Source organism: Anticarsia gemmatalis, chromosome W (genome assembly GCF_050436995.1).
Source record: "Anticarsia gemmatalis isolate Benzon Research Colony breed Stoneville strain chromosome W, ilAntGemm2 primary, whole genome shotgun sequence".
Taxonomy (NCBI): domain Eukaryota; kingdom Metazoa; phylum Arthropoda; class Insecta; order Lepidoptera; family Erebidae; genus Anticarsia; species Anticarsia gemmatalis.
In genome coordinates this window covers 797,783-869,871 of record NC_134775.1, presented here as the reverse complement: position 1 = coordinate 869,871, position 72,089 = coordinate 797,783, and the positions used below count along the sequence as shown (strand labels likewise).

The following is a 72,089-nucleotide window of genomic DNA, read 5'->3' as shown; positions in this document are numbered from 1 at the left end:
TGTATGTACGTAAAAGACTTACTTACTTACTTTTGTACTTACCAGATGGATACCGAGCGATGCACATTTCATCAACGGCTGGTAGATAAGGCTCACGACCGAGCTCGCTCTCGCAATACTTTGCCATCTGTGTATAGAGATACAACTTTAAATGTACATTCATATTTAATTGCGTACTCGAGCAGTGATAGCCGAGTGGTATAAGTTAGAATCTCCCACGCAAGTAGTCGCAGGATCGAACCCGGGGCAACACACTAATTAGAAATAATGATCACTTGTTCCAACGGTGAAGGAAAACATCGTGATGCAACCTTGCATGCCTGAAAGTTCTTTAGGATAGTTATTGAAGGTAAAATGCGTGTTCGCGTTAATTTCCGTATTTATATTATACATTGTAACTTTAATTTTAGAGCGATCTGGGCGTCTCCGTGCTTCGGAGGACATTATTCCGTGGGACTCACCTTGTCAGACAGATCTTTGAACACCTGCGGCACCTCAGTGTGGTGTTGAGGACAGCCGGAAAATATCGCGCCCTGTAACACGCTCACGTCCAACACGAGAACGTCCAGGGGGCCCGGAGACAACTCCACCTCCTCCAAGTCCTTGTACATTATTGGCTGGAGGTCTGTGTGACAACATACATATAGCACACCTGTTATATTAAGTCGGGGAAAGAGTTGTAGCGGATCGCTACATACAGCGACATCTACTGGGACTAGCGCACAGCCAACCACCACGCGTAGTGTGACTGACGTCACAAGTCCTAAATCGCGCTATCGAAGTTTGCGCTGCAATTGACTATATATGCAAGTTCCCGACTACAACAGTCGGGCAGCCTAGGCCCACTAGGCATGATCACCTCGCCTGGTCGGAGGATCCTCCCTTTGTGTTGGAGGAACACGATTACCTCGTTCCTCCACAAAGTCTTTTCGCATTATAGTATGCATGAACTTGTAATAAAAACTTTTCTCTACACAAAAAAAAGCTCGATATTTGGCTACCTCACGAGCTCACTGAAAGAAACTATTCAAATCGAACCAGTAGTTCCTGAGATTAGCGCGTTAAAACAAACAAGCAAACAAACTCTTCAGCTTTATAATATTAGTAAAAATTTATAAACCACTCATTATGAATTGTCAAAAAAACATTATAGCACAGAAAAGGTTCATCTAAAATGCTCAGGTATACATTTATTTACTAGCTGACCTGCGCAACTTCGCTTGCGTCACCTAAGAGAATTTTTTCCCGTTTTTGTACCATTTTTCGTTGCTACTCAGCTCCTAATGACCGTAGCGTGATTTTATATAGCCTATAGCCTTCCTCGATAAATGGGCTATCTTACACTGAAAGATATTTCAAATCGGACCAGTAGTTTCTGAGATTAGCGCGTTCAAACAAACAAACAAACAAACTCTTCAGCTTTATAATATTAGTATAGATTAGTATAGATGACATGTGTTTGTAAAACTTACCAATAACATCACATCCTTTCTCTTCTAATTTCTTCCAGTCAGGAGTGCACATTTCTTTAATCTTGTTATTGATGTTTTCACTGTTTTTTGCCAACTTGAGGGTCGCTTCGGAGCCGCTCGGAGCTGACGGCAGATCAGCTGGTAGTGTCTAAAAGGAAATATATTGGAATTAGTTCGTTTATCGAGGGAGGAGTATGAGAGATAGTATTGAGGGGGGTATGTGTATAGAAGAGATAAATGTTTAAGTAAAGTCATGGTGATAGTGAGGTCATGGTTAAAGTGAAGACATGGTGATAGTGGGGTCATGGTTAAAGTGAAGACATGGTGATAGTGGGGTCATGGTTAAAGTGAGGTGATGGTTAAAGTGAGGTCATGGTTAAAGTGAAGACATGGTGATAGTGGGGTCATGGTTAAAGTGAAGACACGGTGATAGTGGGGTCATGGTTAAAGTGAAGACATGGTGATAGTGGGGTCATGGTTAAAGTGAAGACATGGTGATAGTGGGGTCATGGCTAAAGTGAAGACATGGAGATCGTGGGGTCATGGTTAATTGGGGTCATTGTGATTAGTGGGGTCATGGTGTTAGTGGGGTCATGGTTAAAGTGAAGACATGGAGATAGTGGGGTCATGGTGACTAGTGGGGTCTGTTGAAATTTATCATTTCAAATACAAAAAATAATTATACAATATCTAGACATTATATTTGTATTTGTGTACTGGTCACACTGACCTAAGCAATCATTATAAAAGTAACGTTCTTTTATGCTGGGGCTACATTAGCGAGCGAAGATTCGTATGGTGTTGGCGCGACAAAAACATCGTGTTCGGGTATGGGCGATGTTCTTGTCTACATTAAGGCGGGCGAAGATTCGTGTCGAGTTGACGCGATGCATCGTGCCTTGTGCTGTTCAGTTTGTTGTGCGGAGACGTGAGCGGTAAATTACGACGACACTGAATTGACGTAGATGTAGCCACCTAAGCGAATATTGGCGCGACAAATCCCTTTGATTCGCGCCAGTTTACCGACAGCTCCTCGATATGCTGGGGCTACATTAGCGGGCTATGGCGAATATTCGTGTTAACGCGATGAATGTGGCCGGGTTCATCGTGTCATCGCGTAGTATTCGGGCGAAGACGATGTAGTATCGAGGAGCTGTCGGTAAACTGGCGCGAATCAAAGGGATTTGTCGCGCCAATATTCGCTTAGGTGGCTACATCTACGTCAATTCAGTGTCGTCCAGACTTTGAAGCGAGACGGACGTGCATTTAATTTTTTACACTATGGAGTGGAGTAACGAAAAAGTGTTAGAATTCATTCAATTTTATAGCACAAGGCACGATGCATCGCGTCAACTCGACACGAATCTTCGCCCGCCTTAATGTAGACAAGAACATCGCCCATACCCGAACACGATGTTTTTGTCGCGCCAACACCATACGAATCTTCGCTCGCTAATGTAGCCCCAGCATTATGAAAAATTTAAATATCAAACGCAACATCAAATATTTTAACGGTGAAAAATATACAGTGTGTGAAGATTTGAGTTTGAAAATGGACGTTATTAATGGTGTCTACGAAGTATCTCAAACACGAGATATGATATTTGGCTGATTCGTTTTTCGATGTCGCGTAAGAAGATTCGTCGTATTCGAGAAATATTAAATAGTTTGGATGTATTTTACGAACAAGAATTTAGTGAAACGTTGTAAGAGACTGCGGTGTTTAAACTCTAAGGTGGTAATACCTTGGTAAAACACTTCACTATCTTCGATGTGTGTTATCACGGAGTAACTGGCGGCTGGGATCATTGGAAGGAACTGATAGATATTGGATCACAAGGCTAAAATTATAGAACAGCTGGCAGTGGAAGCGTTCGGGTTTGCCTTCATGGTCGGAAGATATCAAGGTGGCGCTGAGGGAAACAATAACTTTCCTTCTTGATTCTGGAGCAACGGATCACGTTATTTAAAGGAAAGATCTTTTAATTAATTTTGATTTAAATGTTCGGTTCAATTTTTCAAATTGCTAATCAGGTTGAATTTGTTTCAGCTACAAAGGGCACACTAAAAGTCATCAGCAACACTATTGATGAAGGTGTTTTGGAGGATGTCTTGTTTTGCTCTGAAGCGAAATATAACCTGATGGCGGTGACGAAATTGCAACATGCAGCGGGATGACAATCACATTCTACTATCGTGGGATCAGAACAGTAAGGATGGTAAATCCTGATGCGAGGTATGACGATTAATAATTTAAACTTCTGGTTATTTCAAGGTTAGAATTAATCTGCCAATTACGCAAATACGTAAAAATGTTAAAGGTAATTATGGTTTGTGCGTCTAACATCTGACGCACATTTGTCTTCTTCTTTTCTTATCGTATGATTGGTGATCGACCTGGTGTCAAGGTTGTTCAAGCCGTCCGGGGGCTTTTGACGTGGCTTAACGACTGTTATCTTGGTTGAAAACCGCGACCGACTTCTTACGTGCACTCCGAAGCACGGAGACGCCCAGTTACGACTATGCGGTCACCCATCGATGGTATGTCCGCACCAAGGCTCGTTTAACCCACAGATCGTTTACCGATCAGTGAGTGCAACTGGCTATGGGCGCCTCAAATACGCCATTAGTAAGAAAAGGTTCTAGAATTAAAAAGTAAAATTAACATATGGATAATGACGGTAGTTTGTTCGTTTCGCTTGATGATAAATTGTGTAAATCATGCATAAATGGGAAATAATTATAAATAATATAAATAAAAATTAATTATACAAAATTGTGTTTCGCGATCTATTTGTTGTTCATACTAATGTGTATGAGACAGTCAATCCTTCTACATTTAATAGTAGAAATGATTACGTTAGTTTGTCATTCAATTTGCTCGCTACTATGTTACATACTTGGTTGCACGTAGATCTGATGAGTTTTCAGATTTTAACGATTTTGTGGCAAAATGAGAGACTAAGTTTAATTTCAAATTAGCTAATCAATATTGTGCTAATGGACGCGAATATGTGTTGTATATTAATTTGGATTATTTTGTTTCTTAATGAACATCATATCTTTTTAAAATCCCTAGAAAACTACAACACTACAAAATGTTTTTATTTGAGCATTAACAGAGAATTGTGGCATATATTAAAAACAAAAATCCTGTAATAAAACATCTAAAGATTTTTGTCCGCCTGTATATAAAATCATTAAAACTAATTTTGATAAAAATCGTACAAAGGTATTCTGGCAGGATATGTACCCAATGGCTAAAAAGTATGGAGCACAAAATGCGAATATGAAGCCATAAGAAATGTCATTGTATCTAAATGAGGTTGATTTTCTGGAGTCGAGACTAGACTTATCAAATTAATAAAATGGAACACAGAAGTTTCATGTTAATACTGATGGTAACGTGATGTTGAAATCAGTGTCAATAAAGCCTCAAAGTTTTGACACTCCTAAAAATCTGATGATTCTAAAACTATGGAAACTAAACCCAGAAGTCAAAAGCTGGATGGTTCAGAAATAGTTGAATCAAAATCAGACGTTTCGAAATCAGGTAGTTTGAAATCTGATGTATTGGTTTCTTCTCGTAAAAATCGCAAGTTAAGTTATTATAGCGACATACTATAGCACAATGTTAATGACAAAGCCAATAAATAAAAAAAACTATTGATAAAAATATTTATCAATCTTGTCAGTTCAGAATCTGTATCCTTATAGGGAATGAGCTGATGTTTTAATATGTGTTTTGAAGCAATTGGTTGCAATGTTCCTAATTCATTAAATGAAATTAAATATCGAAATGATAGAACTCGGTAGGTAAATGCAATTGAGGTTCAATTACATTTACTTCTAACTGATGAAACATGGACATTAGGTTCTAAAACTAATGACAAGAATATAGTCGTTTGTGATGAATTTTTAATATTCATAACGAGTTTGGTAATCCAATAAAATACAAGGCCCTTCTTGTGGCCGGAGGCTTTAGTCAGGAACATTTAAGTTTACAATAAAACTGTTTCTCCTAGTGTTTTTATATCTGGTTTCCGGTTCATTATCTGTTATTCAGATGTAAAATTTATAATGTTATAGAGTTCAAAGTTACGGTTAGAGTTATTTAATTAATGTCTTAAAGAAAAATGATTTGTAAATTCATTTTAATGAATGTATTCATATTTTATATAAAGGTGGTATAAATGAAAATGTATGCATAATTGTATATTGGTATATTATGTCGATGACCATGTAAAGTTTTTTTAAGGAAAGTGTTAGTGTATGTACGTATAGTGATAATAATGTCCTGGTGTATTCTAACTGTCATACAATAGTTAATCTCAAAGGTTATCTTTTGAGTACATTTAAAATGATAGATTTCAATGTGACTACATTATTATTGGGCATTAAAATTGCTAGATAGCACCAAAATAACTTTGGATCAAAGTGCGTATGTAAAACAGAATGAGATAAATGTAGTTTTTCTATCTGTAATCCTGTTAGTAAACCTTTAGAACCTGAACCTTTATGAAGCTCTTAACTCAGGTGGTGAGCACGATGCGCCTTGTCGAAATCTCACAGGCTGTTTGATGTACATTATATTGTCCTGTACTTGTCTAGTTAAGTATAAGTGTTAATATTGAAAGCAATATAAATAACACAAGTAAAGAATTATGGAAATGTGTTAATTGTCCATAGATATTTGAAAGGCACTATATAAGTAAAATAAACTTATACTATGTGTGTTAATTGTGATACTATTTTAAGTATATTCAATATAGATAAAAAGTGTATTCGAATTGAGGTGGTAATGGTGTAAAGGATTGTAAAAGCAACACGGGTTATTTATTTAATTGAATAGCTGTACAATAATCTGAAAAATAAAACAGAAATTATCTGTAGCAGCTTCTTCAACTCTGTTTAAAACTGTAAAAGAGGCAATTTGGCTAAAGTTTCTAGCAATAAGTTTAAACATTAACATTGTCAGTTGAATTCAAACTTTTAAGACAATAATTATTGCAGAATTATTATTAAGTATAATGAAAAATCCGAATAGTCATAAGATCAAAACACATATTGTCATTAAGTACCATTTTCTTCAAGTACTAATTGTAAACAATGTTTAAAATAAAATTGTTGTAAACAAATAGCAGATATGTTGACAAAAACGCTAACGAATGTCATGTGTAAATAGTTAAACGATATGCTTGTTGTATGCTTATATTGAATAATTGTTCTATTCGTTTTATGTTTATTGTTAAATAACTTTTAAGTTATCTTATAAGTGAAGTGGTCTGATTAGGTTTTTCTGGGTTTTCCCTTATCCTTGCAACAAATGTTGGACCATGTGATGTAATTCTCCCAGAAAACACTTGGAAGTTATATATGTTCTGATGATATAGGTAACCCTATTGTAATAATGAGTATGCTAAGATATTGAAATTTTTCATCGTGCTTTGGAATGATTGAGAATTAATTTTTGAGGGGGCGTGTTGAAAGGAGATCATCCAGGCTCCATACATTTTTGGGCCTTTTTCAAAGTGCCGGCCAACAAAAAAAAAGTGGCATGTATCGATAGAACTAGCCATTTGAAGCAATAGTTAGTATGGCGCGAAACCGGTAGGATCGCTTTGAATCGAGTTATACAGGTTTGAAGATTCATAATTTTCAAACATTTATTCATTTCTAAAAGTGCTGTTAAACATAAAATAATGATTGATGATCTCCTTTATCATTTCAAATACAAAAATTAATTATACAATATCTAGACATTATATTTGTATTTGTGTACTGATCACACTGACCTAAGCAATCATTATAAAAGTAACGTTCTTTTAGAGTTACGCTCTCTGTTCGACCTTTGCTAAGTAACTGATCTCAGGGGCCGAAACAAGTTAGCCGAAACCGAGGTCGAAAATACTGATTTTACTGACCAAAAATTCAAAAATACTGACCAAATACAGACCATTTCTAAACCGTTTTTCGGGTAAATAAGAAATAAGAAAAATACCGTCGAATTGAGAAGTCAAAATCCTTTTTTTAAGTTGGTTACAAAGCTTATTTTCGGTTATTGGTCTCCACCATCCCCATAGTCAACCAGCACCGCCTTTGTATTGGGTTAAAAAGCTTTGTTAGTAAAGTTTTCAATCAGGTCTTAAGAATTTTCGATCAGGTATTACGAATTTTCAATCAGGTCTTACGAATTTTCAATCAGGTCTTGACGCGAGTTTAGAAGTTTTTACCAATTCCAATAAAAGTGCGCAACGGCGCTAAAGAATTTTCACTTAAAAAATATAGATTTCAAAAAAATAGTAAATTTTAGTTTGCTATTCTATTGAAGTCATGTGATGCTTCAATACATGTATATATTACGCAGATCATCCACAGTAGGTTGAAATTGGGGTTTCTGGATTAGATCAGATCCAGAAACGCCCAATTTCAACCATCATTCAGTCATTCATTCATTCTTATTATTCGAAAATAGATATTAATATCGGATTGATATATTGTAGTTAACGAAAGCGTCTCCAACGCGTGCCTCCGAGCAAATAAATCTGCAAAGTACCCAATAATAATATAGAGATTCTGGTATTGTTAAATTAACACTATTTTTAATATACAAACTTAAACCTATATCTAATTCCTATTTATTCGTTTTAATGTGCATTTGATTAATAAAATCTACAATCATTCAAATTCATGTATATTATTCATTCATTCAGCATTCATAATTCAGGTATAAGCATTCTAATTCTTTACTGGTTTACAAAGTGCACGCTAGATTCATTCAATGATTCAAGAAGACGTTTTAGGTAACAATATCTCGCATTCAAGCAGCACGTGATCCATACGACACGTTACGTAGCTGGTATTGGAATGCACGTACGCGCCGTCCGCCGCTGCCTTATAAAGGTGCTGCAGTTTATGAGATAGAAAATAAACAAAATATTAATTTTAGTATCAATTTATTTCAAGTTACACATTTTTAAAATTATGCTCATTTATACATATTTATTTACAACATTCAAACACATGGTATAGAATTTATCATGCAAATTAGTCAGTCTATGCTTTTGTTTCAATATCATCTTGAATTTTGGATATTAATTCTCTTGTACAGGTATAAATGTCATCAAATAATGTAGTTTTCACGATATGTTGAACACACACATCAGCTTCACAGTTGCATATCGGTTGTTCAGATTTTAGGAAATTGTCGGTGTTATAAATTTCTATCTTAATTATTTTTGTTCCTCGAGTGACGGGTTTCTTTATATACTGAAAAAATGTTTGATCTGTTTTTGATCTCTTGCGTGTAAGACCCAGCGTTTTTTGTCCAGCCTTTTGTTGCACTGGTGCTTGATCCATAGGTATAAAATTGAAAAGATCTTCTGTGTCCTGTGGAATAATCAGAAATATTCTTTATACCACCCATTATATTATATTAAGGTTAAAGTATAATTGTACTATACTTTACAAATAAAATAATTACTTACCGACATTGCACTGCAATAACGCTATGTCGCTCGAAGTAGAAACAGAATAGATTTAAAAATTTTTTTTTTTTCATTTACTTATATATGATATTTTTTTCATTTATAGAGTTCAAAATCGTATGATTTTGTTGCATATTTATTCGCAGTCTAAAATGGTATCATGTAATTGAAACCGTAAGACACCATGACGCCTAATATATTATTGTTTACCATAATTATACATTCATAACATAAATACGACTGTTCGTTTGTTCGCTCTATATTTTTTCATACATTTAATCGAGAAGATACGGCGAGTGAACTCATCGTAAGTAGTATGTCGTAGATAATTATTTTACTTTTTACAATGTAAGCATTTCTTTATAAGGAGACTAATCAAAACAATATCGTTATATCAACATACTATTTTTGTGATCGGTTTCGCCTATTTTTACATGCATACATACGTAAATACATATTCATCACGCCTCTTTCCCAACGGGGTAGGCAGAGACTATGTTTATTAATTTTTACATAAATTAATTTAACTTATGATTTGTAAGTCACCAAGAGATAAATATATTTTACTATATCAATATGAATTAATATGTATTTTTAACATACTGATTATGCATGTTTATTAGCTATGTGATCAGTTGATCACCATAGCGCAATTATACAAATTAACGCGAAATTGGTTTCACAAAATAAATACATTAAACACATCATCTTTGATGCAGTCGGGTAAGTATTATCATAATAAGCTAAATAAGTGTTATGTTACAATGCTTAAGATAATGTAAACTATCGTATTTGGATTATATTTTCTGACACAGCATTTAATACACGTGCCCTTTTCTATATTTGGGATACTGTGACGTAGATTTACCACTATTTAAGAGTGTAGCTACTGAAGGAAGACCGTATAACATTTGTTCAAGAGCTACAAGCAGGAGTTGCTCCCCTCGGTACCTAGAAGCTTCCCAGATCTTCTCTAAGATGTAAGTACTTTTATTTCTATTTGATAATTTACTAATTTTACTATTCAGTCATTCAACTTTTAATAACGACTATTCGATCAATCAACTATTCAATAATTCTACTATTCAGTCATTCAACTTTTAATAACGACTATTCGATCAATCAACTATTCAATAATTCTACTATTCGGTCATTAAACTTTTAATAACGACTATTCGATCAATCAACTATTCAATAATTCTACTATTCAGTCATTAAACTTTTAATAACGACTATTTGATCAATCAACTATTCAATAATTCTACTATTTGATCATTCAACTATTTTAAAAGCTCTTCTAGGTATTCAATCTTTAATAATATAATAATTTATTTAAAATAAAGCAATCTATTATCCATTGGGGAGCTCTATCATAAAGTTTCTGTTGCCACTTACTTACTAATATTATTTATTATTTTCAGGTCTAAGCAAATGGCTGACCAATTGTTCCCATCATCCGACGAGTCAACAGTTGACGTTCCTACAAAGTCAAACAAGAAGAAGCGAAAGATTCCTGAGAAGACATCAGATAGCCAGCCTTCTACTACGAAGAAGACGAAGGCGAAAGCTACGGCGCGAGATCTCTTCGGCACCGATAGCGACGACGACGACGAACTGCATCGTAGCAACACCACCGGTAAAAAAATAGCACCCATTTATTCCTACGTAACTAGGCGATTAGCAAACGGTTTTTCGCGTCAAATAGATGAAGATAAAACTGGAAATTATTATATTGAATTGAAAATTTATAATACTGATGAAATTGAGCGGGTGCCACCAGTCAATCGATGGCGGCATTCCGTAATAACTATAAAAAATAAAACAAATTCAAGCACTGAGTCCTGGAAACATATAAATGAATTTATAAAGGAGACGAGGAAAGAATTTAAAAATACGTACACCAACTTTTATAAGCTCGTACCAGTAGAATACTTAATACTATCTAAACTAATCTCCAGGAATATGTATAATCTTATTACTTTTATAGAATAAATGTTAATTTAACTCATACTATGATTTAAGTGTATTGACAATACTTTATACTTAGAATAATAATGTATATTATATAAATGTATTTAAATAAATGTATTACTACTATTCTTTTAAATTATTCTTTTCAGCAAAACCATCCTCTACTGATTCACCATCAAGATCCTGTATAAATTGTGATAAATGTAAAATTGAGATTCCTAGAGATGAATACAGATATCATAAACGAACTAATATCCACAAATCGAATTGTTTGATAAAATCAGAGTTTGAAAATATTGATATAATAGCCACAGCATTTAAGAACATAATAATGACTTATCGCTTAAAACAATCCATAGAAGACGAGTACCTCTTAGCAGAGACGTTCTTGGATGGTAAGCGAGATGACATTTTGAAACTGATTGAGATATCATTATTAAAGAATACATGTATTAAAATAAACTTTGAGCTATTTGCTTACTTTGTTTTAAGTAAAACAGGTGAGCAACAGTTGAAGTCATTTAATACAAAATACGAAGTTATTTATAAAAGTACAGATTTTAATGAACTTTATTTAAATTTAAGAGATACTTTTAAGTCGAAATTAACCGAATTTGAGCACTGTGAATCAGGATGGTCATTCACATCACTGAGTCACTTAGAAATAAATATAAATAAATATTCTCCCATGAGAGGTGGATCTTACATAGAGCTACCAGATGTTATTAAGAATACAAAGAGTTGTATAAATATTAAGAATGATGATGAATATTGTTTTTTATGGAGCGTTCTAGCAGCATTATTTCCAGTTAAATATAATGTCTGCAGGACAAGCTCTTATCCACATTTTAGCACGATATTTAATATAACTGGAATTACATTCCCACCATCACCCAAAGATATCAAATTGTTTGAGAACAAGAATTGTGATTTAAGTATTAATATTTATGGACTGGATAAACATTACAATGTAACTGGTCCCCTTTATGTAACAAATTTCAGAAGAAATAAACATGTAAATTTATTATTACATTAAAATTTATATTTTTACAAGTCCAGCAAAATTTCATTCTCATGCATGTTCTAAGATTATAACTATATTACCTGATAAAAACAGTACGTTACAGTTTAAACACTTTGAGAGACAACAAAAAAATAATTTTGTTATATATGCCGATTTTGAAAGCCTGTTATGCGATTTTAATGAAACAAATACTGATAAAAATACTATAAAGAATAAATTGCACCAGCCTTCATGTTTTGCATACTGTGTGTGTTGCTCACATGACAGAAAATTAAATAAATTTGTAACTTACCGAGGAGAAGACTGTGTACAAGTTTTTGTTCAGAAAATCATTGAAGAAACTAAATCAATCCATGAGATCTTGACAACTGTTAAAGCCATGAAACCAATGACTCCAGAGCAAATTAATAGTTATCACAATGCCAGTACATGTCATATTTGTAAACAATTGTTGTTTGATGACAAAGTGCGAGATCATGATCATATTTCATCAGAGTATAGAGGCGCAGCACATTAATAATAATAATAATAATAATAATCTTTATTTAACACAAAAAGAAAAAAAAAAAACATACAGAGAGTTTGTAACAGATTTTTCATAAGTTTAGTGTTTATTTTCGATTATGTACAATAATAATACTCTACCTCTTAAGCTAGGGAATACCTGTATTATAAGAGGTAGTTTGCGGTCAATAGCAACAAAAGAAAAAACAAACTGAAGTGGACTGTGTCACTTTGCTGTATGGTACAAGAATAGAATATTGTGTGTTGCGTGTGTACGTGTAGTGTGAGTATAGGGGTGAGTGTATGTTAGTGTGTGTGTGTGTGTGTGCGTGTGCGTGTGCGTGTGCGTGTGCGTGTGCGTGTGCGTGTGCGTGTGCGTGTGCGTGTGCGTGTGCGTGTGCGTGTGCGTGTGCGTGTGCGTGTGCGTGTGCGTGTGCGTGTGCGTGTGCGTGTGCGTGTGCGTGTGCGTGTGCGTGTGCGTGTGCGTGTGCGTGTGCGTGTGCGTGTGCGTGTGCGTGTGCGTGTGCGTGTGCGTGTGCGTGTGCGTGTGCGTGTGTGTGTGTGTGTGTGTGAGAGAGAGAGAGAGAGAGTAATTTATACAATATAGGTGAGTAAAGACTCCGTGTAAGAGTAATCTTTAAGGAGCAGCCATTCTGTTAGTTTAGATTTTAGTGCATGTGTGTTTAGCTTAATAATATTAAGATGTTTGTTAATGTGTTTATAGATATGAGTACTTAGTATATAATATTGATGTGTAGCAAAGGATGTCCTATGTTGTATGTTTGGAGGTATATATGTGCGTTTAATTGCGGTGGGAGGGCTGCGTGCTTTCTAATGGTAGATCTGAGCACATATAGCTGACGAACCGTAAGTAATTTACAGTCGGAGAACAGTTGGGCTGTTGGATACCGGTAGGGCTTTTTCGTCATGACTTTTAGTACAGCTCGTTGTGCTCTTTCCACCCTTAGAAAACTGGTCTTGGCCGCTCCCCCCCACGTAACTATACAGTAGCTGATTACTGACTGGCACAGTGCAAGATACACCATGTTGAGAGTTTTTAGGTCGGCGGATACTCTAAGAGATTTAAAAATGTGTATGAGACGTAGAGTTCGAGTAGCGACAGCGTCGATTTGTTTGTCCCATCTAAGTCCGTCGTCTATGTGTACTCCGAGGTATTTTACACTTTCGGATCTACTAAGTGGAGAGCAAGTGCAGGGGGCGGACGAGATTGAGCAAGAATGAGGAGTTATCGTAAAAGAAGGAGGTGGTCTAGTGTTACGTCGCATTGCGAAGGGAACATACGTTGTTTTGTCTAGATTTAAAGTTAGAAGGTTCGAGTTTAGCCACATCATAACTTGAGTCGTGGCCACCTCCGCATTCGCTCTCACAATGTCCCAAGTGGCTCCGTTTACAAGAATTGCAGTGTCATCTGCGTAAGCATATATTCTGCCATTACGGAGACTCAATCTACAGAGGTCATTTATGTATATCTGAAAGAGAGTCGTAGAAAGAATTCCTCCTTGGGGGACACCGTAGGACACGAGAAACTCGTCACTTAGGTGAGTATCAATCTTGACGCATTGTTTGCGGTTTTTTAGGTAATCCCTAAAGATCTCCAGCGGGAATCCTCTTACGCCGATCCTCTCCAATTTCATGATAAGTTTGGGAACAGAGACGGTGTCAAAAGCCTTCGAGAGGTCCAGGAATATACCTAGGCATTTCGACTTTTGGTCTAGATTTGAGGCTATCTGTTGCGTGAGATCCAGTACTGCATCATCAGTGGATAGATTTGTCCGAAATCCGTATTGGTTGTTGGCAATGAGTTGGTGTTTGTCAAGAAATTTTCGTAGGGAGTTATTCAGAATTTTTTCAAGCAGTTTGGACAGTGCAGGTAGGACCGATATCGGTCTGTAATTATTGACACAGTCTCTGTTCCCTCCTTTATATATAGGGTAAACCACCGCCTTCTTAAAAGCCTCCGGAAAGACACCCTCCCGTATGCAGCGATTAAAAAGGTAAGTAATTGGTGGAACTAATACATGTCGAGAGTTTTTCAATATAAGCGATGATATGTCATCCCAGCCGACCGCGCAGTCGGACCTTAGTTGTAAAATGAGGGACTCTACATCAGTTTCGTCTACTTCTAGTATGACAAGTGAGTTCGGAGGTGAGTTTCGGGTGTCCGTAGGTGAGGGTGAGGAATGGGCGTCGATCGGTGATGACGCATTTCCTTCATTTATTTTTGAAGCCAAATTTTTACCAATGCTAGCAAAAAAACTACCAACCTCATTTATTGCTGATTTAGGGGAGTCCCGTATTGTGAGCAGCTCCACTGGGCTAGATTTCAGTTTGTGGGTATTGGTTATTTCTTTGATTGTTTTCCAGAGGACTTTGGGATTATTTTTCGCTTTTTCAAGTTGACTGGTTTCATAGGACTTTTTGAGTTTCCTGAGTAAGCTATTACAAAAATTTCTATAACGGGAATATGTAATTTTGAGGATTATATTATCTGGGGATTTTTTAGATTTAATGTGCATTTTATCTCTATGCTTTATGCACTTCAAAAGACCAGAAGTTATCCAGGGTTTAATTATTTTCTTTCGGTTTGGGATTTTTACATGTTTTGAATGCTTTGATACAACTTTTTTGATAATACTGATGAGTTTATTCGTTGCCTCATTTATGTTCTCAATCTCAAATATTACTGCAAAATCTGTAATTTCTAATTCCTCCGCAATAGCTTCGTGGTTGAGGATGGTATTTGTATATAATTTGTGGGAGGGATTGGCATTTTTCAAACTTAACAGTAGTGGTTTGTGGTCCGTTACGTGTGCCTCTAAAACTAAAGTAGTAGCTGTTAGATAAGATTTCAAGAATATATGGTCCAAACAAGTCTCGTCTCGAGTAGGAAATAAGTGTGTTGGCATAAGGCCATGAGATGCATTTAGAGTGAGATAGTCCAGGGTTCTTTCCTTTATATGATTCGGTATAATGTCTATGTTTAGGTCACCTACAAGCGCGATATTAGGGCATAAAGATTTCATATTATCATAGACATCCATCAGACTATTTGAGAAATTGTCAAAATTTTCTCTCGAATTTAGTGACGGCGAACGATAGATTGCTGCCACCGATAATTTTTTGTCTAAATGACACACTAAACAATTTCCACCAGTAAAATCTGGCTCTGATACTGCAGTTTGCAGACTTGATTTTGTATAAATAATTATTCCGTCGTTTTGGTTACAATTTATGATTGTGAAGTGTGACTGATAACCGTCCAAAGTTGGTATATGGTTGACTTTACTGAGCCAGCACTCTGTTAGGACGATAATGTCAATATCCACATTTAATCGATTCAACAGTACCTGTAGATGTGGGAAATTTTTGTTAACGCTACGGATGTTAATATGCAATAGATTTATATTATTTCTAGATTTATCTATATAGTTTAGACATTCTTCTGGAGTGCAGACAAAGGATTTTCCCTGGGTTATTTGGTCGAGTTCATTATTGACGTTAATTATGTTAGCCATTGAGGGAAGGAAAATATCAACAAATAAAAATAATTTGCAAAAATCGGTAGGAGATCAGGGAGGACAAACATCCCGATCGGCTTTTGATAGTAAAATAATGGAATGGATGGAGCCTTTAGAAAGCGTGTGTGTGTAATTGTAGGATTGTGTGAAATGTTATTGTATACAATGTTTTGATGTGTGTTGTTTTTTTGTAATAAGTAGACGTAAGTAATAAAATAAAAAGGTAATTGTAAAAAAATTAAAGAGTGCTCTTGTTTAAGTAGGTTGGATACTATACAATATTGTAGTCAGATATTCTGCTTAGTTATGCCGCCGGTATTAAGGTCTTGAAAAGATTTTTCTGAATTGATCAGAATTTGCTTTTCACCTACTTGCTTTCGGAGGAAGATATTGCCGTTGCTGATCCAGCAGAAAGTATATTGGTTATCCTTTGCAAATTGACGGGCTAAATAGAACAGCTTCTTCGAACTGGCGGGCAGTCGTTCCTCCACATAGACGGCCTGGCGTTTGCCTGGTACACCAATCGCTTCCGTGTTCAGTTTGTCTTCTTTTGAAGTTTTGGTTTTGTTATAAGACCGGATAGCCGTCAGTAGGTTTTTCTTGGTATTTACTGTTGTAAACTCAGCTACAATGGGACGTGCTGTTTGACTGGGTTTTCCGGGCTGCCGATACACGTCACGGATTTCTGATAGTGATATAGGTGTTCCGACAAGCTGACTAATATTGCAGATGGTATTTGACAGTTTACCTGTAGTCTCATTATCTAGTTGCGGAATATTTCTTATTTCAACGCATGATGAGCGAGTCATATACTGCAGATCTCTTATTTTATTCTCAAGTGTTTCTATGTAGCTTCTTTGTTCTTTCCTCTCTTTCTTTAAATCTTCCACCTCTTTCCTCATTTCTTCGAATTTTTCGTTGAAATGCTGCATTGATTTTTCGATTTCGGCATTTGTCTTACGGATCTGGGTGTTAGATTTTTGAATATCGGCATTTTGCGCTTTTATCTCAATTACATCTTGCATTAATTTTTGTATCAGAGTCGTTTGTGACTCCAGCATTTTTGTAACCCGAGAGTTCTGGTCATTTCTCCATTCACTGAGCAGATCAGTTAGCTCCTGTTTGTTTAAAGCAGGTTCCAACTCTTGAGAATTGTCTCTTCTTGCTCATTTGCCTCTATTGGTCACATTTTCACTTATGTCGATAGCCGCATTTATGTCTGGTTCAGATTGACTTTGGCAAAGATTTTGTGATTTTGGTGTTGAAGTGCGCTGAACGCTTGCCATTTTGTAAACAAGTATTACACCGTTTGTGTATTTTATAGATGCCTGTTTATCTGTTAAACACTGTTCGAGAGAAAAAACACTTACGGGTGCAACACTTCGACGTCGTAGTCGATACCAAATACGTAGGTTTACTCGTAGCACGGCCGTAGCACGCTCCTAGCACAGGTCGCCGCCGTAGAAGAACCGATGACGTCAGCCCCGTGTAGGACACCGATATTTCGTCGCTCGCTGCTACTTGCTCGGTGGCGCGGTGGTGAAGCGCTCGGTTCGGATCGCCCCACCGCTCGTGATCGCCGGTTCAAATCTCACCAATCAGTTCCACTTTTTCAAATGGTGTTGAAGACAGTGATGACAAAAATATATTTATCCCTTTCAAGGTCCACCCAGTAGGCGTGAACTTTGGGTTAAAACAGTTCAAGAGTGACAAGGAATTGGAAACAACTCAACGCACCCAATCACAATATTTAGTGACACAATTTCTGACCGACAACTGACACACGTCCACTCGTCACAGCGTCCGTAGACCGACCCATTCGACATCCGACACACATTAACATTGTAATTTAATTTATAGAGTATGTTCATTCATACCTATCGTTTTTCATAATCTATCCGGTTACGATTCCCATTTATTTATCAAAGAATTGGCAAAATACGATGGAGAAATAAAAATAATTCCCAAGACAAAAGAAAAATATTTAAGTATTACTAAACTTATTGAAACCGATAAATATAATAAACCTTTGCAAATTAAATTCATAGATTCATTCCAGTTTCTTAGTTCAAGCCTAGATAATTTGAGTAAAAGCTTAGCAGACAGTGATTTTTCAAATCTAAGATCACTTTTTCCTGCTGACGAAAAATTTGATTTGATACGAAGGAAAGGTATATATATCACTACGAATATATTGATTCATGGGACAAATATAATGATACACAGCTACCTCCAAAGCGTTATTTTTACAACAGCTTGCAAATGAAACATTTAACAGATAGCGAATATGAACATGCGCAAACTATTTGGAATTTCTTTAATATTAGAAGTCTTGGTGAATATACTGATTTATATTTGAAGTGCGATGTTTTACTGCTGTGCGATATTTTTGAAAACTTTAGAAATATATGTTTACAATATTATAATCTTGATCCTGCTTACTTACTATGTAAGTTCCCCCGGTTTAAGTTGGGACGCTATGCTCCTTTACACTGGCGTTCAATTAGAATTGATTCATGATTTAGACATTTATAATATGATAGAAAAAGGAATACGTGGTGGATTAGCACAATGTTCCCACCGATATGCTAAAGCCAATAATATTTATATCCCTCATTTTGATGATTCTAAACCATCAACATTTTTAGTATATCTTGACTGTAACAATCTTTATGGATATGCAATGACTAGAAAATTACCAATATCAGATTTTAAATTTTTGACAAGCCCTGAAATATTAACATTTCGTTTATTTGACACCCCTGATGATGCTGAGTACGGCTACATTTTAGAAGTTGATCTGATGTATCCCGAACACTTACATAATTTACACAGTGATTTGCCTTTCGCTCCAGAAAAGTTCATACCCATAGGAGGAAAGACAGAAAAGTTAATAGCGAACTTATATGACAAGTATCAAAATCAAAATCAAATCATTTATTCATTTAGGTCAAATATTGACACTTATGATAGTCGTTACAATTACTGAATCTACCACTAGCTCGGAAAGGGGGTAGAGCCTTATGAGAAGAGCTAGCGAGAAACTCACGGCCACTCTTTTCAATCGCCAAAAGTTTTACAATGTGATTGATACAATAATTGATCATGCGAGGAGCTGCCAACAATCAGCGATATAGACTAAACGTCAATTAAGTTAAATTAATATAGCTAGTTTATTTATTAGTCTCTGATCATACCGTATGTTGGGAGCACCTACTAGCATGTGATAATAAGAATATGGGCAGCAAGTGAGCACACTGGTTGTGAACATTATAAAAGAAAAAAAGTGACAGTTTTATGAATAACATCAAATTGTACGTAACATCACCTATTTGCATCATTAATTGCCCATATTTTACAATATTAGACCTACTGCTACTGAGTTTATACAATTTATAGCAAAGTTCCCTAATTTCAAAGAATCCTAATCAAGCGAGCGACTAATCCCAAGAGCTATTGTCGTTTAGATACTCATCAATTCTGTAATAAGCTTTCCTAACGAGATGTTCCTTAACAGCAACTTTGAATTTTGGCAGGGGTAAATCCATGATGTGCTTGGGAAGCTTGTTGAAGAAACGAATGCCGAGACCTACAAACGAATTGTGCACCTTGTGTAAACGATGATGGGGACCTACTAATTTGTGTCTGTTTCTAGTGTTGTAATTGTGTCTATCGCTATTTGTTGCGAAAGTCCCTAAATTTTGTTTTATATACAACAAGTTTGCAAGCACATACTGTGATGACACCGTCAGTATCCCTATCTGCCCAAAAAGCTCTCTCAAGGAGTCTCGCGCTCCTAAACTATAAATTGCACGGATAGCTCTTTTTTGAAGGACAAAAATAACATCTATATCAGCAGCCTTACCCCACAGTAATATACCGTAAGACATGACGCTGTGAAAATAACTAAAGTAAACCAGTCTTGCCGCATCCACACCAGCAAACTGTCTTACTTTTCTGATTGCGTACGCGGCGGAGCTGAGTCTCCCCGAGAGATGCGCTATCTGAGTGCCCCATTGGAGCTTGCTATCCAGACTGATACCTAAAAAAGTTGCCGAATCTACCAAATCGATAGTTTGCCCATTTACGACTATGTTAGTACCTGAATTCCTCGCGTTGGGCATAGTGAACCTAATGCACTTAGTTTTGTTAGAATTTAATAACAGATTATTACAAGTGAACCAGTTGTGGACCTGTTCAAGAATACTATTGATATCAATAAAACAAGACTTCGAACGATCTACTTTAAAAATGAGTGAAGTGTCATCTGCAAATAATATAATATCACATAAGTCCTGCACCTGAAAGGGGAGATCGTTTATATATACGAGAAAAAGAAACGGACCGAGTATCGAACCCTGAGGCACGCCGAGAGAAACAGCTGAACCTGAAGACCTTACACCATTGATATCTACTCGTTGAATCCTATTACTCAAATATGACGCAAGTAAATCGAGCGCTGTATCCCTAATTCCATAGTGGTTTAGTTTCCTAAGAAGCGTATTATGTTGGACACAGTCAAATGCTTTGGAGAGATCGCAGAACACCCCAATGGCGTCCTGGGATGTCTCCCAAGCATCATAGATATGCTTGACGAGCGAAATACCTGCATCGATCGTTGACCTACCCTTTGTGAAACCATACTGTTTACCATGAAATAGCTGATTCGAGTTAAAGTGACTTTCGAGCTGCTCTAATATGACCTTTTCGAAGATTTTGCTAACCGCAGGCAAGATGGAAATGGGCCTGAAATTGCTGGGCTCACTCTTAGATCCCTTCTTAAAGAGTGGTACTACTTTACTGTGTTTCATTAAGTCCGGAAACACACCAGTATCTACGCACCTGTTAAATATTAAAGCCAAATGGGGGGCTATTTCCAGGATGATACTTTCTACTAATTTAACAGAGATGCCCCAGAGGTCAGGTGTTTTTTTGGAGTTGAGCGACCTAAAAGCCTTAACTACATCATTAGAGTTGATATGTTTGAAGAAAAAAACACTACCACACTCTTCTACACTATTTCGAAGTAAACATTCTGCCTTGGCAGGACAGGAATTCAAGGAGCTAGTTGCAGCTGTGGGAATATCAGCGAAGAAAGTATTGAACGTCTGAGCAACCTCTAAGTTGTTGGTGATAATCATGTCATTTACTATATGTAATACATTATATTCATTTAAAAGAATGTATTAAAAATGGTCTTATATTGAAAAAAATACATCGCATACTGCAATTTAAACAAGAAAACTTTTTAAAAAAGTATATAGATTTAAATACTCAATTGCGTCAAGCAGCAAAGACATCTTTTGAAAGAGATTTCTTTAAACTTCTGAATAATTCAATATTTGGAAAAACTATAGAAAATAAACGAAAACAAGTTGATGTTAAATTGGTGACTAAGTGGAATGATAATAAGAATAGAACAAATAAAACAATAGGTGCAGAAAAACTAATTACTAAACCAAACTTAAAAAGTATCTGTATATTTACTGAAGACTTTCTTGCAGTTCAATTGAATCCCGAAAAACTTGTTTTAGATAGACCTATCTACGTTGGTTTTGCTGTATTAGAATATGCTAAACAACATATGTATAATTTTCATTATGATTTCATTAAAAATAAATACGGTGAAAATGTTAAACTATGTTATACTGATACTGACAGTTTATTATACTTTATACATACACAAAACTTTTATAAGGATCTGAAAGAAAATATATTAAAATTTGATACCAGTAACTTTGATTTTAATAATCCTTACGGTATTCCAAATGTAAATAATAAAATTCCCGGCTTGTTTAAAGATGAATTAGGTGGCGATGTAATAACTGAATTCACAGGTTTGAGAGCAAAACTCTATTGTATTAAGTCAATAAAAACGCAGATTAATAAAGCCAAAGGAGTATCAAAGCCTGTCACAAAGCGTTTGAAAATATCTAATTATAAGAGAGTTTTATTTAAGAATATTACTTTACAATGTAAGATGAATATGATAAAATCCAGCAAACATGTATTGTATTCGCAGGAAGTTAATAAAGTAATTTTTAATAGATTAGATGATAAAAGACTTGTTCAAACTAATCAAATAGACACTTTACCTTGGGGTCATTGTGACCGCATATGTTAGAATAATAAATATTATATTTGTACGATGTATGCCACGATTTTATAAACATTAAATTTTGTAATGATTTTTGTAAGCTTAATAAAGAACATATTTTACTCAGAATTTTGATTTTATTTATATTTTTATGAAATCACCTTACGAGTAATTTACTTAATTACCTCACAATGTTATTGAGGAGATAAAGAATATTGATTTTAAGGAACATAAAATGTAAGACTTTGTGCGGGTATATATATTGGTATAATAAATATTAATAGGCAAGATGAAGTTGATCAAGCAGCCCATATCCCTGAATGTTAATAATATAAGCTTTAGTGACTCTCCTCACCACGTAAGGCATAGCCTTTTATTACCAAATACAATACGTTGTATAATATGTGGGCCATCTAACTGTGGAAAAACAAATGTTATGATCAGTTTAGTGCTACATGAAAATGGACTGAAATTCAAAAATATATATCTTTACTCTAAAACCTCTTTTCAACCAAAATATCGCTTTTTGAGAGAAGTAATAAGAAGAATTCCGCAGATTCAATTCTATGAATTTAATGATGATAAAGATGTTATGGCTCCAAGTGAAGCTTTAACAAATTCTATTTTTATTTTTGATGACGTTGCAACTGAGAAGCGGCAAATATCCGTAATTATTTCGGTATGGGACGACATAAACAAATCGATTGTTTCTATTTATCTCAAACTTATTCCAAAATCCCGAAGCAATTGTTACGTGATAATGCAAATTTTCTTATAGTATTTAAACAAGATGATATGAACTTAAAACATATTTATGAGGAACATGTCAGCCCTGATTTAAATTGGAACCAATTTAAAGATATTTGTAAAAGAGTTTGGAGTAATCGTTACAATTTCATACTTATTAACAAAGAATGTTCATTAAATAATGGCAGATGCAGAAAAAAAATTGATATATTTTTTAAATTTGATGGAGTTGATGATACAAACTGATATAGTTGTGAATAACATACAAAGTAAATTAGTATTAGTTCTTCTTTATGTGAATGCGGTCGTTGAATGTAAGATGGATAAAGATATTAAAATAGAAATAATGAAGTCCGTAGACTCCATAAAGAATAAAATAAAACAAATGAAAACTCAGGAATATACCATGAACTTATCACTTGATAAAATGCTAAAACCTGTCGCTGATCCTCTTAAAATGCTAGTTGACTCGAATACACCCATTATGAAGAATACGAATGTGGCAAACACATCTCTCAACAATACTAAAAACACTGAATCTGATGACATCAACACTAGCTCAAATGCAATGTTTGAGAACAGTTATAACCCAAACCAAGATTCTGAACAACCAGTTGAAAAGTCACCCAAAGTTGAATTACCAGATGACCTAGAAATATCATTAGAAGGTTATGATATCCATGACATTTATGATGGTGTAAATATACCGTTTGGGATAAGAAGTGAAAATAAGAGATTATGGATGGGTAATTTATCAGTATCCTTTTCTAAAATAGACAACTTGAATAGGGATAATGTCATTTTAGTTAAAATCAGTGACAGAGCCTATAATTTAACCCCTGGACTAAAAGAACTGTTACTTCGAAGAAAACCTGATTTAAAATTAATATCTGACAAGGACAAACTTGTCTATAAGGATATGCTACATTTTACAAATGCGCATAAGAGAGACTTTAATCCTAATGGTCAAATAAGAGGTGATAAAGGAACAAAATACCGTGCAATCATCAGGCCATTGTTTTCAGAAATATTCAATGACAAAGTTTCCACTAAATTTGGAGGAAACTTACCAAAGCTTAAGGAATACAAAAATAACACTGATTTAGTATATTGGGATGACCCTAATGAATTGGTTGAGAGATTGCAATTATTAGTTGCGTCAAGAGATGCTGGCAATTCAAATCACGATAACGAAATTTTATCAATAATCGAAGAATTAAAGGAAGCTGGTATTATTAAAGAATAAATAGTAAAAATAATGTGGCGTTTATTCAGTATCACATAGAACTTGCGTAGAGGCATAATTAAACTGAGACAAAAAGAAACATGAGTAAAGCCGATGTGGTCAACGAAATTCATAAAAATGCAAGAGTGAACTTTTCACGAAGACACGTTATCATGAAAGATATAGACGATCTATGGCAAGCGGATTTAATTGACATGCAATCAATTTCTAAGGAAAACAAAAATTTTAGATTTATTCTTGCTGTTATTGATACATTTTCGAAATACGCATGGGCTTTTCCTTTGAAATCGAAGAACAAAGATGTTATAAGTAACACTTTCAAGATGTTGTTAAACAAAGGACGTGCGCCTAAAAATCTGCAAACGGATAATGGGACTGAATTTTATAAGAATACATTTCAAAATCTTATGATAACATATCATATTAATCATTATTCAACATTTTCAACAAAAAAGGCTTCAATAGTTGAGAGGTTTATCCGTACCCTGAAATCCAAACTGTATAAATAATAATAATAATAATAATAAATCTTTATTTCAGAACCAGGTTCCATAGTTTCTTACAGTTAGTTACATAAAGTTTGTTTAGTAATCAAAAATTAAAATTAAAATAAAATCAATACAAAAATAAACAAAAATTAAATATAAAATAACATCTTCTCTTAAGCAGCTAAGGATAACCATCTTTTTAGCATAGAACTACCACACAGTCTGTCAGCTAATTCCCTAATAATGGTGTTTCCACACGTACCAACCCTGGACATGAAACCAGCTATTCGGTTTCTCTGGATGGCATTAAATGTGTTCAGTCTCGCCTCGGTAAACATACCCGAGGCACTACAGTATGGAGCCAAACCCATAAGGTGTCTATATATGTTGTTGTACTGAACACGAATGGCATCCAGAGACCTCTTCGTATACTCAGTCCAGAGCTGGCACGTGTAGAAGCTCTGACAGTAGGCCCTGAACAGATGTGCTTTAGTTTCCGGGGACGCTTTAAAGAATTTCCTGGCTATCATATTGCCAACAATTGACAAAGCCCTACGTTGGCGATCAATATCCGCATCATCTTTCATGTCTGACGTCAGTATGTGGCCAAGGTACTTGAACCTCTCCACCACCGCAACTACCTGTTCGCCTATCCATACAGGTGGAACATTATGTGGACCTCTGCCTGACCTAAATACTATAAGTTCAGTCTTTTTAGCATTATAGACTAAGTCATGCTCTCTAGCATACGTCTCGCAAATAGCCATCAGTCTTCTCAATCCCTTGATCGAGGGGCTGAGCAGAACCATATCGTCTGCGTAACTTAGGTTGTTGACATATCTGTCACCTAGCCTCAGTCCCACCGGAGTCCTACTCAGCTCCTCGATCAAATCATTCATATATAAATTAAAAAGGTCAGGAGAGGTCAATCCACCTTGCCGAACACCGCATGAGAGCTTATAGCTGTCTGACAAAGCTGAATCCCATCTAACATTGTTAGACTGATTAGAATACCAGTATCTAATCAGTCCAACAACGCCACTCGGTACCTTGCTGTTCTCAAGTTTGTCCCATAACAGATCGTGATTAATTGTATCAAAAGCGCGGCTTAAATCCAGGAAACAAGCATAAACACTTGTTTTCTGCGCAACGTAATGGGACACAACTTGTTTCAAAGAAAAGATAGCCATGTCAGTTGATACCTCCGGGCGAAAACCGAACTGTCCATCGTCTATCTTAAGAGCAGGACTTAACTTTTTATGTAGTAGACGTTCAAGCACCTTGGCCACAATCGTAGCCAGCGAAATGGGCCTATAGTTGGCCATACTAGACAAATCACCTGTTCTATTCTTTACTATAGGCACAACTAGAGTACGGATGAGTTCCTCAGGTAGATACTGATGCCGCGCGCAAAGATTGAAGAATCGAGCTAGAACTTCGGCAATATGCTCACCCGCGTACCATAGATGTTCTATACTTAAGCCATCGTGTCCCGGTGATTTCCCACGTTTCATTCCCCTGAGTACCTCAATAACATCTTTTGCTGTGACCTCAAAAGCATACTCATCTAACCTACATTGGTCCGATGATTGTGTAGGCGCCCGCTTGGTGGTTGTCAGGCGGATATCGAAATGCCTGCGGAACCGATTCGCAATAGCTACCCGGTCAGTCTCGCCTTCAACGTTCACCGGCATGCTACTTCTTGGGTTAAGCTTCTTAACCTCTGACCAAAACTTACAAAAATTTTTTGACGACGCATGATTGGCTAGTATGCTCATCCTGATCTGTTCCTGGTTATCCTGTACAAACTTTAAAGCTGCTTTAAAGTCCTTACGCGCGGCACGCATTTGTTCGTAATAGTATCCCGAACAAGGCCTACCATACATGTTCCACTGTAAGAACGTTTGCCTAGCCAATAAATGATGCGGTTTCACATGGTAATTCCAACCAATTATATATCGCTTTCTGCTATCCTTACACATAAACGTACATTCAGCTGCTGCTTGTAATGATGTAATTATTTTATTGTACAGAATGTCTATTGTTTTAAAATGTTCTATCTCACTACAAATTATGTTACTATTATAACATGTCAAATTAAAAGAATTACTACTAAATAATGAACTTAAACTATCAGTACAAAGCTTACAGTATTTATCACATTGTTCTTCACTTCTAATACCCCATTTATATTTAATATTGCAATCAGTCTCACTATCTATTATCAGTCTTTTACAATTAATAGTATTAAATCTTACCTGTATGACTAGTGGGAGGTGGTCCGACAGGAACGCATCGTATAGTACATGCACGTCACTTACTGTTGGTTCAGCGGCCGCGGAGACAAGGCAGTGATCGAGCCATCGCTGCGAACCTGTCGCATCACTTACATACGTATATGTACTTACGTCTAAACACTTACGGTCTATACACACTAATAGTTCCTCGGAACAGTAGTCCATTAGCTTTTTATAAAAGCGAGTATCGAGGTGGGCGTGAAAGTCCCCAAGCACAAACACACTTTCGACATCCGCACTCTCAATAACCGCACTAATATTTGCGAGACACTGTGAAAATTCCGGGAAATTGTCTTCACAATCGGTAGGCATGTAAACACTAAACACTAATATTTTCCGATCACCGCGCACAAGATTGACCGCAACCATGCGATCACTGTTGCAGTTGACAATATTCGCCGATGAAAATATTCTCCGGTCCCACAGTAGTGCCACTCCTCCGTACGGCCTCCCTCGCACCATTCCTTGTTCCGTGTTGATAGCGGATATACCATGACTGCCAAACTGATTATGCACTGTTTGCAGAATCCCAAGGTCATGCGGGAACAGCCATGTTTCCTGAAGCGCAATTATATGATGACTATCACATAACTGAGCGATTTCCTGTACAGATCTCTTCAGCGACCTACAATTGTAAGAAACAAGCTTGACAGTTGTACAATCCATATTATTGACTGTTATTCGTCCGAACTGCTGATTCAGCCACTGAGGACCGGTTCCGGGTTTGTTTTCGCTCCCAATATTTTCTAAAAACAATATTAGCGGGCCAGAAATGATCACCATTATCGTTCAGGAACATGTCAACACAGCTCAAGGGTACAATAACCTTGAACGCGTTAAAATCGGTTATCGTTTTATTTATCTTATATACCTGTACTTCTAATTCAGTTTTGTGTTTAATAAATATCTTGCGGTGTGGTATCTTTGTGAACTCTAGAGATATATAACGATATTTTCCTCTCTGCAGCTTTGAAATTAAATTGCTCCATAGGTTGTGCGAGCCCTCTTCTGTTTAATATTTTACGACGTTTGTGTTGTACTGTTGTCCATCCCTCATTTGTCTTATCGCTACCAACGTGAGTATTCCTTTTCACGACGTCCGCCATCGTATACTCGCGCTTGTCAGCTGGTGTGACGTCAGACTGGCGAGCCGCAGTCGGAACGAACGTTGACACTGGTGGCGCACTAGTGTGCATAGCGCCCGCGCTCCCCGCCCGCAATGTCCGCCCCTCGACTCTCAACTCCGGCGCTGCCCGCTGCACGACGAAACTCTGCGATGACGCCTCTCGCTCACCGACGTAAACACTCTCCCCCCGCTGCACTACCGCACCACCGCACGCGTCTATCGGCCGCGACGATGACGGTTGGGAATCGATGCAAATGTTTGAAATTTCTAACGCCTCCTTTTCAAAATTGTTTATAATTTTTGCTGTCGATCCATTAACCGTATTTCTAGTAAATTGTTCCGCGATTCCCTGTATATTCACACTAGCGTTTTTCGTTAATGTATCTTGAACTAAGTCTTTTAACTGCTGAATTTCAAACTTTAAAGAAGCTATTTCCTCGTTTGTCGGTTGCGAGGATGTTTCTAAGGCTTCTCTGCGAAAGTTTGCGACTTCTTTCTTTAATATTGCCATTTCCTTTAGGAACGTAGTCACGATTAAGATTTATACGATAAAGAATTTAGTTTAAAAGGAAACTATAAATGGATAGATAATACTCTTGATAATGTTGTCTATAAATATAATCATACTAAACATAGAACAATTGATCAAATGCCTGCAGATGTAGATAATAAAAATAAAAAACGCCTACTGGAAAGATATATAGGTTTGTCAAAAAACGTGAAAAGTATGAAAAGTAAGTTTAAAGTAGACGATTATGTACGTATTAGTAAGTACAAGGGCACTTTTGAAAAAGGATATACACCCAATTGGTCAACAGAAATATTTAAAATAAAAAAGATTCAAAGTACTACGCCTATCACATATTTAATTGAAGATACTATTCGAGGTCGACCCTATCTTAGGTGCATTTTATGCGCAAGAGCTTCAAAGAACGAAACATCCCGATATCTATCTAGTGGAGAAAATTCTAAGACGGAAAGGAAATAAAGTCTTCGTGAAATGGTTGGGTTTGCCTCCTTCTGAGAATAGTTGGATTGAAAAATCAAATAAATTGTAACAAATTAATACATATTTTTTTACTTTATAATTCTATTTATTAAAGGTTCAATATAATTATCATTAGTCTTATCATGTGTATTGGAGAGAGCAGTCTTCTCAATTGGCTAATAAATCATTTACCGTTTGAGTTACACTTGCCAGGCTATAATTATTGTGGGCCGGGCACAAAATTAATTAGAAGACTTAGACGAGGAGATAAAGGTGTTAATAAATTAGACGAATATTGTAAAGAACACGACATTGCTCATAATAAGTCTTCGAACTTGAAGGATCGCCACAAGGCAGATTTAGTTTTATTAAATATGACGAAAAAGCGAGCAGTTGCCCGGGATGCTAGTCTCGGTGAAAAACTCGCAGCACGTTTAGTATGTAGCGCTATGTCAGCCAAAATTAAAACAGGTTCTGGACTAAAAAAGAGTAACTACAATTGTTCGCAAAAAGATACATCTGGAAAAGGACTAAAAAATAAATTGAAAAGCGTTATTACTAAAACGAAAAAACAAATGAAAAAATTAAAACCGAAATGCAAAAAAGTAGCTATAGAATTAGCTATGGCTGCTGCCAGGGAATTAGCTGATAATTCACCAATTAAACTTCCTCGTATTATTCCTATACCAAAAACTGGTGGAGTGCTACCTTTGATTCCTATTTTTGCGGGGTTATCTGCGGCTGGAGCTTTAGCAGGTGGTGCAGCTGGTATTGCTAAAACCATAAATGAATTCAAAATGGCTAAAAAACTGTTAGCTGAATCGAAGAGGCATATCGAAAAAATTGAAGCTCTTTGCTTAGGCAAAGGACTAAGCCTTAAGCCACATAAAGGTGGGCTTGGAATATTTGTATCAAAACAAAAAAACTAAGATATCGGCTACTCAATCGAGCTTTAACTAATTTAGACATATTAAAGTATGGGAATACTATTCCATATTTTAGAGGCGTCTTCATGAGAGATGAGCTCCCTAAATGTCCCTTCAAAAAAGAATGTGGAATAATTAATTTGGATAGCTCTAAAAACCCTGGATCTCATTGCAATCTTAAACCACAAAGGAATTCATAAAATATGTGGGTTCTAAAGTGAACTACAACTATGAAAATATACAACGTGACCATCCTTTTAATTGCGGACATCTTTGCTTGGACTTTTTAAACAAGTTTTGGTGTAATAAGGTATTAAATAAGCGTGATCTTTAATAAGAGTCCAGTATATAAGCATGTCTACTACGGTTACAATCTCTGGAAATAAATCAGAATTAGTTTCATACTTTCAACCGCCACTTCATTTATCTGGTCAAAATGAGTGCGGCTTACTATACTTTTCAGTATTTAATTCAAGACCAGATCCAGATCAGACTACTAAAACTAGCAAATTATCTGTGATTAAAATCGAATGTGATCTTGTGTACGGTTCATATTGCAACGGATTACCAACACATTTTATTCATGAATTTGTGCCTAATACTGCACTAGGTCATCATTACGTGGAGATACCACAAAATGTTATCTACTTTCCAGTAAACAAAAATATAATTTCATCTATATCTGTTAAAATTGTTGATCAATTTGGTCACTGTATTAACTTCAAAGAGGAACGTATTCAACTACGTCTGCATTTAAGAAAAACAAAATGATAGTATATTATAAAAATACGCCAGTGAAAATAAAACGTCTTATTGCTTCTACGACCACTAAGGTGCACAGACGTAATATAAAAATTGACTAAGTCAAATAAAGAGTTTCTTAAAGCTCTTGGCTTAAAAGTGTGAATATGCTCCAGATTACTGAATTGCCACACTTTGACAGTTCGATTGAAAGTTATGAAATCCATTCATATAATCCCTACAATAACAGCTTTAGAGAAAACGATGAAATCAGAATTCCCATACATCAGCAAGACATATACGTTCTGCCATCAGCCAGTTCAATTTACATCGAAGGTCAAGCAAAGTTATTCGGCAAAGATGGGAATCCGATCACGAAAACTGTTACGTTCACTAACAATCCTGTTATGTTTTTGTTTCAAGACATCAGATATGAAATAAATGGTATTGAAATAGACCGTATAAAAAATTCGGGGAGCTTAGTTAACAACAGCCGCGCGGATCGATCTCTGAGGTTAAGCCATGCTTACCGAGGTCGATTTGTGGATGGGTGACCATCTTATACATATCGAGTTCCTCCGTGTTTCGGAAGGCACGTTAAATTGTGGGTCCCGGCTGTCATTTTCGAAGATCTTTGACAGTCGTTAAGAGTAGTCAGAAGCTTGAAAGTCTGACAACCAGTCTTACCGAAGGGTATCGTGTTATCCCAGGTAACTGGGTTACGGAGGTCAGATAGGCAGTCGCTCCATGTAAAACACTGGTATTCAGCTGCATCCGGTGAGATTGGTAGCCGACTCCAACATAGCTTGGAAGAAAGGCTAAGCTGATATATAATAACGTCAACAATAAAGTCATATATCTCACTGAATGAAGCAGAAAATAAAGTTGCTGGTTTATGGTGTTGGAATTTAGGTGGATTTCAAAGTGATGGGCATTTTTGTGCTGTGATACCATTAAATAAATTACTAGGATTTGCAGAGGATTACAATAAAATTGTGATAAACTGCAAACATGAACTTATCTTGAATAGAAGTAACTCTAACCTAAACAGTGTTATTCTTACTGATGATATCGCTCATTTTCAAATAGATATACAAAGAGTTCAGTGGAGGGTACCACATATAAAAGTATCAGATCGAGAACAACTGACACTTTTAAAACACTTAGAAAAAGATAAATCTATTCAGATGGCTTTCAGGAATTGGGATTTGTATGAGTATCCATTACTGCCTAAAACGACAAAGCATTCTTGGTCAGTTAAAACCGCTTCACAATTGGAAAAGCCCAGATATGTCATTGTTTGCTTACAAACTAATAGAAAGAACAATAAATTGAAAGATAGTTCACTATTCGATCATTGTGACGTAACAAACGTGACCCTCTTCTTGAATTCACAATATTATCCCTATGAGCCTCTAAGCTTAAAGTTTTCCAAGAATAAATATTCTATATTATACGAGATGTATGCTAAATTTCGTCAGTCGTATTATAACTGTCCAGTCGACCCTTTGCTTAATCTACAAGATTTTAAAGAAAAGGCACCCCTGTTTATCTTAGATTGTTCAAGGCAAAACGATAGTCTAAAAACAGGTCCAGTAGACGTTCGTTTAGAAATTGAATGTTCAAAACCAATACCAGATAACACCGCTGCCTACTGTTTAATTATAAATGATCGACTAGTGGAATACAAACCTCTGAGCAACATTGTGCGCAGGCTATCATGAATGCCATTGTAGATGTCCAAGACTTTAAAACAGAAGCAAATGAATTTATAATAAAAGAAATTGCAGTATGGTGTGACAGGAAATTACAAGTATTTTTAATTAAGCCTCCATTTCCCTTTTACGATTTGACGAAACCAGAAAGACGACAGGTTGGTTGGATTGAACGTAACCGCAAAATATACTGGCGTGAAGGATTTATTCCATATTCAAATTATCAGTCAATTATTTCGGATATTCTAAATGATAAGTGTGTCTACACAAAAGGTGTAGAGAAAGTACTATGGCTAATAAGTATTTTAAAAAACAATAATGTATTCAATTTAGAAGATAAAATATGTCCTAGTTTGTTAAGCTTATGTAATCATTATAAGGATTCTGAAGATTTGTATAGTTGTTTTTATCATAATGAAATATGTGCATTAAAAAATGTTGTATGTTTAAAAAAATGGTGCTTTGATAATAAACTTTTTATATAAATAAATGTTTTTCTTATTTCACCAAGTAAATATAGTTTCCTGCCCCCATCCCATATGTGTCATTATTTTTTCCCATTGTGCAATAAGATGCACAACAGCTTGTGCCATTATGGATAAGCTGTTCATAAACTGGTTCCTCTTTATACGCTGTTCATAAACCTCTTAATATGTAGCAGAAGAGATAAACAGTTAAAAGTGAACAAGAATGATCAGATAAATTATTAAATAGCAATTGTTGAACTAAATACATTAAGAATAAAGTACATAGTAATAAGAGTAAGTTGTATTAAAGTTTTATATTAATATCTATTTTTGAATAATAATAATAATTAATGACTGTTGAAATTGGGTGTTTCTGGATCTGATCTGATCCAGAAACCCCAATTTCAACCTACTATCCACATAATATCAAGCATCCAAAGCAGCCCTCTGATATCATTACTGGGCAAATCGTGAATGTAAGATTGGCCAACAGCAGAGGGAAACAAAAAAAATTGTTGAGTTTGGAAAAATACTGACTATACTGACCGATTTTCTAAAATACTGACTTTTACTGACCAGGTCCAAAAATACTGACTTTACTGACCTGTTTCGGCCCCTGTGACCTATATACTTCCAAGTGTTGTAAAGAACAAATATAGTGAGTTTGGTTGAAGCATGAACTTTTGAATTTCATTTTAGCACATCCATAACCTTATTTCTAACAGGGTCATGGTTAAAGTGGGGTCATGGTTAAAGTGGAAAGTCATCACAATGTCGGGGGGTCAATGTCAGAGGGGAGGGGGGGTAATGTCAGAGGGGAGGGGGGGGTAATGTCAGAGGGAGAGTAGTGTATTATATTGAAGTTAAAGTATATAAATACCAGTGTTATCTCGTCCTCCCTCTTCATGATAAGGTCGACGTACTTCTTGGCTGGGTCAGACAGTTGTTTGTCGTCGGCTGACAGCTTCACCTTGGACACCGAGCACGGCACCGCGGAGAGGTCCAGGTGCGGAGGGCACGGGTACATTGTTGACAGATCGTGGAGGATTATTGAGTCGCCTGTGACGAAAAAAAATTAATTAAGAGTTGTTAAGATGCTTTTGTCTGCATTTGTAGTGGTGCAGTGTTTGTAATTGCCGCGCAGAGGTTTCGACTTCGAATACTTAGTTAGGCCAAAATTTCATTTTCTGAATTTGTCCCGGGGTACCCCGAGTTAGAATGTAAGTATCTACGGATTAAAACTTGAAATTGAGCCATACCAAAGGCCTCTCAGGCCGCATTTTTTTTTTAATACAAAAATTCCCGCACTAAGAATTGGACCTTTTACAAACATACAAACAACGGACACTTATCACAACCTATGTGTAGATTGCACAAATAGTTGTTCCGTGTGGGAATGACCTCTCGACGCATGGTGACCTAAACCACTGCGCCACGGAGGCAGTCTAAATGTATCCATGTATGAATGTATGTACATTCACAGTTTAAATGATGACCCATGTCAAAGGTCTTTCAGGCGGCTTAAACTACTTTAACACTAGGTTGACCACTAACCATACGATAAACTTTATTTTACTCACCAAAATCAATCAATTCAATAAGATATTTGCTCTGTGCCACACTGGTTGTCCACTAACCATACGATAAACTCTATTTTACTCACCAAAATCAATCAATTCAAAAAGATATTTGCTCTGTGCCACACTGGTTGTCCACTAACCATACGATAAACTTTATTTAACTCACCAAAATCAATCAATTCAATAAGATATTTGCTCGGTGCCGCACTGGTTCGCTTGCAAAGAGCTCGGTAGTGAGCACCGTCGACGTGTTTTACTACGACAGTTTGTCCTCGCTGCGGCGGCGACTGTAAGGTGGTCGTGGCTGTTGACAAATATGAGTGTTAGAATAATAATCAGAATTAAACGACTGCCTCCGTAGCGCAGTGGTTTGTGTCGCCACGTCGAAAACCATTGCGTCGGGAGGTCGTGGATTCGATTCCCACACGGAGCAATTATTTGTGCGATCCGCAGATAATTGTTTCGGGTCTGGTTGTGCTTTGTGTCCGCTGTTTGTATGTTTGTAAAAGTCCCCGCGACACAAGAGCAATTCCAAGTGCGGGAGTCGTCAAAAAAAAAACCAAAAGTCGGAAGCTTTAAAGGCTGACTAAATCACTGTAAACCGAATATTTATGATGAGTTGTATAAGTTGAAACCACTCACGCAAGTGGTAGACGGGTCGAATCCAAGACAACATATCAATGACTTATTGAAGTTGTGTGAATTAGACATAATTATCACTTGATCTAACGGTAACGGAAAAAAATTGTCAATTTTGTTTTTTTTTGCATTTCGGCGGTCTCGCTCACGCACACCTACAAGTGATTGGTCGGAAATGCAAAGATAAAAAGTTATCAAAATAAATATTTTTCTCGAATTCGTGATCAAGCTTGGGCAGGATTGCCTTCCGAAATGTCACCAGCTATTATGAGAAGACCCTGTATGTATGTAGTACCTTGTAGTCCAGCGAGAAGAACATTCTGTACGACATCATCGTAGGCCCTCTGCTGGTTCATGTCGGCGGGACGAACGAACGCCCAGCCCATGGAGGGCACGGCCACTAGAAGCACGGTACTGTTGTTGTGGAGCAATGGCCGAGGGACTTCGGGGATCACTGTGGAAGAAAGGGAATGTTATAGAAAATTGAACACGTATCAGTGTAGTCACGTAGCTGCGTAGCCAGGTTGTATGGTAGCTGCGTAGCATCGTAGCTGCGGAGCCAGGTGGCCACGTTGTTGCGTAGCCTCGTAGCAGAGTAGCCACGTAGCTGCGTAGCCAAGCTGTTACGTTACCACGTAGCTGTGTAGCCACGTAGCTGCGCAGCCACGTAGCTGTGTAGCTGCTTTGATGCGTAGCCACGTAGCCACGTAGCTATATAACCACTTAGCTGTGTAGCCCCGTAGCCGTGCAGCTACGTAGCTGTGCAGCCACGTAGCTGTGCAGCCACGTAGCTGTGCAGCCACGTAGCTGTGCAGCCTCGTAGCTGCGTAGCCACGTAACAGCCTAACCACGTAGCAGCGTAACCACGTAGCTGCGTAGACACGTAGCCACATAGCTGCGTAGGTATGTAGCCACGTACGCCTTTCCTTTTGTTTTCGCGATTCCGTGATTCTTACCATTAGATATGGCGGGTTGTTCAATAGCTGTCAGCCACCTCGAGATGGAGCCTTCACCGAGAGATTTCCCAGACTGCATCTCTTCTATCGACACTTTGTAGGTCTCGCCGTCCTTTGCGAGTAGCACGCATCTTAGTCGAGTGTCGATCTGAAAATAAAAACACATCTATTAGTAAAAGATTCTATATAAGAAGCCAGTTGCGCTCACCGGTCGGTAAACGATCTGTGAGTTAAGCAACCCTTGGCACGATCATTCCATAGATCGGTGACTAGAGGTATTTCAGTTGGGCGTCACCGTACTTCGGAGGACATGTAAAAAGTGTCAAAGTTGTTCAAGCCGCCCGAAGGCCTTTGACATGGCTTAACGATTGTTATCTTATTAAACAACAGCCAGGACCGACTTTTTACGTGCCCTCCGAAGCACGGAGACGCCCAGCTCAAATACCACTATGCGTCACCTATCTAGTTATGCATCCTGCTAGGCCTCTACAAACAATATCAATAGGTTAGAGAACAATAATCAATGGGTTAGAGTTACGGTGTCAAATGCTAGTTGGTCAATTACTGTAACTTTAATGAGCGCCAAAACTATAACCATTTGATTTACGATTACTTGTTCACTGTTAAGACCATTCATGAATACCATGATTGTATGTATCACGCCATAGCGGATACCACATGACTAAAACCACATGTATAAAAGCTTTGTCATTTGTACCATAACCCAGTTCTGTTCCTGTAATTGTCTCGGCTTGATGCTCTGCGAGCACACCTTTATTTTAATTAAAATAAATATATTTTTTTTAAATAAAGTGCTGTCCATTAATTTGACTGGCGCAGTCGGGTCGGATCTTAAGTTCGCGTAAAGTTCGTCGTTCCGTACACAAAAATCGGTACTTCGCGGCAACTAACAGCCTGACTAAGATTCGAAGAACTTACAAATTTCGTCAAATACCGCATCGGGCAGCAGCAGCATCTCGCTAACATCGTTCAAGACAGCAACTCGGCATGGGCAGCAGCAGATTACTGTGAGTAAATCCTTATTCGCACTGTTTCCATAACCCCGTGTCTATCCTTATATATCTAACTGGACCAAACATCGCTAAGTTGATATATCCACTCGTATTTTCGGTCAAAATCGCGGAATCTACGATTAGTTATAGTATTTACTTGTATTTTTCGACAAAAATCGCGAAATCTACAATTAGTTATAGTATTTACTTGTATTTTTCGACAAAAATCGCGAAATCTACAATTAGTATAGGAACGTGTCTTGTACGAGCAAGCGTAACATTATTATAAATACTTTTTGCTGACATTGTATTTTATCGTAAGCATTGTAACATTACTTAGTGCGAAATAAACGGTCGTACAGACAACACTCTTTCATTTTCACAACGTGAATCGAACTAACATTCAAGTGTAGAACAATAACTATTTTGCCTCTACATTTTTTGGTCCTTCGAGCCGGATCGAACGAAGATTCGGAAAGTGTGATTTGTGATTCAATTGTGATAGCGAATCGGTCTGGTTGGTCTCCCACAAGCGGGTCGCCCCAACTAGATTGAGAAGGAGAGTCGCACATATCGCAGATAAATTACTGTCGCATACTACCATCCACTAACTACGAAGAATGGAGGCTATTGCCCAACGTCAGAAAACTATTGCTGAGTATATCAACAAGATATATGTCAACTTCAAAAAGGATTCGTCAAGCCGAAAAACTTCAGAGTACCTCAAAAAACGTTTGAATACTCTTTTAGAACTGTGGAGTGAATTTTTAGAAAATCACCAACTGCTGGAAACTGGAGACCATGCCACTGAATATTTTACATCGGGTCTTTATCACTCTGTAAAACAACAGTACGAATCCCTATCGTCAGAACTACAAACTTTTCAACCATTATCAGCCGAAGAGCGAGGAGTGCCATCGAAAACAGATGAACTCATCAGCCTACAATGCACGAATTTCCGAGCCTTCACAAGGTTGATTGGTAACATTAACTTCGAAGAGATTTCTGAAAAATGGGAAATTGACGACAAACTTAGCATGTTGCAAGCCCGTTGGAAGCTGATTGATGAAACTCACTGGCAGATCGACAATGTGCTTTCTGGGTCTGACGTGGATTATGAACTCGAATATTCAAAACACGAAAGTATATTTGAATCAACAAAGAGAAGACTCAACAGTAAACTTAATTCTGTCGTCCATCAACATCAATCGACGCCGAAAATAGAAATCCCTACATTTTCTGGGAACTACACTCAATGGCCAACTTTTATGGACTTGTACTCAGAAGCTATACACAACAATACGCTGCTTACAAAAACTCAAAAAATGCAGCATCTTAAAGGGAAACTTCGCGGAGAGGCGGAACGTATCGTTCAACATTTAACCATCTCCGCCGACAACTATGATGCCTGTTGGGACATACTTACCCATCGGTACAACAACATTCAACTGCTGTTCACTAAACAAATACAAGTGTTTATGAATCAGCCAACTATGCACTTACAAATGGCTTATGAAATTAAGCGCCTACATGATACAAGTTTGGAGACAATACGAGCTATCAACAATTTGGGTGTCAACACAACGTCGTGGGACCCTTTACTGGTTCATATATTGACTGGAAAAATGGATTCCGAAACATATTCGAACTATATGGAAACGAGAAAATCGCCACGGGAGTTACCTACTTTTGACGAGTTGATGGAATACCTGGAAAATAAATTTACAGCCTTGGAACCAGTTAACGCCAAAAAGCAATTCAACAAAACCAGTAACCCGTCTTCAAAGGAGGCTCCAAAACAAACATCGTAAACTAATGGAAAATATAAACAATTTTATCCTAAAACTTATCATATGGGATCAGGAAGAAACTGCCCTCTCTGTAAAACGAATCATGTTTTGATGCGGTGCAAAACATTCGAAAATATGACAGCTGAAACAAAACTTAAAATACTAGAACAGAACAAAATTTGTAAGAATTGTCTGTTTTCCCACGACGGGAGGCAATGTAATTCTCAGAAAACTTGCAAAACTTGCAACCGGTCGCATCATACCTTGTTACATGACGCGATACGTGAAACCGGGTGCGCGCAAACAACCGTTCCCACAAACCCGAACGATATGACACCGTCAATGATTACGTTTAGCGATGCAACCGAAGGCAAATCACGCGGCGGGAAACAAAGAAGTTTTACTTGCAACGGTACTTCTTAAAATACGATCCGCTGATGGTACTTATGTGCAATTACGATGCCTACTTGATCAAGGTTCCCAAATTAATTTGATTACTGAATCAGCAGCCCAGCGATTGGGTCTACAACGACGAAAACAAAGCGCTTCGGTATCTGGAATTGGTTCAACTATCAACCAAAGTCACGGCATAGTCCAATTGATATGCGAATCTATCTATGAAGACTACACATTCGCAACCGAAGCCTTAGTTATGACAAAAATCCTGGGTAACTTACCGAACTACTCCTTCAAAAAGGAACACTGGCCTCATCTCCAAAGTATAAAGTTAGCGGACCCCGATTATAATATTTCCAGAGAGATTGACGTCCTTTTGGACGCGGGAACGTACGCTGAAATAATTTTGGAAGGAATATTACGCGGGCCCATAGAAACGCCCATAGCACAGCAAACAAAACTAGGATGGGTGTTACTAGGCAATTTGAAAACTTTTAATTGCCACGCAGTACTTAATAACATTGATGAAATATCCCAATATTGGGAAATGGAAGAAATAACAATAAATAACTGGGAGAGTACTTTGTCGTCTGAGGAAAAATTCTGCGAGAATTTATACGTAAATACAACTACAAGAAGACCAGACGGGCGCTACGAGGTAAAAATTCCCATGAAACAAAATTTTGAAGAGAATTTGGGTGTATCCAAACCACAAGCGGTAGCCCAATTTAAGCAACGAGAAAAACGTTTCCATAAAGATAAAACTTTTTCAGAGAGTTACAAGAAATTTATTGACGATTATTTGAAACTGGGACATATGAAAATATGTACTATATATCGGCAACCGCAGTGTTTTCTACCACACCACGGCGTGCTTAGGCCTGATTCCACGACAACGAAATTAAGAGTTGTCTTCAACGCTTCGTCTAAAACAACTTCCGGCTACACACTAAATCAACTTATGGAAGCGGGACCCAATCTGCAAAAGGATTTACAAACCTTACTTTTGGGTTGGAGAGCTTATAGATATGTCTACACAGCAAATGTAGAGAAGTTCTATAGGCAGATTTATGTTCAAGAATCCGATCAACACCTTCAAAAAATAATATGGAGAGACAACATCAATACAACAAACAACGCAACATCAATTTTACAAGAATTTCAACTATGTACAGTAACATACGGCACAAAATCCGCTCCATATCTAGCTATGCGTACTATCAAACAACTTGTGACCGACGACGGCCACAATTATCCTTTAGCCGGGGACATTTTGAACAACAACCTGTATATGGACGATTTGCTTGGAGGCTGTAACAGCATCTGTCAAGGTCTGGAATCTCAGCAACAACTGATCGATATCTTGGCCGGCGGTGGCTTCAAACTTCGCAAATGGGCTAGTAATACGCCTGAAATGCTAGAAAACTTACCCGAAGATCTCATTAGTCAAAACATGTTAGACTTTAAACACGCCGAGTCGAACAAAACGCTTGGGATTTCTTGGAACCCACGTACGGATCAGTTTACATTTCATCCAATTGAAACAAAAAATGAATCATCTGCCAATATCATTACGAAGCGAGAATTGCTATCACAGTTGTCTGAATTGTATGATCCTCTTGGCTGGCTATCTCCAGTGACGACAAAAGGAAAGATCATATTTCAACAAGCTTGGATTTCTAGTGTCAACTGGGACGATTCTTTACCTGAAAATCTACAAAAAGAATGGCAACGATTCGAACAAGATAGGAAAAATATTTGCAACATAACTGTTCCTCGTTACATGGGAGACACGAAACTACCTATCGAGTTACATGGATTCTGCGATGCCTCGGAAAAGGCATACGCATGCGTGATCTACTGCAAGTCCATTAACAGTTCAGTAATCAAATTAATTTGATTACTGAATCAACAAGTTCAGTAATCAAATTAATTTGATTACTGAATCAGCAGCCCAGCGATTGGGTCTACAACGACGAAAACAAAGCGCTTCGGTATCTGGAATTGGTTCAACTATCAACCAAAGTCACGGCATAGTCCAATTGATATGCGAATCTATCTATGAAGACTACACATTCGCAACCGAAGCCTTAGTTATGACAAAAATCCTGGGTAACTTACCGAACTACTCCTTCAAAAAGGAACACTGGCCTCATCTCCAAAGTATAAAGTTAGCGGACCCCGATTATAATATTTCCAGAGAGATTGACGTCCTTTTGGACGCGGGAACGTACGCTGAAATAATTTTGGAAGGAATATTACGCGGGCCCATAGAAACGCCCATAGCACAGCAAACAAAACTAGGATGGGTGTTACTAGGCAATTTGAAAACTTTTAATTGCCACGCAGTACTTAATAACATTGATGAAATATCCCAATATTGGGAAATGGAAGAAATAACAATAAATAACTGGGAGAGTACTTTGTCGTCTGAGGAAAAATTCTGCGAGAATTTATACGTAAATACAACTACAAGAAGACCAGACGGGCGCTACGAGGTAAAAATTCCCATGAAACAAAATTTTGAAGAGAATTTGGGTGTATCCAAACCACAAGCGGTAGCCCAATTTAAGCAACGAGAAAAACGTTTCCATAAAGATAAAACTTTTTCAGAGAGTTACAAGAAATTTATTGACGATTATTTGAAACTGGGACATATGAAAATATGTACTATATATCGGCAACCGCAGTGTTTTCTACCACACCACGGCGTGCTTAGGCCTGATTCCACGACAACGAAATTAAGAGTTGTCTTCAACGCTTCGTCTAAAACAACTTCCGGCTACACACTAAATCAACTTATGGAAGCGGGACCCAATCTGCAAAAGGATTTACAAACCTTACTTTTGGGTTGGAGAGCTTATAGATATGTCTACACAGCAAATGTAGAGAAGTTCTATAGGCAGATTTATGTTCAAGAATCCGATCAACACCTTCAAAAAATAATATGGAGAGACAACATCAATACAACAAACAACGCAACATCAATTTTACAAGAATTTCAACTATGTACAGTAACATACGGCACAAAATCCGCTCCATATCTAGCTATGCGTACTATCAAACAACTTGTGACCGACGACGGCCACAATTATCCTTTAGCCGGGGACATTTTGAACAACAACCTGTATATGGACGATTTGCTTGGAGGCTGTAACAGCATCTGTCAAGGTCTGGAATCTCAGCAACAACTGATCGATATCTTGGCCGGCGGTGGCTTCAAACTTCGCAAATGGGCTAGTAATACGCCTGAAATGCTAGAAAACTTACCCGAAGATCTCATTAGTCAAAACATGTTAGACTTTAAACACGCCGAGTCGAACAAAACGCTTGGGATTTCTTGGAACCCACGTACGGATCAGTTTACATTTCATCCAATTGAAACAAAAAATGAATCATCTGCCAATATCATTACGAAGCGAGAATTGCTATCACAGTTGTCTGAATTGTATGATCCTCTTGGCTGGCTATCTCCAGTGACGACAAAAGGAAAGATCATATTTCAACAAGCTTGGATTTCTAGTGTCAACTGGGACGATTCTTTACCTGAAAATTTACAAAAAGAATGGCAACGATTCGAACAAGATAGGAAAAATATTTGCAACATAACTGTTCCTCGTTACATGGGAGACACAAAACTACCTATCGAGTTACATGGATTCTGCGATGCCTCGGAAAAGGCATACGCATGCGTGATCTACTGCAAGTCCATTAACCAACACGGGGAGCCGGTCATAAAACTTATGGCTGGAAAAACAAAACTAGCTCCACTTAACAAACCGATGTCCCTGCCTAGGCTCGAACTCAGTGCTGCCGTATTGTTATCGCGGCTTATGAAAAAAGTCACAGAGTCAATAAAGGTACAGACTGTGCAAGTGTTTGGATGGACCGACTCAATGGTAGTATTGGGTTGGCTACTAGGCGACCAAACTCGGTGGAAAACCTTTATTGCTAACAGAATAGCTCAAATAAAGGAAAATAATATGCCGTCTTCTTGCTGGAAACATGTGATTTCGGAAAGTAATCCAGCGGACTGCGCCAGTAGAGGACTATTTCCTTCTCAATTGATTACACATTCGCTGTGGTGGGAAGGTCCGGCATGGTTAAAACAAAGTAATCTGCCTCAACAACCAACAATATTTGAAACGAAAGAGGATATGAAGAAAGAAAAACTTGTGACATACTCTCAACAAACAAATATTATACTGGTCGAGACGCTTCTGCACAAGCATAGCTCTATGTCACGGTTAGTGCGAGTACTAGCTTGGTTATCGCGATTTATAAACAACTCGCGTAACAAAAACAATGCTGTCCGACTTTCATACTTAACTACTATCGAATTAGAAAAAGCTCACGATATTGTGATTAAATATGCTCAAGAGAAGGATTTTTCGCAAGAGATTAGTAAATTACAGAAAAATAACAGAGTTCATTCAACAAGTAAAATTTTGAATCTTAACCCTATTTTGGACAAAAACAAAATATTACGAGTGGGCGGAAGATTGGAACGAGCATATTTGAACGTGTCACAAAAACATCCGATTATTTTGTCCAAACATAACAAAGTGACTGAACTTTTGATAAATCAAGCGCACGAGAGAACATTACATGGCGGTGCTCGGTTAACTCTTTCACATATTAGGAATAAATATTGGATTATTGGTGGCATGGCAACAGTGAAAAACCAGTTAATAAAGTGTGTAAAGTGTCACCGGTTTAAAACATCAAGTGATAAGCAAATTATGGCCGACCTGCCGAAACCTCGAGTGACCCCTTCAAGGCCATTCACACATACTGGAGTGGACTTCACAGGACAAGTAGAAGTAAAAGCCAATAAGGGTAGAGGAATCAAGACCACGAAGGGATACATTGCTGTATTTATCTGCCTCGCGACGAAGGCGGTTCACCTTGAATTGGTCTCCGATTTAAGTACTCCAGCCTTTATTGCAGCCTTGAAACGATTGTGCGCGAGACGTGGAACCCCAAAACATTTATATAGCGATAATGGGACTAACTTTATAGGTGCCGAAAAATCTTTAACAAAAGAACGTAATGAAGCATTGCAAAACTACATCAACACAAATTGAAGCATGCCTTAATTCAAGGCCATTAGTGAACTTAACTAGTGATATTGATGACTTAGAGTGTCTTACACCAGGACACTTTTTAGTGGGTGGACCCGTGCTATCGCCTCCGCTAACAGCTGACCTTGACCCTCGTAATATCACAAGTAGGTGGAAATTAACTGAAAAAATACATCGTGATTTTTGGAAGAGATGGTCCAACGATTATTTACAAACATTGCAGAGTCGGAGTAAATGGTACCATCCGACAACCAACCTTGAACTCGGAGATATTGTACTTATACGAGAAGAAAATATTCCGCCAGCCAAGTGGCTTCTCGGAAGAGTTATCGAAACCCACCCCGGTGCAGATGGCCGGGTGCATGTAGTTACTCTGAAAACGAAATATAACAGAAATCTAAAGCGTCCTGTGACCAAACTGTCACGCTTACCGTTGGAAAGAGATGACCTTCACACAAGTGAGAACGTGCCGGAAAATGAGAAAATATCTGATAGAACTACGAAAACTAGAAAAAGAAGCCCTAAACGAACATTCAATAATTATCTGTGTATGTTTACGTTTTTAATGACGTGTATAACTCCTTCCACGCAACACTTATATAACATGACTAAATTGGATCCTGCAAAACTATTATATTTTGATAAAATAGCAGAAATGAACATAATTCAAGACACGTGGAATATGGTGGTCTATTATAACACATCTACCTATTGGCAAAGTATCGAAAATATACAAAAATACGTAGATCATTTGAGTGGACTATGCAAAACCGAAGCTTCTCTTTTAACAATGGAATCTCAGTTTAGGCACGACCTAAATGAGTTGAAACATTATAATAAAGTGTTACGATCAGAACATGGGTGGCGTGTGAAAAGAGGACTTATAGATGGAGTAGGATATGCTGCAAATTATTTATTTGGCGTCCTTGATGAAAGATTTGCGGAGAAATACGAAATTGACATCAAAACTATTAATGAAAACGAAAATCATCTCTTGACCTTGTACAAAAAACACACCTCGATTATAGAAGGGGAGTATAATATTTTGAAGCGAAACGAAGAAGTCATGAATAAACAATTTTCAATACTTACCCAACATTTCAAGGACATCGAAGCCCAAATACAACAGGATCGGGATAATATTATGTACATCACGTCAACTGCTCTCGCAGCAAATATGGTCATTTCTAACTTGAGAAGAATCCAACAACTGTTGCTCGATTTAATTACAGATATACGAAATGGCAGATTGGACACTCACCTATTACGACCTGACGAATTTATGCATCAACTGAACATTATATCTGGTCAGATTCCACAAGGTTTATCGTTACCATGTGTGAATACTTATAGCTGTATTAGACAGATGTATAAGATAGCGACAGTTCATGTTCGATTAACGGAGAGTTGTCTTTTGTTTGAAGTCAAGATACCACTCATCAATGACGAGCAGTATGAAGTGACACGAGTGATACCGATTCGGAATATTACTGGAAAAACGACTATAAATGTGTTTCCGACTTCTGATTACATTGCTACCAACCTCAAAAAAGATATGTTGATTTATCTTGAAAAAGAAGATTTAATGCCATGCGTAACCATAAACGAACATCGGTTATTTTGTTCTATAAATAAACCGATACTTGATATGAAGAGTACCGCAACAACTTGTGAGGCACAAATTATAAACAATAGGAACTTATCAAGTTGTAAAACAACGGCGTCCGTTTGTTTAGAGGAATGGATCGGATTACAAGCTCGTGGCTCGTGGCTGTACACCTGTTGTGAAAGGTGCACTGTGCGCACATTCTGTCAGAGTGAGATAACGACACATTTATTGGAGGGCACTGGCCTGATTGTATTATCTGAAGGTTGCATGTTGAAGAGTGATCAGCTGATCATTCATTCACCGTTCCGTTTGAGGAGTAACCACGTTATTGTTGGAGATGAAGAAACATATATTCCGGAGTCTGGAGTGAACCGAATCATAAACGTGAGCAAGTTGTTACTTCCTCTATCTATTACTAACAATGAAGATCAACTCAAAATATTTCACAGTACAATTGAAAACGTGAAAGAACAGCAAGAAACTTTAAGTATAAAAACAACACACACTTATACTCATCACTACGCGACATACGGAATTATTGCTACTTGTGGACTAGCGGTCGTCATTTGGTTTATCATCAAGATCCACCGAAGATATCGACACAAGGAACAAGCACTACCTGCCGTTCAACGCATACGGACTCAAGCAGATGAAGAATTTAATAGCCCTTGTAGAATTGCTGAGCCCGTACATGCTATAAGTTACAGTAAGATACGAGTAGATAAAGCGACTTCGCCGATTGCGAATCGTGTAGAATTTAATGTTTAGATTTAGATTTTCTTATTTTTTTATCTTTTTGTTTTAATTGGCAGCATGTACGAGCAAGCGTAACATTATTATAAATACATTTGCTGACATCGTATTTTATCGTAAGCATTGTAATATTACTTAGTGCGAAATAAACGGTCGTACAGACAATACTCTTTCATTTTCACAACGTGAATCGAACTAACATTCAAGTGTAGAACAATAACTATTGGCCTCTACATGTCTTTTCGGACAAACATAGCCGAATCTACACTTAGTTTAAGCGTATATATCGGACAAAAATCGCCGAATATACTTTATTAATCTTTTGCCCTAAAAATAATATATATTTGTAAAAATGGCAACAAATGAGCCAACAAATACAATTCAACTTTTTCCTAAGGAAATTCAAGCGATTATCCCACGCTTTGATGGCGACGGGAAATTGTTAAACTTATTTATAAATAAATGTGAATATGTAATTAAGTCATTTAGAGGGGAAAACAATCCCGCTCAAGATATCTATTTATATCACTGTATTACCAGCAGATTAGTAGGCAAAGCGGCCATATTAATTAGTGAAAGAGAAAATGTGTTCTCATGGGAGGAGTTAAAAAGATTATTTGTACAGCATTTTGGCGATCCACGCACTGAATCCTGTATTGCCATAGAGTTAGAGAATCTTAAGATAAAACAAGGAGAGACGTATATTGAGTTCTGCCATAGAATCCAGAATATAAGATCATCATTAATATCTAAAGTCAACCTTTTAACTGACGAAGGCATCAAAGCAGCTAAGTATATTATACTAGCTGACCCGCGCAACTTCGCTTGCGTAACACACCTAAGAGAGAATGGGGCATAATTTTCCCCGTTTTTGTAACATTTCTCGTTGCTACTCTGCGCCTATTGGTCGTAGCGTGATGATATATAGCCTATAACCTTCCTCGATAAATGGGCTATCTAACACTGAAAGAATTTTTCAAATCGGACCAGTAGTTCCTGAGATTAGCGCGTTCAAACAAACAAACAAACAAACAATCAAACAAACAAACAAACAAACACTTCAGCTTTATAATATTAGTATAGATTATATACAACAATACCGCGTTAAACGTATTTTTATATGACTTACCCGAGGAAATGCTTCGATTCGTAAGATTGAACAAATGCACCTCGCTGGAAAGTGCACTAAGTGTCGTAACAGAGGAGGTCAATTTCCAAACGCAATATCAATCTAAAAATAAATCGAACCATAAACCATTGCAATCTAAACCTATCATACCAACGCCACAAAGTCAATTTAAATTCGGCATAAATAATAATATTCCACAAAACTCTCAGCATAAGACATTCCCTAATCTATTTAATAGAAATAATCCCGTTAATAATCAAATGAGATTCCCTCAGCCTAACAAGTTAGGACAACCTAATCAATTCCGTCACCCGCAACAACAATTGCCTAGAGCAGTTAATAATTATTAAAACAAAGCGGATTTTTCAAACAAAATCCCAATCATCAATTTAAATTCGGGATACCAAATCAATTAAATCAGAATCGTTTCCCGCAAAATACAACACCTAAGCCTAACACGGACGTCTCCATGCGAACAGCAGTAAAACAAAATAACATAGACGAATATGAGGATTATGAAACATATAACGAATGTATAGATATGGACAATCAAGAAATGTACGAAAATTACGTAGAGTCTGAGGAAAATGAGGAAAATTTTACCATAGAAGCCTCACCGGACGATCACCAGAAATAATCAATTTAAACTATTCGCAAGCTCATAGACTACCTCATATCGAAATACCAGAACTAGACGCTATTTTCATGATCGATACTGGCAGTACGCGTTCTTTCATAAATCCGGAAAAAATAAATGAATATTTTCCTTATAATATGTGTGAAGAGCCTTTCCAAGTAGTAAGCACACATGGTTGTAGCCAACACACGGAAGTAGCAAATATACCGCTTACGGAAACCTTTCAAACAGATCTTACTCATAAGTTTTTCATTTATAAAGTTGACAAAGACTATGACGGCCTAATAGGCATAGATTTGCTAAAACAATTAGATGCTAACATTGACATGAAAAACCAAATATTACGAACAAATACCACCGAAATACCAATTCTTTATTATGAACTCTTTAAAATAAATATTCCCAGGCGTTCTGAAGTCAAAGTAAAATTACCTACAACAGTAGAGAATGGCGAAGCTATTATCCCATTTACGGAATTCTGTTCAGGCGTTCGAACACCAGACGCAATGATAACATGTAAAGATTTTTATGCAGAAACAATCATACAAAACCTCAATAATAAAGACGTTCTAATAACACTAGAGAAACCATTGTTAGTCCACCCATTAACAGAATCATTTAAAGTAACTACGACAAATCATAACTTGAATTATAGTCAAACAAATTCAATATTAGAAGCTAATTTAAACAAGTTACGTTTAGAACATTTAAATAACGAAGAGAGAACCTGTATTCAAAACCTATGTCTAGAATATAAAGACATATTTTATAGCGAAGAAATCCCCTTGTCTTTTACCAACCAAGTAAAACATAAAATACGCACAAGCAACGAGGACCCTACATATATAAGACCTTATAGACAACCTCCAACAGAAAACGAAGAAATTAGGAAACAAGTACAGAAATTATTAGATAATAATGTAATAACTGAATATCATTCCCCTTGGAATGCCCCTGTACATCTTGTCCCTAAAAAATTTGACGCTTCAGGTGAACAAAAATACCGAATGGTAATAGATTACAGACGTTTAAACGAAATTACGGTCGATGATAAGTATCCTCTCCCAAATATTACAGATCTTTTTGACAAATTAGGTAAAGCTACGTATTTTACTACGCTAGATCTTGCTAGTGGCTATCACCAAATAGAAATAGAGCCTTCTGATAGACAGAAAACAGCCTTTACAACCCAATCTGGTCACTATGAATTTAAGAGAATGCCCTTTGGTTTAAAGACAGCTCCGGCTACATTTCAACGAGCTATGGACAATGTTCTTAAAGGACTACAAGGAATGCATTGTCTAGTCTATTTAGATGACATCCTAGTCTTTTTTAATAGCTTACAAAATCACATAGAAAAGCTCAGAAAAATATTCGACAGACTTAGACAGACAAACTTAAAAGTTACATTAGATAAGTGCGAGTTCTTAAGAAAAGAAGTACTTTACTTAGGACACACTCTTTCTAAAGATGAGCTCAAACCAAACCAAGATAAAATTAAAGCAGTTTTAAATTTCCCTATTCCTAAAACTCCCACGGAGATAAAAAGCTTTTTAGGTTTAATAGGCTATTACCGTAAATTCATCAAAGATTTCTATAAGATCACACAACCTCTCACAAATTGTTTAAAGAAAGGTAGAAAAATTGTACATACTCAGGAATTCGTAAACGCATTCGAAAAATGTAAAGAAATATTAACAAATGCCCCACTTTTACAATTCCCTGATTTTAGTAAACCATTTTTATTGACAACTGACGCATCAAACTACGCAGTAGGAGCAGTATTGTCACAAGGCCCAATTGGTAGCGATAAACCAATAGCATACGCAAGTCGAACATTAAATGACGCCGAAACGCGCTATAGTACTATTGAAAAGGAACTACTTGCAATAGTTTGGGCATGCAACATTTCAGACCTTATTTATATGGTAAAAAATTCATTATACTTAGTGATCATAGACCTTTAGTTTGGTTACACACGTTTAAAGAACCAGGCAGTCGTTTAACTCGATGGAGGTTAAGACTAGATGAGTATGATTATGATATTAAATACAAACCAGGTAAACAAAACGGAAACGCTGACGCACTTTCACGTATTAAAATAAACGCGATTGATAAGGATAATATGTCAACCCAAGTAAATTCCCCCGATACAATAGTTATTTCGGACGATGAGGAAATAAGATCAAGAAAATCGACATATTCTATACCATCTGTTGACAGCCAAACTGTCACAGCATCCGAAAAGGACAACTCAACACTTGCTACAGTACATTCTGAAGAGAATACCGACTCTTCCGACTTACCGATATTAGACGAAGCAATCGATACAAAACCAAACCAAATACTTATATATACATGGAATAGAAATGAACTAACTGTTAAAGATCTATCGCGCGACAAACAGAAAGTATTAGAAGTCCACATGCCAATAGATAATTTAGAGATAATCAAACAATTTCTTAAAGAATACATTAGACCTAAAATCAAACATTTTATTTACTTTGAAGACCATAGACATCGCGAGTCGTTTACAAATATTATAACACAATTGTTTAAAAAGGACTCAATTAAAATATTTGAATGCACTAAGCGTGTAGTTTACGTCGAAGACGAGAATGAACAACGTCAGATTGTATTGAAATACCATAAAGGTAAGACATGTCACAGAGGCATTAAAGAGACAATAGCGCATCTCAAGAGAACTTACTACTGGAATAACCTGCACGAAACAGTCGCAAGCATCATAAATTCATGCGAACCGTGTAAACTCATGAAATACGACAGAAAACCCATTAAACCGGAACTTCAATCGAAAACACTTACTTTTTAACAATTATCGATGCATTCAGTAAATTAGGACAAGCCTTCGAAATCTCAAGCAGAAATACACCGGAAATAATTAGAGCGCTAATTAAATACTTCTCGTTTTACGGAATACCACAACGCATTAGCTCAGATCCCGGAACTGAATTTAATAATAACCTATTAAAGGAAATGTTATCATTTTACAAAATAGACTTACACATAGGAACCCCCCATAATCCAAATTCCATGGGTTTAGTTGAAAGATTCCATTCAACAATTACGGAAATATACAGACTAGCTAAGTACGAACGGAAGATAACAGACGCAGCATCCGTCATGACTTACGCTATTATCTCATACAACCAATCTATACACTCTTCTTACACCTTTCGAAATAGTCTTTGGACATACCGAATCATCGGACGCATTTAACGTAGACTTTAACAAACAGTATATCCAACAATTAGTCCAAGAACACGCGAAACGTACAAAATATTTATATAAATATCTAACTGACAAAATGATCGACTCTAAAACTAAAATAAAGGAAAAACGTGGTGGTGAGACAAAATTTAACATAAAGAAAGGAGATAAAGTTTATGTAAAAGGCGTTAATATTAGGCGCAGTAAAGATAAACCTCGATACCAGAAAGCAACAATTACGGGCGAAATAAATCGCAACACTGTCCCAGTAAAAACTAAAAACAACTCAACTTCAACCGATTGAAGACAACCCAGGTATACTCCCTGTGAAAGAAGGCCAAGCATCAGTAAGCTTTTATAATTGGGATATAATTAAAATATTAGACTTAGAATTGATTTGCACTAATTTAGACTACAATATTAATAAATATGATGAAATAAAATCATATATGATAGATAAGTTAAATAATATATATAATTTAGACGGTAGTATTATCGACGCCGAGCTCCAAGTTCAATACATTATGAATCTTACGCTAGAAAAGTATAACCAACTTATTCCAAATATTAGAATGAAAAGAGGTTTAATTAACCCGATTGGTTCTATAATTAAAGCAATCACTGGTAACTTAGATAATCAGGATGCCATTAGATATGATCAATTAATAAATAACATCCAAAACAAACAAAATACGATCATAAATAAGGTGACTTAAATATCTAAGATGATTGACACCTTTGTCAATACAACAAATTCCACCAGAAATAATTTCATTATATTAGAAAAAACAATTGAAGAAATTCAGGAAATTTTTAACAGAACACAATATCAAAGGAGCAAGGAACTTATTATAAATACTTTTAATTTACTTATACATAATTTTCAAATTTTATTAATTAGATTAGACGAAGTCGAGACAGCAGTCGCTTTTAGTAAAATAAATATTTTACATCAATCTTTATTGACTACCAATGAATTGTATAATTTACTAAGAAAAATAGAAAAAACAGATAAAGTTATATTCCCTGTAACTATAGATAATTTAATTAAGATAGAAAATAGTATAGACATTAAAGCATATGTAAAGGGCAAACGATTAACTTTTATCATGTCAGTACCAATGGTTCAGTCGGACACCTATAACTATTTTTCCCTACACCCTTTCCCTATGTATAACTCAAAGCTAAATTTAACTTTCCTTATAACTCCTAAACATTCCTACATCCTGGCGAAGGGATTGAAAACCGTACCATTATCTCAACCTTGTAAGGAGATAGACCAAGGAAAATTCTTATGTCATGAAGATTATATGTCTGTACAAAATGAAGATAAATGCATCGAAGATCTGATGAAATTTTCTACACAAATAATGTCGTGTGCACCAATACCAGTCGAATCTTCCGACGTAAAGATCAAAGCTATACAACCAGACTCCTGGATAATCTACACCGGAGTTCACACACTGCTAACAGAATATTGTGAAAGCGATATAAGCCAACATAACATTATCGGCACATATATCATAACACTGGACAACAATTGTAGAATCGAAGTTGGGAAGATAACGCTGAAGAAACAAACACGTCTTCAGGTAGCATCAGTAATGTTTCGCAGTATGCCGAGCATCCACCTGCCCAACATAGTTCCTCCAAAAGAAACAATGCAGCGCAAGGCGATTAACTTGGATCAAGTAAATATGGAAAACTTGCAGTTTCTTTCTCATGCATTAAAAAGTGAAGTGATAACAAGTGAAAAGCCAATAGACATAGTGAATATACACAGTGTTAGTCTAGGAACTATAATAATCTATGTAATCCTAGTTATAATATTTCTTGTTCTTGTATACCGTTACAGAGGCAAAATTATGTGTAATCAAAATCATCATCCTAAATTTAACAAAAATTTAAATGACGATTTTGAACTTAAGGAGGGAAGAGTTATGCATCCTGCTAGGCCTCTACAAACAATATCAATAGGTTAGAGAACAATAATCAATGGGTTAGAGTTACGGTGTCAAATGCTAGTTGGTCAATTACTGTAACTTTAATGAGCGCCAAAACTATAACCATTTGATTTACGATTACTTGTTCACTGTACTGTACTGTAATTATAGACAACAGCCTACTGGATGCAAATATAAGCCATTACTCAATTCAGCCTTCTAATACTGTCACTGTCACGGACGGGGAGGAAATAGTGACCATGAAAAAAATGAGCACTTTCCTTGAGCAAAAACTTATTTCTTCCATGTCCTCTATATTAGATGAAAAATTAAACAACTCTTTTTCCTCTTTTATGTCTTCTTTTCGCGCGGCTCTGCAAAAAGACATCAAAACAATTGTTCAGCAAGAAATTAAGACGGCTATACAAGATATTGAAAAGGAGTTCACTAAAACGACGGATCACATCTGCGAAGAACAAAAGGATTTAAAGTCTTTGATTTCTAAAAAAGACGAGACTATGTCGAGATTAGAGCAGGAAAATTGTACCCTTCAGTCAGAAATAAATGGATTGAAAAGTAGACTGTACAATATGGAAAACATATCTCGAAGTCGCAATATAGAGCTTCAGTCCGTACCTGAGTCTCAATCAGAAAATGTCTTACAACTTTTCAAGCGACTTTGCTCAATTATTGGGGTAAAGATGGACGACACAAATATTTTAGCTTGTCGCAGAGTTGCAAAAATGAATGCCAAATCAAATAGACCCAGAAACATTCTCGTAACTCTTTCATCTCAGAACCTTCGAGACCTAGTCTTGTCGTCGACAACTCGCTTCAATAAATCACAGTCAAAGGATCATACCCAAATGCTAAACAGCTCTCACTTAGGTATTTCCGGTGAAAAAACGAGAATATATATAACTGAACACCTTTCTCCAGAGTGTAAACATCTCTACTCAGAAACCAGGAGAGTCGCCAAAGAAAAAGAATACAAATATGTTTGGGTAAAATTTGGAAAAATTTATGTACGTAAGAATGATGAGTGTGAAGCTATTCAGATTAAAAATGTTGAACGTCTTAGGGAAATTTAGTTATTAAATAACAGTTGTTAGGTACCTTAACGTGTATAATATTTAGTTGTTAATTTTATTTGGAACTTTAAGACTATACCATTGTGATTATTTATTATCAGAATGTTAATAGAATAAGGAGCAAGCTGAGAGAAGTATATCTGAATATCCTGAATTGTAATTATGATTTAATTTGTTTTACCGAAACCAATTTCAATGAGAGTGTTCTGGATGCCGAGTTTCTTGATTCAAGATACAGGGTGTTCCGTCGCGATCGTTTTACCTCCAATAGCAGCAAAACTGAAGGCGGGGGTGTTGCTGTCGCCGTTAAAAACAACATTACTGTGACTCGCCTACTCGAATGGGAAAGTAATAATGAGGATATATGGTTACAAATTAATTTGTCCGCAAAGCATAGTCTTATTATTTGTTTGTGTTACTTGCCACCCGATTTGGACACAGATAGTATGAACTCTTTTTATACAAATTGTCAAAAACGTGTATCATTATTAAAAGATGACGATGAATTTATATGTCTGGGGGACTTTAACATGCCAAATATAAGTTGGACTAAGGAAAACAACTCACTTAATTTAATTCCTAATCCACCCGGTGACCCAAAATCTGAATTATTGCTTGATACGATTTCACTATGTAATTTAAAACAATTTAATAACATACCCAACAAAAACAATCGACTCTTGGATCTTGTCATGTCGACTCTATCAACTATAAGTGTTTACGCAGCATCAGCCCTAAGTCGCATTGACGAACATCATCCTCCCTTGCTAATAGATATTTCTGACTCGAATAAATCTCCAAAATTAATTTGCAGTAAAAATATAAGACGACCCAATTTTAATAAATGCAATCTGCCTGACATCCGTGAGGAGCTTTTGTCCATTGACTGGGAACAGGAGCTGAGCTGTCCAGACATAAATATTGCCTTGCAGTCCTTTTACAATAAATTAAATGCCATTATTTGGGCTCACACGCCCCCAGTGTCGAGTAAAGACAATAGTTATCCAACATGGTTTAAACCAGCCTTAATAGATACGTAGTCTAAAAGAAAAGTGTAAATATCACAAACGTTACAAAAAATATAAAAATCCCCGCGATTATGACACTTTCAGTCTATTACGAGCTAGATGTAAAACTTTGATGAACAATGACTATAACGACTATATACAGTCAGTCGAAAATTCTGTCAAACATCATGTAAAGCATTTTTGGAGTTACATTAAGAGTAAAAAAGGGTCTAACTCAATTCCAGTAACCATGAAACATGGTAATTTAGTTTCATCAGACCCTGTGGAGGTATGTGAAATGTTTTCTAAATATTTTAGCTCTGTATTCGTCAATCACTCCGATGTTGACATGAATAAAATTCAAATCCCATCATCATCAACAGTCTTATGTGACATTGAAATAAGTCTTGATCGTATAAGGTCTTTAATAAAAAATTTGAGTCGGGACAAAGGGGCAGGCCCGGACGGCATTCCTTCTTCATTTGTGATAGACTGTGGAGAGGCGTTAAGCTTACCACTTCATATCTTGTTTAACATGTCTCTAAAAAGTGGTGTCTTTCCTAGTCGGTGGAAAACTGCTTTTATAATCCCAATTTATAAATGCGGAGAAAAAGATAAATGCGAGAACTACAGACCCGTTAGCATTTTATCTGTATTTTCAAAGTTATTAGAATCGTCAATTTATGACGCACTGTATTTTTATTTTAAACCGTTTTTATCATCATCGCAACATGGATTTGTTCCCCGAAGATCAACCGTCACCAATCTTTTGGAATATAAGAGTTACTTATGTAGTGCCTTTGCCAAAAATAGTCAGGTAGATTCAATATACACAGATTTTGCAAAGGCCTTCGACAAAGTTAATCATGATATACTCTGTATGAAATTAGAACGCTACGGAATACACGGAAATCTACTTCGCTGGATAATTTCATATCTAAATAACAGAACTCAGCTTGTTAGCATAAAGGGGCATGTTTCTTCTTCGATTATTATAACCTCTGGGGTGCCCCAAGGCTCACACCTTGGTCCTCTACTTTTCATCATGTTTATTAACGATTTGATACAGCATATCACTTGTCCTTGCCTACTGTATGCTGACGACCTTAAAATTTACTGCGTTGTACAAAATATCAGAGACTGTTTGAATCTTCAAGAAGACCTATCACGTGTGGCTGAGTGGTGTGCACTAAATCACATGGAATTAAATATAAATAAGTGCTTCATCATTTCATTTACGACCAAAAAACAAAAATTGAATTTTCATATTCTCTCTCCGGTTCTTTGTTACAGCGTAAAACTGTGATAAAGGATCTAGGGGTTTTGTTCGACGAAAAACTTACGTTTCGCCCTCATTATGATCATCTCATACTTAAATGCACACAACTCGTTGGCTTTATAACACGATCCACAAAAGACTTTAAGAACCAGCACACTCTAATTCTCTTGTACTACTCTTTAGTCAGAAGCGTTTTAGAATACGGGTCGATTATCTGGTCACCCTATTACGAAACTCACAGTTCGCGCATTGAGAGGGTTCAGAAGAGATTCGTAAATACTCTCTGTTTCAGATCCAATTTAGGCCGTACCTTTCGCTCATACACTAAACGGCTAGCAAAATTCAATATCCCACGTCTTTCGGACCGCCGTAAATGTAGCGAATTATATAATCTATACAAAATAGTCCATTCTCATCTCGATAGCCCTACACTATTATCACGTATCAAATTCATCACCCGGTACAAGGCCCGCAACCCGTCAAATCGATTATTTTCACTTCAGGTCTACAACAATAACACTTCATTCTTTAACCCTATAACCAGAATGTGTCGGTTATATAACGATACGGTGTTGGAACACTCTTCATTGGATATTTTCCACGACAATTTCTCTACGTTTAAAAGGGATGTTAGACATATTTTTTGCAGTCACACTATTATTAACTCTCAAGTCAAGCCTAAGTAAACTTCAATTTCATTTAAAAATGTAATTTCATGTTCTTCACTCACAATACTAACAAATTAGCTAGTAAGGTATTAAAAATAAGTTTTTAAAATATTTAGTATACTCACACACTAACTAAAATATAAGTTTATTATCTGGATGTATCTGTGCTTACATATTTAGAGGTGCAGTCTAGCTCTTAAACATTAGTCTTAGATCAACACTGTAATCGACTGTAACTTGTTTTGTGAGCCAAATAAATAAATAAATAAATTGTCTCGGCTTGATGCTCTGCGAGCACACCTTTATTTTAATTAAAATAAATATATTTTTTTTAAATAAAGTGCTGTCCATTAATTTGACTATCTACAGAATGACCGCGCGGTTGCTTAACCCACAGATCTTTTACCTACCGGTGAGCACAACTGGCTATGAACTCCTCAAGGTAGTTAATGATAAATTAACATCTAACCTTAGCATTCTTTCACTCCAACGTGCAGCAGAACTCGGGCACTGCTTCGTATTTGCTCGGCAGTTTCCGTATCTTGTCGTTGGGCATCACGCTGACGACTTTACAGCTATCAATGAGTGATAACGTAGTGGGCGCTAATCTCTACTAATACTATAAAGCTGAAGAGTTTGTTTGTTTGAACGCGCTAATCTCAGGAACTACTGGTTCGAATTGAAAAAATATTTTACTGTTGGATAGCCTATAGGCTATATATCATCACGCTACAACCAATAGGAGCAGAGCACCAGTGAAAAATGTTACAAAAACGGGGAAAATTATGACCCATTCTCTCTTATGTGACACAAGCGAAGTTGCACGAGTCACCTAGTTACTGATAAATCTAAGTCTCACCTTAGCATCCTTACACTCCAACGTGCAGCAGAATTCGGGCACTGCTTCGTATTTGCTCGGCAGTTTCCGTATCTTGTCGTTGGGCGTCACGCTAACGACTTTACAGCTATCAATGAGTGATAACGTAGTGGGAGTGATGCATCGTGCGCGGTACCACGCGCCGTCGTCTTTGTTGTAGAATGAACACGTCTCGTAGGGAGTTGGACTGGAAAGAAATAATGATGTGAATGAGAAAGAAAAGGAGGATGGGTTGATAGAAATATAAAGAAAAATGCGAAATTAAAATGTGTTGTTTCAATATTTGAGAAGTTTCACGGTTTATGAATAAGTTTTATGTGTCACAAAAATTTCACGAAGAATTATCCAAAAATAACGAAGTTACAAATGATATACAAAGGTAACTAAAGTAATTTTCACACGTTCACGTTAGCATAGTATAAATAACTACAGTCGAGATAACCCATATCTATACTAATATTATCTATACTAATATTATAAAGCTGAAAAGTTTGTTTGTTTGTTTGTTTGAACGCGCTAATCTCAGGAACTATTGGTCCGATTTGAAAAATTCTTTCACTGTTAGATAGCCCATTTATTGAGGAAGGCTATAAGCTATATATCATCACGCTACGACCATTAGGAGCGGAGTAGTAACGAAACATATTACAAAAATGGGGAAAATGATGACCCATTCTCTCTTATGTGACGCAAGCGAAGTTGCGCGGGTCAGCCAGTGCTAGATAAAGTGATTATGATTATGATAGACATAATAATATTTAATTTCAAGCATATATGTAGGGTACAAGTTTATACATAACACATTTTAGATTCATATATTATATAAAGAAGTATTGAACAAGCACCCTTATGACGCTTGCGTTGGTGGCGGTGCGAGAACACAGAACCACGGTTGTTCTAAATTGACGACTAGGGAATTATATCAATAAAACACCTGACGCCTGGTCTAAGTATGGTACTATATTCGGATACACACACACACACACACACAATACAAACTCGGGGTCTTATATAGACTCGGTGTGAAACAAACGCTTGCGACTTTTAATTTAGCGCACACCGCCATCTATCGAGCGTCATGACAAAAAATTACATTTCTTTTTTATTACATAAATATTTTTGTACATATTTTACTTTTTGTTGTTTTTACATATTTTTTATATTATTTGTATTATATTGTCTGAACATACCGCCCACCAAGGGCATTTAGTGGCGAAATGTCCTTCACATTGTTCTATAATATAAATAGTTGTTCGACTCAGCTGATAGCTGACAAAAAATACATAACAATTTGAACCCATAAAATCAATCTTAAAATTAAACACATCAGCAATAAATAAACAGTTGATTCAGTTTGTAAATATTGTATAAATTTTGTATAATTATAAATAATTCAAAAAATATATCAGTCTTGTGCAATTGGTAAAATACAAAGTTTAGATGTGGGCCTTTTCAAAGTCGATGATTTGGTACGTAGTGTAACTACACGGGTTATATTATCCTGACCCGGATGCTTTTGTATGACTCGACCTAATGACCATCGGCATGGTGGCAGGTCATCTTCTTTAATGAGTACAATGTCACCAACATTAGGTTCTGGTACTTGTACAGACCACTTGTACCGATTCATGAGGTTTGACAAGTATTCATTCGACCATCTACGCCAAAATGATTGTAACATTCGTTGAACGAATTGCCAACGTGTTAAACAACCTACACTGGTACCTTCATAATTGACGTCAGGTACGTTTATAAGTGGCTCGCCAATCAAAAAATGTCCTGGTGTTAGTAGCAATGGCCCACTAGGATCAGTTGAACTAATAATACTTATTGGTCTCGAATTTAAGCATGCCTCTACTTGTGTCAATAATGTGCTCAGTTCCTCATACGTAAGAGTCGACTCACCAATTACTCGCTTGAGATGAAATTTTGTTGATTTCACCCCTGACTCCCATAAACCACCAAAATTTGGTGCATGGGGAGGAATGTAATGCCATTCAGTACCACTTGCTTCCAGACTCTCTGCTATAGTAGACTGAAAAGCTGATAGTTATTGCAGCTCTCGGTCTGCACCAATGAATGTGGTAGCGTTATCGCTCCATAATTTTGCGCAATGCCCTCGACGTGACACGAAACGTCGAAATGCAGCCAAAAAAGCCTGTGTACTCATATCGCTTACTATCTCTAAATGCAAAGCTCGTGTGCACATACACACAAATAGGCAAATGTATCCTTTGTATGAGCGGTGCCTGCGGCCCTTGGAGGTTCTTATATTTATGGGACCAGCGTAGTCATCCCCACTGTGTAAGAACGGACGTGCTGGGGTGCAGCGAACAGCTGGCAAAGAACCCATGAATTGATTTTTACAACTTGCTCTCTGCTTAGCACAGGTAACACATTTGCGTACGTGATGTTTTACGAGATTTTTAACTCCAATGATCCAATATTTTGTCCTTAAATAATTAATCATAAGTTGTGGACCGCCATGCAAAGTTTTATTATGAGCATCGGCCACAACAAGCTCTGTGAAATGAGACTTCTTTGGCAAAACAATTGGGTGTTTAGTTTGTTCTTCTAATAGCGACTTTTCTAACCTACCTCTAACTCTTATAATGTCCTTGTTGTCCAGATATGGACATAAAGATTTTAAATCACTAGTTCTAGTTTGTAAATAGCCCTTTTCTTTTAATTGTGTGTACTCAGTTTTAAATATATCCTTTTGTACTATTTTTATACATGTATTTTGTGCTTCTTCTATTTCTATCTTTTGAAAATAATTTTCCTGATTTTTGCCCTTATTTAAAAAACGACGACAGTAAGATACTACTCTTAATAGTTTCGTTAGAGATGAAAACCTATCAATAATGGATACCGGTATTGTAGCTACGTGTGTTTTTATAGACTGTTCTAAGTTACAGATCAAATCTTTTGGTCTACTATATACAATTTCTGTATTCCCTAAAAAAGATGGACCTGAAAACCATATTTGATTTTGCACTAATAAGTTTGGTAGTAATCCTCGTGAGGCGCAGTCTGCAGGGTTATTTGCACTTAAAACATGAAACCATTGAGATGAATCTGTTACATTTAATATTTCAGAGGTGCGATTGGCAACAAAAGTCTTCCATCTGCTGGGATGGCTGTTTAACCAGGCTAACACAACAGTGGAATCGGTCCATGCTATAATTTTTTCTCTTGGGATACTTAAGATTTCAGCTGTTTCGACTAATAATTTAGCTAGCAGTACCGCACCACACAGCTCCAAACGTGGAATACTGACTTGCTTAATGGGAGCGACTCGTGTCTTTGCAACCAGCAGTGAGACGTGTACATGACCTGTGCTATCCGTTCTACGCAGATATATTACTGCAGCATATGCTGCCTTGGAGGCATCACTAAACCCGTGTAACTCCAAGTCATCTTTAGGCTTAGTGCCAAGCCAGCGAGGTACCTGAACTTTGCTAACTAGGGCAAGGTCTGCTCGATAAGTTGTCCACTCGTTCACCAAGTCTGTACTAAGTTCTGTATCCCAACCAACTCCTGCGAGCCACAATTTCTGAATAAAAATCTTTGCCGGAATTACTGATGGAGCTAACCAACCTAAAGGGTCAAACAGTCGAGCGATTTCAGAAATTACAGCTCTTTTGGTGACAGGAGCAGTCAATGCTGATGGGAAATTTACTGAGTACTGGAATATGTCCTCACTACGATTCCAGGTGAGTCCTAAGATTTTTATTGTACTATCAAGTTTTAATTCTATGTCCTTTTGTTCTTGTATTTATATATTGTTGTCCTCTAAATTTTCTTTTTTGTTCTCTATTTTCTTAGTTGTACTTGATTGACCTAATTGTTCTCTTGTTTTATTTATTTCAATTGTTTTTATTACTTCTAACATCTTTTGTTTATTGCTATTCCATTTCTGTAAAATAAATCCTGCCTTGCTTAGTAATTCTGTAATCTGTTTGTATATTTCAGCACCTTCTTTAATACTATCACAACCCGTCATCAGGTCGTCCATGAAGAAACAGTTTAAAACTTTATCCATAGCAAGTGGATACTGTTCTCCTTCATCGTACGCTATTTGATGGAGTGTTCTAACTGCCTGATAAGGAGCAGAGGCTGTGCCGAACGTAACAGTCAAGAGCTCGTAGTCTCTTATTGGTGTTTCAGGACTATCACGCCAGAGAATACGCTGAAACATCCGCCACTCTTACTTGACGATACATCTTGATGATATCGGCCACTAGACCTATAGCATGTAGTCGCCATCTCAGTACTGTGTGTCGCAAATCTGCTTGTAACGTTGGCCCTACCATCAAAGTGTCGTTCAAAGATACGCCTTTGTTGTTCTTCTCAGACGCATTGAAGACTACGCGGACTTTAGTAGTCGATTTATCATTCCTGACTACGGCGTGGTGTGGAAGATAAACCGCTTCTTGTTTTTTGTTATCATTTTGCTCTACTGCTCTCATGTGTCCTAAATCTAAATACTCCTTTATTACCCTACTATACTCTTGCTTAAGTTCTATATTTCTACCTAATCTTTTTTCTAATGACCTAAATCTAGCTTCAGCTATGCCCCGTGAATTGCCAAACTTACATGGTGGATTTGAGTCTCGGAATGGTAGTTTGACAACATATCTGCCTTCACTATTCCTTTCAGTAGTTAGCTTATATAACTCCTCGCATCTTTCCTCTTCTGGTGTAAATAGCTGTTTTGTGCTACCTTGTTCTTCGATTTCCCAAAACTTCTTCAAGAGCTCATCTTCCTTTATCTGCGCATGCATGACGCTGATATTTCTTGTCCTTACCTTGTAAACATCAGAAGGACAAACTGAACCTGAAATTATCCATCCCAAAGTAGTGCTCTGAGCTATGAGAGTTCCAGAAGGGTTCTTCTTAATGCCTTCCTTTATGATGGAACTGTAAACATCTGCTCCCAAAAGTAGATCTATCTTATTGGGTACATAGAAATCTGGATCTGCGAGAGATAAATTTGAGCCGAGCCAATCAAAATGAGTTACAGTCATATGACGTTCAAGTAAGTAAGATGTAATTTTACTCAGAACATATGCATTGAACTGATGCTTGAAGTCGCTATCTACTCGTGACCTTATCGATAAGCTAACCATATATTTTGCTTTAGTTGTTCTGTCACTGCCCAAACCCGAAATGATTCCTTGTATTGGAATCTTTTTAAGGTTAAGCAATTGTACTGTGGCTTCGGTTATAGAGCAAGCCTGCGACCCTTGGTCTAGCAAGGCGCGAACTACCCGATAATTACCCGACCTGGACTCGGCTTTTATTAGCGCCGTGGCTAACAAAATCTGTCTGGGTTTGGGTAAAGTATTGGTTGATAGACACGAAACTATTGGTTTATCGATTACGTTAGAGGAACTGGGCTGATCTACTAAAGAGGTAGTGGCTCCATTGTTGATCTGAGAGCTTGGTTGATCGAGATGCAGCAAAGAATGATGTCGTTTTTGACATATTTTGCAAGTACTTGGAGCCTTACAAGTATATGTGGTATGATTACTGCCTAAGCAGTTAAAACAAATTTTGTTTTGTGCTACAAATTCACGTCTGCTATTAATTGACTGATTTGCAAACTTCTTACAAAAGCAGAGTTTATGGTATTCAGCGCAGAATTCACACCGCATGCCAGACGAATTTGTAACCAGCAAGGACTTCGATTTTTGACCTATAGTTCTATTGACCTGGTGGGCTGCTGTTTTAGCAGTTTCTATAAACTCTAATGCTCTAAAACGCGTTTCTAAAAATAACCTAAATTGCTTAAGCGTTGGCAATTCGTTACTATCGCTGGGACTTACAGTCAATTCCCACTGTTTGCGTGTCTCTAAATCTAATTTATAAACTACAATATGAATTATAATTATATCTCATGTATAATATTATAATGCAACGGGTCTTATACGCGATTGAAAATTTAAAGGTTAGGATACCTTATTTGCTGCCCGACGTTTCGATCGCATTACAACGACCGTGGTCACGAGCTGACTGATGAGGCTGCTAAGCGTCGTCTTCTTGCGGCGCGAGTTTCGACGCCTACCCTCACTTGGTTTTCACTGAGTGTACATTGTTCGGAATTGTCGGTACTTCGACACACAACACTAACGACGTCTTTACACTGGCGCGTTACGTCATGCCGGCGACGGCTGCACTTGCTGATGACAGGATTCCACGTAGATGATAAACGGTATCCCTCTTCACGGTTGAAATTAGAATGTTTTTTGATTTCAACCGCTTCTCGTACTATCCTGGAGTAATAGTGACGATCTGTGGAGAGGACCCGGGGTTGATGTAGCTCGATCCAGTGATTGGTTCCTGCTTCCAACAAGTGCTCAGCTATCGCGGATTTGTTGACTTGCCGGTTCTTGACAGCTGCGATATGTTCCTTGACCCTTTCAGCTATTGTTCTTTTGGTCTGTCCGATGTATGAACTACCGCAGCTACAATCCACCTTGTAAACGCCAGGTGTCTGAAGAGGAATTACATCCTTTGGCGTGCGCAAATGGTTAGCTACTTTGGAGAACGGACTATATACAGTCTTTATGGAGTATTTCTTCAGTACTGTTCCAACTTTATCCGTTACTCCTTTTATGTAGGGCATAAAAGCTGGTACTCTGCTAACACCAGTCTGACATTCTTGCCTCTTCAGACGTCGTTCGGTTCTCCTGTATCCGTTCCGCTTAAGTACCTCCTGAACGTGTGAGAGTTCACCGTCTAGGTGTTCAGGGTCACAAAGGTCGTATGCTCTAGTTGTCAGCGAAGCCACCACGGATTGCAGGTGTCGCGGATGATGATGCGAATTCGCGTGAAGATACCTATCGGTGTGTGTCGGTTTTCGGTAAACAGTGTGGCCCAAGGTACCATCTGTTCTCACCTTTACTTCGACATCGAGAAAGGCCAACGATCTGTCTGTCTCCATTTCATACGTGAAGTTGATGTTAGTATGAATTGAGTTCAGGGTGTTCAACAGCCGTTCTACGTCCTGTTTATCTCCTCTCATGATACAATACACATCGTCGACATATCGTTTCCATAGCTTCACATTTGATGCCTGCATATCTATGGATTGCTCAAAATGTTCCATCCAGATGTTTGCCATAACCGGTGCCACTGGGCTACCCATGGCCACTCCGTCGATCTGGAGGTAGTATTGTCCACGATAGAGAAAGTAGTTACCTTCTAAAAAGTTCTTCAGTAAAACGACGTACTCACTAGACAGACCGTTTTCCCTCAACTTCATCTCGACGACATCAAGACAGTCCTGTATGGGAACGTTGGTGAACAGTGACTCCACATCAAAACTCACCATAACCTCATCCGGTTCCACTCTCATGGTCTTGATGATATCGACAAAGTGACGAGAGTCCTTCACGAAGGATGCAGTCTTACCTGTTAACGGTTGCAGCACTGACGCGATGTGTTTCGCCAAATCATAGGTGGGAGAATCGATTTGACTCACTATAGGGCGCAGCGGTACACTCTCCTTATGTACTTTAGGCAAACCGTATAACTTAGGCGGCTGAACGCACTTGGGTCTTGCGAGACGTTGAAACACATCCTCCGCGAAAAGGTCTTCATGGTCCTTGATCAGTGAACGTATACGTTTCGTCACTCTGGCTGTAGGGTTATACGACACTGGTTTGTAAACCGAAGTGTCACTCAACAGATTCCGTATTCTTCTGTCATAGTCTTCTGAGTCCATTACTACGGTGGCGTTTCCTTTATCAGCCTTAAGCACTAAGATATCACGATTAGCCCGCAGTTTCGATAGTGCTTGACGCTCTTCCATAGTAACGTTCGATTTCGGCGGCTTGGATTTTCGTAGAATAACGGCAACATCCTGTCTAAGTGTATCCGCATCGTTAGACGGCACCTTGTTACGCGTTATTACTTCCTCAACACCACTTATGACATTTTCATACGGAATCCGGTTCGGAGTTACTGCGAAATTTAACCCCTTGCTCAGTACACTGTGTGTGGCATTATCAATCGGCGAACGTGACAAATTAATTACCGTATCACGCTGGGACGTGGCCGGTGTTCGGGTTGTACCGTTTACCTTCCCGCGACGGTTATATAATCTGTCAAACTTTGCATCGTGACGGGCAATGCACAAATCGTAAATACGAGATGCCTGGTTGTATGTTACACGATCACAAAGGTCAAAGTCACTTACTGATAATACCGCACTGCACTCCGTATGTAGGTCATAAAGTTCACTCACCACACTATTCACATTGTACCGACAATTCCGTATTAATTGTCTTAAGAGACGAACACTTGCATTTTGTAGAATTCCATCCGAGTGTGGAATGTCCTTACGCGGCTTGATACGCACTCCCGAGGGTACTAAGTCCGCGTCACGACACCTTATTAGAAACCTGAGCGATGTTTCCAAACGCACACGTTTTACTCGAAGGAATTCAAGATGTTTGATTTTTGTTACAAACTCCGGCCCGTAGCGGTTTGCAATTAATGTTTTTAAACTCTCGCGACTAGTACACATAATATTATAATGCAACGGGTCTTATACGCGATTGAAAATTTAAAGGTTAGGATACCTTATTTGCTGCCCGACGTTTCGATCGCATTACAACGACCGTGGTCACGAGCTGACTGATGAGGCTGCTAAGCGTCGTCTTCTTGCGGCGCGAGTTTCGACGCCTACCCTCACTTGGTTTTCACTGAGTGTACATTGTTCGGAATTGTCGGTACTTCGACACACAACACTAACGACGTCTTTACACTGGCGCGTTACGTCATGCCGGCGACATGCGCATCATCATCCGCGACACCTGCAATCCGTGGTGGCTTCGCTGACAACTAGAGCATACGACCTTTGTGACCCTGAACACCTAGACGGTGAACTCTCACACGTTCAGGAGGTACTTAAGCGGAACGGATACAGGAGAACCGAACGACGTCTGAAGAGGCAAGAATGTCAGACTGGTGTTAGCAGAGTACCAGCTTTTATGCCCTACATAAAAGGAGTAACGGATAAAGTTGGAACAGTACTGAAGAAATACTCCATAAAGACTGTATATAGTCCGTTCTCCAAAGTAGCTAACCATTTGCGCACGCCAAAGGATGTAATTCCTCTTCAGACACCTGGCGTTTACAAGGTGGATTGTAGCTGCGGTAGTTCATACATCGGACAGACCAAAAGAACAATAGCTGAAAGGGTCAAGGAACATATCGCAGCTGTCAAGAACCGGCAAGTCAACAAATCCGCGATAGCTGAGCACTTGTTGGAAGCAGGAACCAATCACTGGATCGAGCTACATCAACCCCGGGTCCTCTCCACAGATCGTCACTATTACTCCAGGATAGTACGAGAAGCGGTTGAAATCAAAAAACATTCTAATTTCAACCGTGAAGAGGGATACCGTTTATCATCTACGTGGAATCCTGTCATCAGCAAGTGCAGCCGTCGCCGGCATGACGTAACGCGCCAGTGTAAAGACGTCGTTAGTGTTGTGTGTCGAAGTACCGACAATTCCGAACAATGTACACTCAGTGAAAACCAAGTGAGGGTAGGCGTCGAAACTCGCGCCGCAAGAAGACGACGCTTAGCAGCCTCATCAGTCAGCTCGTGACCACGGTCGTTGTAATGCGATCGAAACGTCGGGCAGCAAATAAGGTATCCTAACCTTTAAATTTTCAATCGCGTATAAGACCCGTTGCATTATAATATTATGTGTACTAGTCGCGAGAGTTTAAAAACATTAATTGCAAACCGCTACGGGCCGGAGTTTGTAACAAAAATCAAACATCTTGAATTCCTTCGAGTAAAACGTGTGCGTTTGGAAACATCGCTCAGGTTTCTAATAAGGTGTCGTGACGCGGACTTAGTACCCTCGGGAGTGCGTATCAAGCCGCGTAAGGACATTCCACACTCGGATGGAATTCTACAAAATGCAAGTGTTCGTCTCTTAAGACAATTAATACGGAATTGTCGGTACAATGTGAATAGTGTGGTGAGTGAACTTTATGACCTACATACGGAGTGCAGTGCGGTATTATCAGTAAGTGACTTTGACCTTTGTGATCGTGTAACATACAACCAGGCATCTCGTATTTACGATTTGTGCATTGCCCGTCACGATGCAAAGTTTGACAGATTATATAACCGTCGCGGGAAGGTAAACGGTACAACCCGAACACCGGCCACGTCCCAGCGTGATACGGTAATTAATTTGTCACGTTCGCCGATTGATAATGCCACACACAGTGTACTGAGCAAGGGGTTAAATTTCGCAGTAACTCCGAACCGGATTCCGTATGAAAATGTCATAAGTGGTGTTGAGGAAGTAATAACGCGTAACAAGGTGCCGTCTAACGATGCGGATACACTTAGACAGGATGTTGCCGTTATTCTACGAAAATCCAAGCCGCCGAAATCGAACGTTACTATGGAAGAGCGTCAAGCACTATCGAAACTGCGGGCTAATCGTGATATCTTAGTGCTTAAGGCTGATAAAGGAAACGCCACCGTAGTAATGGACTCAGAAGACTATGACAGAAGAATACGGAATCTGTTGAGTGACACTTCGGTTTACAAACCAGTGTCGTATAACCCTACAGCCAGAGTGACGAAACGTATACGTTCACTGATCAAGGACCATGAAGACCTTTTCGCGGAGGATGTGTTTCAACGTCTCGCAAGACCCAAGTGCGTTCAGCCGCCTAAGTTATACGGTTTGCCTAAAGTACATAAGGAGAGTGTACCGCTGCGCCCTATAGTGAGTCAAATCGATTCTCCCACCTATGATTTGGCGAAACACATCGCGTCAGTGCTGCAACCGTTAACAGGTAAGACTGCATCCTTCGTGAAGGACTCTCGTCACTTTGTCGATATCATCAAGACCATGAGAGTGGAACCGGATGAGGTTATGGTGAGTTTTGATGTGGAGTCACTGTTCACCAACGTTCCCATACAGGACTGTCTTGATGTCGTCGAGATGAAGTTGAGGGAAAACGGTCTGTCTAGTGAGTACGTCGTTTTACTGAAGAACTGTTTAGAAGGTAACTACTTTCTCTATCGTGGACAATACTACCTCCAGATCGACGGAGTGGCCATGGGTAGCCCAGTGGCACCGGTTATGGCAAACATCTGGATGGAACATTTTGAGCAATCCATAGATATGCAGGCATCAAATGTGAAGCTATGGAAACGATATGTCGACGATGTGTATTGTATCATGAGAGGAGATAAACAGGACGTAGAACGGCTGTTGAACACCCTGAACTCAATTCATACTAACATCAACTTCACGTATGAAATGGAGACAGACAGATCGTTGGCCTTTCTCGATGTCGAAGTAAAGGTGAGAACAGATGGTACCTTGGGCCACACTGTTTACCGAAAACCGACACACACCGATAGGTATCTTCACGCGAATTCGCATCATCATCCGCGACACCTGCAATCCGTGGTGGCTTCGCTGACAACTAGAGCATACGACCTTTGTGACCCTGAACACCTAGACGGTGAACTCTCACACGTTCAGGAGGTACTTAAGCGGAACGGATACAGGAGAACCGAACGACGTCTGAAGAGGCAAGAATGTCAGACTGGTGTTAGCAGAGTACCAGCTTTTATGCCCTACATAAAAGGAGTAACGGATAAAGTTGGAACAGTACTGAAGAAATACTCCATAAAGACTGTATATAGTCCGTTCTCCAAAGTAGCTAACCATTTGCGCACGCCAAAGGATGTAATTCCTCTTCAGACACCTGGCGTTTACAAGGTGGATTGTAGCTGCGGTAGTTCATACATCGGACAGACCAAAAGAACAATAGCTGAAAGGGTCAAGGAACATATCGCAGCTGTCAAGAACCGGCAAGTCAACAAATCCGCGATAGCTGAGCACTTGTTGGAAGCAGGAACCAATCACTGGATCGAGCTACATCAACCCCGGGTCCTCTCCACAGATCGTCACTATTACTCCAGGATAGTACGAGAAGCGGTTGAAATCAAAAAACATTCTAATTTCAACCGTGAAGAGGGATACCGTTTATCATCTACGTGGAATCCTGTCATCAGCAAGTGCAGCCGTCGCCGGCATGACGTAACGCGCCAGTGTAAAGACGTCGTTAGTGTTGTGTGTCGAAGTACCGACAATTCCGAACAATGTACACTCAGTGAAAACCAAGTGAGGGTAGGCGTCGAAACTCGCGCCGCAAGAAGACGACGCTTAGCAGCCTCATCAGTCAGCTCGTGACCACGGTCGTTGTAATGCGATCGAAACGTCGGGCAGCAAATAAGGTATCCTAACCTTTAAATTTTCAATCGCGTATAAGACCCGTTGCATTATAATATTATGTGTACTAGTCGCGAGAGTTTAAAAACATTAATATCTCATGTACTCACATCTACTTTCAAATTTGTAAGTGCATTTAGGCAATCATTGGTTGTATCCAACAATTCTTTGAGAGCCGAACCTGACTCTGTATACATGCGCTTTTGGCCAAATAAACGTTTAAGGATACAATTAGCTTGATATTTTTTGTTGTTATACCGTTTCTCCAAAATATCCCAACATTGAGCATAATTAGCGTCACTTATAGGAGTATGCCTAATCAATTGTTCGGCTTCTCCAGTAAGATGATTTTTCAAATAATGAAGCTTTTGACAATCATCCAAAGATTCATTTTTATGTACTAAGGCTATAAATAAATCATTGAAAGTGACCCATTCGCTATAATTACCTGAAAAAGTAGGTATGGTAATTTTGGGTAATTTTACAAAAGAATTTGATGATTTTTTAGATGAATTGTCACTAGCCTTTTCTTGTGGTAATTTAGCAGTAAGTTTATTTAGCATTGTGCTCATGAGTGATTTATAAGTAATGTAATTGTCTTCTGTAGCGTCATAGATATCCACTACTTCCTGACCAATCTCTTCTACATCGTAACTTTCATGTATCCTTGAATTAATATCCTTAAATTTTATCCAATCTTGTTCTAAAAGTTCTTGTCTTGTTTCTATGTACTCTAATGTAAGTCTCTCTTTCGGACTCTTCTTAAAATTAATTAAACCCTTTTGTATAACTACTTGTAAATTCCTTAACAGATTGATTAATCCTTCCATTTTTATGAATTTAATTTAACTGTAAATAAACTTTAATAAAAATATTTAAATCTACAAAATATTTTAAAATAAGCAAAGCTTTCTAAACTATAAACACCAAATAAAATCTATTTCTACAAAAAAAAAATGTTGAATATAAAGCGTCTATAAGCTGACCAAATAAAAGCTTTTATAAGCTAAATTAACCTTAAGCAAATACGTGGAGTAAAGCCAACAAAACATAAAACAAACACACAGGCAAACATAAAATATAAAAGTAAAATAAAAATACAACATAAAAAAAAATAAAGTTAAAACCAACAAAAATATTCTAAGTGCTGCACTAAACGCAAAAATTTTACAAGTGTTTTAAATGTTGTTTTACACTTGGAGAAAATCGGGCATAGAGTCCCCGTTCCCCCGTTTTCTATAAAAATATTCTAAGTCCTAAGCATGCATTAAAACTAAAG

At 37.6% G+C, this 72,089-nt stretch overlaps 2 protein-coding genes across 2 annotated transcripts; one reads left to right on the top strand and one right to left on the bottom strand.

Annotated features, from left to right (window-relative positions):
* Window positions 1–33,770: 33,770 nt before the first annotated feature.
* On the bottom strand, window positions 33,771–36,986 carry LOC142985736 (uncharacterized). The gene is made up of 6 exons (XM_076133985.1): window positions 36,966–36,986; window positions 36,011–36,158; window positions 35,350–35,508; window positions 34,582–34,719; window positions 34,366–34,384; window positions 33,771–33,894 (listed from the first exon to the last, which is right to left on the bottom strand). The coding sequence occupies exons 1-6, from the start codon at window positions 36,984–36,986 to the stop codon at window positions 33,771–33,773; spliced, it is 609 nt and encodes a 202-aa protein (XP_075990100.1).
* A 16,282-nt stretch (window positions 36,987–53,268) lies between these two features.
* LOC142985735 (uncharacterized) lies at window positions 53,269–54,686 on the top strand. The gene is made up of 2 exons (XM_076133984.1): window positions 53,269–53,343; window positions 54,000–54,686. The coding sequence occupies exons 1-2, from the start codon at window positions 53,269–53,271 to the stop codon at window positions 54,684–54,686; spliced, it is 762 nt and encodes a 253-aa protein (XP_075990099.1).
* Window positions 54,687–72,089: the final 17,403 nt, after the last annotated feature.

Bases quoted from the DNA above. Each gene is read 5' to 3' on its own strand.
- LOC142985736 (XM_076133985.1), bottom strand. From the start codon at position 36,986: ATGCTGCTGCTGCCCGATGCG. The intron at 36,159-36,965 runs GTATTTGACGAA...TTTTATTTTCAG, and splicing joins TGCTGCTGCTGCCCGATGCG to ATCGACACTCGACTAAGATG. The intron at 34,720-35,349 runs GTACTACATACA...ATTTGTCAACAG, and splicing joins TCTTCTCGCTGGACTACAAG to CCACGACCACCTTACAGTCG.
- LOC142985735 (XM_076133984.1), top strand. From the start codon at position 53,269: ATGCCGAGCATCCACCTGCCCAACATAGTTCCTCCAAAAGAAACAATG. The intron at 53,344-53,999 runs GTAAATATGGAA...ACAATTGTTCAG, and splicing joins AGGCGATTAACTTGGATCAA to CAAGAAATTAAGACGGCTAT.